The sequence below is a fragment of the Sinocyclocheilus anshuiensis genome, unplaced genomic scaffold (genome assembly GCF_001515605.1).
Source record: "Sinocyclocheilus anshuiensis isolate Anshui unplaced genomic scaffold, SAMN03320099.WGS_v1.1 scaffold1151, whole genome shotgun sequence".
Classification (NCBI taxonomy): Eukaryota; Metazoa; Chordata; class Actinopteri; order Cypriniformes; family Cyprinidae; genus Sinocyclocheilus; species Sinocyclocheilus anshuiensis.
In genome coordinates, this window is record NW_015548202.1 from 959,432 (window position 1) to 1,023,106 (window position 63,675).

Sequence of the window (63,675 nt, forward strand, 5' to 3'; positions counted from 1 at the left end):
CTATTAAGTGTTTGTGTGTTTGTAGGTTAATGTTCACCCAGCCGAATCAACAGAGACGATCAGCTCAACATGTGAACTCTTCCAGATCAGCAGAGGATCAGCTCAATCAGCTCAGCTTTGCTGATTAACAGTAAGGATCAGCTCATAATATTTTCATTTCTTTTATAGATTGATTTTAAATGAACTTTACCAAAAAATTTAAATTATGTCATACATAATTATGAGATTAAATGACAAAATTATGAGATAAGAAGTCATAATATTATAAAAAGTTAAATAATGACAAAAAGTCATTATGATATAAAAAATTATTAAATGATGAGATTTAAAGTCTTAATTACAATAGTAACAATAGTAATTATTGTATTAATAGTAATAACAAATTATGAGATAAAAGGTCAAATATGAAATAAAAAGTCAAATTATGACATAAAAATTCAAAATTACGAGATTAAATGTCAATTATGAGATAAGAAGTCATAATTAGGATATAAAGTTGAAATAATGACAAAAAGTCAAAGTTTTCAGAGAAAGTCATTGTGACATTTAGAAAAAGAAATTATGAGACATTAAGTCATAGTTATGAGAAAGTCAAATTATGAGATAAAAAGACAAAAATATGACATAAGGATTATGAGATTACTCTAAATGTCAAAATTATGAGAAGTCAAAATTATGATATAAAAAATTATGATATGAAAAAAAATATGATATGAAATAATGACATGGAAATGAAAGGTCAGTTATGAGAGAAAAAGTCATGACATTAAAAAAATAAATTATGAGACATATGTCATAATTACAAGAATAAAAGTCAAATTATGAGATAAAAAAGTAATAATTATTACATAAAAAGGCAAAAACATTAAACATTAGAAATGTCAAAATTATGAGATAATAAGTCATAATTATGATATACAAAGTTAATATATAACTTATCATATAAACATAACTGACAGTTGAAATAATGACAAAGCCAAAGTTAAGACAAACAGTCGAAAATATGAGATACTAAGTGATAGTTTTAAGAATAGAAATCAAAATATGAGATCAAAAGTCATAATTATGAAATAAAAACAGTGGAAATTATGGCATAAAAAGATCAGCACAGAAAGTCAGCTCCACTAAAGAAATATTTCTAGACCAGCAGAGAGGATCTGTTGCTTTGGCTGACATCAGCAAGAAAACAGCGATCAGATAGTTGATGTCTGGAATAATTTTTCATTTGTCTGGGTAATTTTTTATTTGCAGGATCAGCTCCCTGAACATACTTCAGATCAAATACAAATAATATTTTCTTAATACTCTTAAGGCCTCTTCACGCCAGGAATGATAACTATAATGATAACTATAACCATAAAGTTTTAAAAATCGCTGTAAATACCAGAGAATAGTCCACAACACAACTAGGGATGCAGTGATAGCACATTTTCCAAAATATAAACATAACTGACAGTTGAAATAATGACAAAGCCAAAGTTGACAAAAAGTCGAAAATATGAGATGCTAAGTGATAGTTTTAAGAATAGAAATCAAAATATGAGATCAAAAGTCATAATTATGAAATAAAAACAGTGGAAATTATGGCATAAAAAGATCAGCACAGAAAGTCAGCTCCACTAAAGAAATATTTCTAGACCAGCAGAGAGGATCTGTTGCTTTGGCTGACATCAGCAAGAAAACAGCGATCAGATAGTTGATGTCTGGAATAATTTTTCATTTGTCTGGGTAATTTTTTATTTGCAGGATCAGCTCCCTGAACATACTTCAGATCAAATACAAATAATATTTTCTTAATACTCTTAAGGCCTCTTCACGCCAGGAATGATAACTATAATGATAACTATAACCATAAAGTTTTAAAAATCGCTGTAAATACCAGAGAATAGTCCACAACACAACTAGGGATGCAGTGATAGCACATTTTCCAAAATAATTTCCAGAGTCATTTTTCATTTTATTTTCATTCATTTTCTCATTCACTTTTTTTGAGATAGCCAATATGAACCATTTTAGTTGCCTCAGTTCATTTAGTCATTTTCATGCTTAATTTTGCCTGTCAAAAGGTATCGTACAGCACAGCGCACATTTATAGTTGCTCCTGTGAAGCGGTTTAATAATCACATGACTTAGAGAACCACTTGTTATTCATAAATTGGAGCATTTTATTGAGAAATGAGTGCAGTAACAACTATAACAATAACTATATCGTTATGGTTATCTTTATATTTTTGTTCTAAGTATGAATGGGAGATTAATGTTGAATTCAGTGTATTTCTGAGCTGAATGCTTGTTAAGCAGTTAGCATTGCGATGTCCTCTCTAATATAGACTGGCCTTCCAACCCGATCTCACGAGAAAATTGAATTATTTTACGATTTTGTATGAATTCACAATTTGTGTGAAAATGTACGATTTTCAGAAAAAGGCAAACATGAATGATAAAAATCATAGACGGCCAATCATAATCCATCCAACTTTAAAGCACACACTGCTGCAGCTATGTTTTCTCTTAAAATAAACAAATATATATATTGTTATGGTTAGCGTTATTATTTCCATCCATTTCCAGTGCGAATGGGCCTTTATTGTTTAATTCCATTTTTTTCTGAGTTGATTGTTTTTCAAGCATTTAGTATTGTGGTGTCAATAGCCAATGATGTGTAACTAAACATAAGTGATTTAATTAGTGGTTTTTCGCATGAAATTGTACAACATGATTTGTATGAAAATATACGACTTTTTTACGTAGTGCCGTATTCTGTGATTCATACAAAAACGTACAAATTTTCGAAAAAAGTAAGCATGACGGTCCACCCCTAAAACTAACAATCAGTAGGACATAAGCAGATCGTACAATTACTAAATGTAAGTATTTTACGTAGAGGCATTGTTTGCTTGAATTTATACGCTGTGATTTGTATGAATTTATATGCTACAATTCGTACAAAATTGTACGATATATATATATTTTTTTAAACACCTGAAAGTCCACTTTTAAACCTAACCATAAGTGGGGTATAAGCAGATTGTAGTTACTAAATGTAAATATTTTACATGGTGGCATTTTTCATATGAATTGTAAGCTGTGATTTGTGCAAAAACATATTTGTAGAAACACATGAAACATGATTTGTAGAAAAAAGTAAGCATGAGGGTCCACCCCTAAACCTATTCATCAGTCATGCATAAGCAGATTGTACAGTTGCTAAACGTATGTATTTTACATAGTGGCATTTTCGGATAAATTTGTATGCTGTGATTTGTATGAAAACTTATGATTAGTATGTATGAAGGTCCACACTTAAACCTAACTATCAGTGGGGCATAAGCAGATCGTGCAAAAACGTACTAGTGAGATTCGTACAAATTAGCCACCAATTCGGCAAAACTTAAAATAGTAGTGAATTGAATAAGATTGTGTTGGGCTTTCAAATCTGCTTTTGTGTCGTTTGATCCTGCAACCTCTTATTTTGCTCTTTAGATTACTAGTTACTAATATACTAACAACCCCCACCACACTAGAATTGCTTTGCTGTTGTTCCATTACAAAAGCTTTATTTCTTACCACGTCAGGTCAACATACACACGTGATTGGCTCATTATCTCATCCTCTGTTCAAGCCTGCACTGAAATCTCTCTTTCTTTCATTTGGTAATGAGTCTTGAATAAATATATGACTATTCGGTATGTTTACTCTGTCGTGACAGAGAGGAGCTCACGTTAACCTGGATAGTTAATAAGAAACCAGAGACTGAGAATACAGGATCAGAAAAGACGCTTCCTTAAACACGAGTTTATCAGTGTTACTGACACTCACAAACGCAGCATGACTTATTATCTGTAGAGTCTCCGTGTCTGTCTGCTGCTGATACACAGGTTAAATGTATTATCAAATAAAAAATTACCCAGCATTCCAGGCCTCACTTATCTGATTGCTGTTTTCTTGCTGATGTCGGCCAAAGTAACGGATCCTCTCTGATGGTCTCGAAAGTTTTCATTAGTTGAGCTGATTGCCTGTACTTATTTTTTTAATGTCATAATTTCCACTGTTTTCATAATTGACTTTTTATCTTTTATTTTGACTTATTTTCTCAAAATTATGACTTAGTATCTCATATTTTCAACTTTTCGTAGTAATGACTACATAATGAATATTTTTGAGAAAATATTCTCAAAATGATGAATTAGTATCTCATATTTTCAACTTTTCATCATAATGACTTTTTCTCTCATTACTTTTTGTTATTATTTTGACGTTATATCATAATTTTTTTTTTTTATATAATAATTATGATTTCTAATTTTATCATTTTGGCATATAATCTTATAATTATGAATTTTTACTTCACAATTTTCACTTAAGTCATATTTATGACTTTATCTCATAATTTGTCTTTTATTCTCGAAATTATGACTTAGATGTCTCATAATTTACTTTTTGATGTCATAACTTTTTCTCTCATAACTGACTTTTTTATTATGTGGACTGTCATTAAGTAGAATTATATCTTAATTATGAGTTTTTATTTCATTTATGACTTATCTCATAATTTGACTTTTATTCTCGTAATTATGACTTAATGTCTCATAATTTACTTTTTTATTGTTGTGACTATTTATCTAATAACTTTTTACCTTTTCCTCATTATTTCGACTTTTAATACCTTAATTATGACTTTTTATATCATATTTATGACTTTTTATCTCATAATTTGACTTTCATTCTAATAATTACAACTTAATGTCTCATAATTTACTTTTTTAATGTCATAATGACTTTTCTCTCATAATTTGGAATTGTTTATTATGTTGACTTTTTATATCATAATTATGACTTTTTATTTCAATTGTGACTTTTTATCTCATAATTTGACTTTTATTCTTGTAATTATGACTTAATGTCTCATAATTTACTTTTTTATTGTTGTGACTTTTTAATCTAATAACTTTTGACTTTTTGTCATTATTTTGACTTCATATCTTAAATATGACTTTTTATATCATATTTATGACTTTTTATCTCATAATTTGACTTTCATTCTCATAATTATGACAATGTCTCATCATTTACTTTTTTAATGTCATAATGACTTTTTCTCTCATAATTTTGAATTTTTAATATCATAATTATGACTTTTTATTTAATTTGTGAATTTTTATCTCATAATTTGACTTTTATTCTCGTAATTATGACTTAATGTCTCATAATTTACTTTTTTAATGTCGTGACTTTTTCACATTAACATAACTTTTAACTTTGTGTCATTATTTAAACTTTTTATATCATAACTATGACTTTTTATTTCATATTTATGACATTTTATCTCATTGTCATAATTATGACTTAATATCTCAGGGAATGTGTGAGGAGAAATCTCTCTGGGAGGAATAGTCTCTTTGATTTGAAAACGTCTACAGGGAATTTTACAGATCCACTAGCATGTTGTAAAGACATGGACTAAAAGCTACAAAAAAAAGCACTGTATAATACAGGGCAATATACACTCTGATGTTCATCACTAACCGTAAATATGATCAGTACTGATAGTGATGCTCAGCTAAACAAATTCCACTAAAAATATAAAAATATATGTTCCTTCCTGCATTAGAAGTGTAATTTGACTGAAATGCATTTGACAAAAAACATTAGGAGAGATTGGTGTTTTATGGGAGGAGATTGTCTGAGATGAGGTCTCGACCTGTTAATCTTGTTTCTGCTGGCCTTAGCTCAGACCGTGTTGTTTAATTTATATTACAGCTGCTAATTGCTCTGCAGAAGATTGCAATTACTACCTCTGACATCTACTGTCTGCCTGTCAAATATTTGTCAGGAACAAATCAATATTTTATCATTTTTCCATATTACATGGTGTCAGGTTAAAAGCGTTAAAGAAATAGTTCCGCTTGATGAAGAGCTTCGTGAAATTTTTCTAAATATCTTCTTTGGTGTTCTACAGGAGAAAGGAAAATCATACGGTTTGGAACAACATGAGGGTGAGTAAATGCTGCCATTTGGGGCGGGGGGGGTGAATTATTCCTTTTAAGAGAGAAAGTCGTTTATCATTCATAGTCGTTTACATTGTATGTCATTTTGAATATTAATTACTTCACAACAAACAGTATGAACTGATCAGGATGTAAAATTCATCAAATGTGAGGCGGACAGATCAGTGTTTAATGTTTCTGCTACAGACCCTCATTATTCTCACGTTATCTCAATGTTATCTTAACGTTATCTTAATGTTGCCGGCTGTCTTATCTGTGCTAATCAGGTAAGTGCATGTTGCATCATTAAACTGATTTGCTTCTTGTGCTTCATCAATGACGCTACTGTACGCATAGGAAAGAAAAATCTCAGTGTAGAAGTTTCTCAGATGTTTCTCCTAAGAAAAAGACGGCAATATGTATCTCGAATGTGTCTTTAGGATTTCATAAGAAATCTTAATAACGTCTCAAACTTCACTTTGCCTGTCATAATAAGTCTGAAATATAAAAATTTCCCAAAACTCAGATGTTTCTCATAAAATACCTTCAAATAAATAAAATATGACTCAAATGAGTCACTAGTTGTTATTTATTTTTCTGACATAAAAGTCAAAATGGTGATGTAAAAAGTCAAATTGAGATTAAAAGTCATAAATATGACAAAAAAAGATGAAATCACGAAATAGGTCAAAAAATATTAAATAAAAAGTCGAAACTGAAAAAAAAAAAACGATGACAAGCAAAGTTGAATTTGACATAAAAGTCATAATTATGATGTAAAAACTGATATAAAAAGTAAAAATTATGACAAAAATTTATATTTCATTTATGTATCAGATTTGCCAGATTTTAAAACACCTTCAATGAAATATGACTCAAAAGTAATTTTTCTGGCATAAAAGTCAAAATTATGACGTAAAGTCAAAATTGTGAAACAAAGTCAAAATTGAGATTAAGTCATGACATAAAAAGATGTCCAAAAAGAGTTTAAACTCAGAATATGAGCCGCACACTTTGTTTTATATGTTGAGGGTTGATAATATTGCTGTCTCTGTGTTTGTCAAAGGTCTGAATGCTGTGTCATTTCTCCTGCCATTGTTTCAGAGTGTGTTTTAATGTTATCAGTGAAGCCCTTAAAGTGAAGACAGTAGCAGATCTTATCGGACACACACACACACACACACACACACACACACACACACACATATTTTTTCTTTTGACACAATTTGATTCTCACAATTTTCTGAATGTGATTTTCTATTAGAGACACACACACACACACACACACAATAACAGTCTTTGTCCGGCTGGATTTGTCTGTGTTGACAGAGGTTATAAAAGATCATCAGTTTTAACACAAACCTAATATTTGTCCAGGAACATTTTGAGTTAATTTCAGAGAGCTGTGAGCTGCTTTCACGCTGTGCACTTTGGTTTGATTATGTGCCATTAACTTGCATTGCTATTTTTTAGTTTGAATAATTTCTCTCATTCTAAATATTTTTAAGTGATTAAAAATTACTATTTGCTTTAGACACTACACTTCTAATTTACATGAGATGTTTCTGCAGTCATGATTAACTTTCAGCAGCAATAAAGCCCTTAAAGGGACAGTTCATGCAAAAATAAAAAAAGACCTCATTTACTCTCCCTTAAATTTATGAGACACTAAGTCATAATTATGAAATAAAAAGTCAAAATTGACAAAAGGTTATGACAAAAAGTCATAATTCACACATACAATTTTTGATTTTTGTTATAATTTTGACTTTGTCATTTAGTCTGCCTCAAACTGAAGCTCATTTCTTCCACATAGGATAAAGAAATATGGTTTGGTAAAGCATCATTTTGACATAAACATTCATAATTACACTGTAAAAAATATTTAAATTATTAGAGTTTTTATGAGAAATGTTCTACTTCAGAATTTGTTGTTTAATTCAATGTGTTGGTGTAATTTTTGTCAAATTTACTAGTTATGTCTGAGTGAAAATTGTTTCCACACCAAATTTGGTGAGTGTATTGCATAAAAGTAGAAATCATTAGATAAACAGTCATAATTATGAAATAAAGAGTCAAAATGATACTAAGTCATAATAATACAATGAAATGTTATAATTGGCAAAGTTACGAAGTAAAACGTCATTATGACATATGATTAATTCACACATGAAAATTTAGATTTTTGTCATAATTATGAAATGAAATGTTGAAATTGACATAAAAACATGAAATTAAAAAGTTTAAAGTTGTCACATAAAAAGTCATAACTGTGACATAAAAAGTTATCATAATTTTGAATTGTATGAAATTAAAAGCAGAAAAACAATTATGACATAAGTCAAAATTGACAGAGGTCGAAGTTGAGAAGAACTAAGAAAGAAAAAAGACAAAATCGACATGGAAGTGATAATTATGACAAAAAATTATGACTTTTAATAATTATGGCTTTGTAATAATTATGCTTTCATATCTGAATGATACTATTTAAATAGTTTTTAAAGATACATTAAAGATATGATTTGGGACATGCTTTTTTCTAAGCTTGATAATATGTTGGGAGCAGCACTGATCTTTGTGTTCACTAGTGAAGGGGTTTATGGGTAAAAAGTCCTGCTGTCATATACCTGTCCGTCCCTCTTTTTTATGTGAGAAAATGGACAACGTTGAAAGATAGATTTTAAGATATACCGTGTGTGTGTGTGTGTGTGTGTGTGTGTGTGAGAGAGAGAGAGAGAGAGAGTGTGCGTGTGAGTGTGTGTGTGTGTGTGTGTGTGAGAGAGAGAGAGAGAGAGTGTGTGTGAGTTTGTGTGAGTGTGTGTGTGTGTGAGAGAGAGAGAGAGAGAGTGTGCGTGTGTGTGTGTGTGTGTGTGTGTGTGTGTGTGTGTGTATATCAGTCAGTGTGTGATGCATGAGTACATGTCCACCAGGTTAGATGAGAGACAGAGATCAGAGAATAGACGCTATATCACAGTTTCCACAAAAATATTGTGCAGCACAACTGTTTTCAACATTGATAATAATCAGAACTGTTTCTTGAGCAGCAAATCAGCATATTAGAATGATTTCTGAAGATCATGCGACACTGAAGACTGCAGTAATGATGCTGAAAATATAGCTGCGCATCACAGAAATAAATTACAGTTTAACAGATATTCACATAGAAAACAGCTGTTTTAAATAGTAATAATATTTCAGATTTTTTTGTGTATTTTTGATCAACTAAATGCAGCCTTGATGAGCAGAAGAGACTTCTTTCACAAACATTAAAATTCTTACTGCCCATAAACTTTTGAATGATAGTGTGTACATGTACACATTGGCAGTTAAAGCCAAAGTAAACTGGATCAGTCCGACCAGTTATACTTTTATTTCAGATTGTCAAAGTAAAAAAAGATTTGAAAGCATCCTACTCCAGTTGAGCTGAACTCCACCACTATCAAATCCTTTCTCTTGGACTGACAGCAGCAGACGGATGAGTGTTTAGAGAGTGTTTAGCCACAGTTTCTGTGCTCTGATGAACGAGCGTGGCTGTGATTGACGCTGCTCATCTTCTGCACGTGGAAATTAATCCCACTCTGGTTAGTCTGTTGCTTAGCAACCGCATCCCTCCCTGGCCTGGCCATCACACACACACACACACACACACACACACACGGGTCTCACACCCGCTGACCTCTGAGCCATACATCAAACACACAGCGGCCGTCTCCACATATAATGTCCCCATTCATCTGACCCACGCTTCAGCCGCACAGTTCTGCTCATTTCCACCTCAACATCCCACAACCACATCTGGACTTCCTCACTCTTCTCCTCTTTCTTTCACTTCAAACCTGAAACACACACACTTTCCTCATTGCCTACTGGCATTTAACAGTTGTCAATGTTTGCAAATTGTATTCAGCTATTCATTATATATTATATTGTTATATTTATGTTCGTATTCACAAATATGTATTATATATAATAATAGATTCAACCGTTTTTTGCTATTTGTATTTCAGCTATTATATATCGTTACATTTATATTTCACAAATATGATTTTTTTTTTATTCACTTTATTTTTTTTGTCTGTGATTATTGATGTTGCTGGATGTTCAGAACAGGGTTATTATAATTAATGAAAAATAAAGCCAAACATTTTACTAAATAAACTTTCACTGAAATAAAATTAAAGTTACTTGCTGTTTGTAATTATTTGTGAAATGTACTAGCAATTTATGGGTGAAAATTGTTTCTACACTAAAAATGTTTTAGTGTATGGCATAAAAAGTTTAAATTAGGAGATAAAAAGTCATAATTTTGAAATAAAAAGTCAAATTTGACAAAAAGTTCTGGCATAAAAAGTCAATTGTGACATTAAAAGATGTAATTTTGACATGTCATAACTAGTCATAATTCGCACATACAAAATTAATATTTTTGTCACAATTATGGAATAAAATGTCAAAAGTGACAAAAACAAGTCATTAAAAAGACATTAATCACATAAAAAGTCATAATTATGTAAAAAAAAAAAGTAGTTATGACATAAAAGTCAAAACTACAGCATAAAAAGTTATATTTTATTTAGTAAATTTATTTTATTTAGTTTTATTTTTGTTGTAATTTTTTATTCACTGAAATAAACAAAATATTTATAAAACTAAATAAACATAAAAAAAAACTAATGTCAAACACAGCAGAAACTAATTCAAAATATTAATTAAAGGGATTTATACGTGTAACGTGGGTTTTTGTTCCTTGTTCATTGTTTTCTTGTCTTTTATTTTGATATTTTTGCCTTGTCCTGGTTCCTGTCTAGTCATGTGATTCCCTTACCCTCACGTTATCCTGCTATTGGTTCATGTGTCATGTTCTCACTGGTTGTCTTGGTCATGTGACCTGTATTGTTTGCTATAAATAGCCCTCATGTTGCCATTGTCTCCTGTCGAGTATTGATGTTGTAACCTGCTGTTGGTGAGTCAAGTCTGTTCAAGTTAAGTCCGTTCATGCCAAGTCAAATCTCTGTTTGGATTATTTTTTGTATTTTGGATTACTTTTGGAATAAAGCTGCAATTGGGTTCTTAAACTCACCTTCAGTGGACTGCTTGTTACAGAATACTCGACCAAAAAATGAACTCAACAGATCGTCTTGTTCAACTTTGCCAAAGAAACCGGCCCATTGAGGATTATGTGGCGGATTTTGTAAGTTGTGTCATTTGGTGGACTTTCATGATACCTTCCTGAAAGACATTTTTCGTTTTGGTTTGGATAAAGATCACATTTAACGCCACGCAATACCCCTCAATGGACTCTTGAAGGATATATTGACTTTGCTTTGTTGCTGGCTGGTTCACCATTTACTGTGGGGATCGCTGATGAGGAACCCTGCTATCCTCCAGTATCTTCCACACCAGAGTATTTACACGTCATGTCTGGAATTATTCACGTCACGTCGGAGTCTACATGGCCTGCTCACATCATGCCTGCCAAGCAAGAGCCTGCTCCCGTCATGTCTGCCAAGCCACAGCCTGCTCACGTCATGTCTGCCAAGCCACAGTCTGCTCCCGTCATGTCTGCCAAGCCACAGTCTGCTCACGTCATGTCTATAGTACCCAAGCTCCTGCGGATTCAGAGCTTGGGCCAGGACTGATTGCCAGTGTGATGGACCCACCTCTGATGTCAGTGCGAGCAGCTGGTATCCCCAGGGCCTCAGCACGGGCTATCACAGAGACTGATCCCCTATCCTCAGTACTTCCTGTTATGGCGGTAGCTATCCTGAGTGTGTGGGCAGCAACTTCCGCTGCAGAACCTCCCGAGGCGGCGGCCACTTCTGAACCCTTTGCCTGTCCTGTTACGGCCAAGGAGGCCATTCATGAAGTCACAGTCTGCCCTGTCATGACCATGGAGGCTGTCCATGAACTCTCTGCCTATCCTGTTATGGCCAAGGAGACCATCCACAAACTCTCTGCCTGTCTTGTTATGGCTGCTGTTTGCCATACCTTCCTGCCCTGCCTGCTCCGCCATACCTTCCTGCTCTGTCGGCTCCGCCATGGCTCCATGCTCCTCTGGATCTGACCAGGTGGTCTCCTGCTCCACTGTTCCACTGTCTGCCTCTGCTATATGGCCCAGGACCTCCATTGCTTCACTGTCTGCCACTGTTCCATGGCCCTGGTCCACCATGGCTCCACTGCCCAGGTCTGCCATTGCCCCATGGTCCAGGGCCACCACTGCACCATGGCCCATGGTCTTGCCCTTTGCTCCACAGCCCACCACTGTTCTGCGATTCTGATCCTGTCCCCTGCATGGGCCTGGCCCTCCATCCCTCCCCCCTGTTCTGCCTCTGCTTTACCACCTTCCTGGATATTTTTGGGTTTTGTTTGAGCGTCTGGAGCCGCCCTTAGAGGGGGGGATATGTAATAGGGTTGGACCGATAGTCCATCGCAGAGACATCACGATGTTGGGCCGACATCATGATCCCCCCCCCATTCTCCCCGCAATCTGCCGTATCCCAATATCGTGTTTGGAAAGATTCGAATTACGGATTCAAGCTTCGGGCACACCCCCTAACCATTTTTGCCTTGTCTATTCATGTGAGTCCCTTACCCTCATGTTATCCTGTTATTGGTTCTTTGGTTCATGTGTCATGTTCTCATTGGTTGTCTTAGTCATGTGTCCTTTCTCTCATTGGTTGGTTCTTGTCATGTGATCTGTATTGTTTGATATAAATAGCCCTCATGTTGCCATTGTCTCCTGTCGAGTATTGATGTTGTAACCTGCTGTTGGTGAGTCAAGTCTGTTCAAGTTAAGTCTGTTCATGCCAAGTCAAGTCTCTGTTTGGATTATTTTTGTATTTTGGATCACGTTTGGAATGCACTTGGGTTCTTAAACTCGCCTTCAGTGGAATGCTTGTTACAATAAGGGAGAATGTTTTACAATATATGGTGCATATTTGCACAAATATATGACTTTATATGATATATTGTGATATAATAGACACAAAAAAAAAACACACACAAATGGACTTGTAATCAAATATGAGTTTTACATGTTTTGTCTGTCATGTATCAGATTTCATATGGACAGAATGCATTTCTACAGTGCAGTAAGAGTATAAGTAAGCTTATTGTCTGAGTCATTGGTTTGTTTGTTTTTGTAAATGTTGTTTTGCAGATTCAGTTCAGTGTGATCTTTGATTTTGTGGAAGATCATAACTCTCTCTGCACCAGAAAGTCGTTTATTTTAAACTCGTTTGGTTTTGCTCCACTAAACTGATCTTTAATTCTCCTTGCTGCTGCTGAAATTGATGAGTTTTTCATAATTATTCCCTTTGCAGCCTTTTTAACTTTTCATGAGAAAGGAGCAATTTCGCAGCTTTTATTGTGTTCTGTAGAGAAGTGAGATATCAGATATTGATATTTGTGTGGTTTATATCCTGCGCTGCCTCTAATGTTTTATATAAAGTTCATTAGACATTCAGTGTGTTTACAAAAGGCCTGATTCATCACCGGCTTTCACTAATAGCTCTCTGTAGTTAAACTTTACACAGTTTAGTCTGTTTCTTTAGCAAGGACCTGATTTGAGCATAAAGGTTTGTGTGTTTGGTTGCATGTGTTATTTTAAAATACTTTTTAAGTTTTCAGAAAGTGAGAGGCAGATATTGATGTTCATATTTCTAGTATATATTTTAATTTCCATAAATACAAACTCTCCATGAGTCATAAATCCCCCCAGTCTAAGTGAATGAGCTTTATTCTGTGTTCTGTAATAATAAAGCTCGGCATGATGTTGGGATTACAGTAATCTTTATCTCTGCAGATACTAACATCACTGCTCAGACATTGTGGGGGGTTTTGCTGTTGTTTTGTTTTTTTTGTCCATGATGTTGGATGTTAGACTTTCTCAGTGTATATATTATTATATGACAACACGAATATAATGATAAAAATAATCATATTGATGTAATTTAATGTTAATATTTTCATAAAATCTCAATACAAATGTATTTATTATATTAACTTAAAAATGTAAATTAATACGAGTACAATATTGTGTGGGTGTTTTGTGTATATATAAAATATATGGATATTACATATTACAGCAAACTTGAATAGCAATGTTACAACATAATATTGGTATAATCAAAATTCTATTCACTTATGCAGTACACTGAAGTAATGTGAATAAAAATAACAAAAATATATAGGAAAAAAAACATGGTTAATTTTTTACAGGATTTGTATTTGTGTATTGTATCTTTTTTTCATTGTTTTGTTTTGTATAACTGCATTGCTGGCTTGATGTTTTGTGCTGTTTAATAAAAAAGAAATCAGAAAAAAAGATTTGCGAAACGCACTCCGAAGTCCTGAACTGATCGAAAGATTCACGAACACGCTCCGATACATATAAAATAGGAAAAAAGAAAAAGATATATACTAAGTTGAAAAATAAAATAAAATAAAACAAAATAGAATGTTGTATGTAGGGTACTTCAAAATTGTCATGCAGTTATGCAGTCCACTGAAGGGTCTAAAAGGCAGAATGTGTTTTGTTATGAGGATATTGTGTGTGTGTGATGTGTGTACCTGTTTTTCTATTCTGGTGGGGACTTAAACCTGACTACACACAGACTTATGGAATGTGTTTTGTTATGAGGATATTGTGTGTGTGTGATGTGTGTACCTGTTTTTCTATTCTGGTGGGGACTTAAACCTGAATACACACAGACTTATGGGGACTCATGTCACGGTGGGGACTTAAATTGAGGTCCCCACGGGTACAATTAAGTATTTTGAAAATCTAAAAATGCAGAAAGTTTCCTGTGAGGGGTAGGTTTAGGGGTAGGGTTGAATCCGTGTGTAACTCCTTCGTGTCCGCGGATCCTCCAGCGCTTCAGTCTGCGGCAGTGACTTGTTTATTTCTTGCATTTCTCTGAACAGGATCGAGTCTCCTTTAAATATCGCCTTCCGTTCCTGAACGAGAATCCCGAATGCGAGCTGAGATGATGCTCCCAGCTGACTTTAGCCCGAGATCCGGCATGGCAGCGGCCGGTGCTGATGAGAGCCGCCGCGGACCCTTGCTCTTCCTCAGCATCAGCAGCATCATCGGCGTCGCGTCCATCATGCTCGTTCCCCGTGTGTGAATCGCAGTGTTTCTGGGCTGAGATGGTTCGGGTCGTCAGTGTTCTGGGTCTGGTGATGTTCAGCGTCGCTTTGCTCATTTTATCGTTGATCAGTTACGTGTCCATCAAGAAAGACTTCATCTTCACCGCTCCCAAATACGACAACGACGGCGGGCCGCGGATGTACATGTTCCACACGGGCTTTCGGTGAGTGAATGATTTATCACTTACATGCATTAAATTAATCTCATAACGGTGGTGTTTATGTCTGGAATTCATGTGTTATGTCTGGGGACGTTTCTAATGCGCATGTGTGCAGATATATAGCCTACATGTAGATTAATAAGGCGTGCTTTAATCACATTTTGGAAAGGCCTCTCTTGTCCTTCTGTCATGATGCACAGCGCGCATGCGCAGTTCGCTCCTGGATCATGAAGCTGGACTAACCTACATTCTCATATTTCGCAGAGTAGCAATTTCTGAAGTCAGCTGCTGCAATCATATTTATGCATTCGATTCTAACAGACTTAAGAATTTAAGTTCTTGATATATCAAGATTTATTATAACTTTTTATATGCAAATACGTTTATGTTAATTAATGTTCCTGTGGCTCAGTGGTAGAGCATTGCGTTAACAGCGCAATAGGTCGTGGGTTCAATTCCCAGGGAATACACATACTGGTAAAAAATGTATAGCCTGAATGCACTGTAAGTCACTTTGGATAAAAGCGTCTGTTAAATGTGTAAATTATTATTTTTATAATTAATTATTAAATTAAATTATTATTGTCGATTTATTAGATTTATTATTATTTTTTATAGGCAAATAAGTTTATGGTCGATTTATTACAGTAACTGAAAGTAAAAAATTAAATAAAGTAAAATAAAATAAAATGTTAAATGTATTTTAATTAATCTTGTTGCTAAGGAAACATTTCTCATTTTCATTTAGTTTAATAAAAAATAATAAAAACAATTTTTACAAAAACTAATAAAAATACAAAAGCACAATAAAATTACTAGAACTTTAACAAATTAAAATGAAAACAAAATATAAAAACTAATTCAAAATATTGATAAAATATTACAACAGTAATATCAATTTTACTAAAATAACGGTGGTCTATGGCATTGTTGTGAAAACAGCATTTTAAAATCTTCATTTTTAAGAGTGATATAATACTTATATACAGTATATATTGAATATGACCCATTAGAAAAGGACACAATATTGTGCATTTGATGGAATTAATTTAAAGGAATAGTTCACTCAAAAATGAACATTAGCTGTAAATGTGCTCACTCTCAGGCAATCTGAGATTAGGATGAGTTTGGAGAAATGTAGCATTATATCAGATGCTCAGCAATGGATGCTCTGCAGTGAATGGGTGCCGTCAGAATGAGAGTCCAAACAGCTGATAAAAACATCACAATAATCCACAAGTAATCCACACCACTCCAGTCCATCAGTTAACATCTGGAGAAGACAAAAGAGAAACAAATCCATAATTTTTTACTTTAAACTGTTGCTTCCGGCTAAAATATGAGTCCAAAATGTATAGTAATGCTTCCTCCAGTGAAAAAGTGCATCTCCTGTTGTCTCTCACATCAAAATCCAGCCACATATTTGTTTAGAGCTGTTTTGGCTTGTAAACGGTGCCTGATCTGTGCAGATTTCTCTCCTGATTCAGACCAGAACACTTTTTCACTGGAGGAAGCATTGTTATTATGGATTATGGACTCTGATTTTAGCTGGAAGCAATGGTTTGAAGTTAAAAACGCTTTAATGATGGCTTTGTTTCTTTTGTTTCTGGATGACAAAAGTTGATTGAAATGTAAACAGCTCCACAATCATTGTGCTTATCTCAAATACATAGTAGCATGAAGACTGTAAGGTGTAATTACAGTGCTGTGGTTTATGTTGTTGTGGGTCTGTGACGACTGTGAGACTGAAGGATGGTCTGAGACGGTGCCGCTGTCCTTGGTCCTGATTTACTCTTCTGCCAATTTCATTTCCAGTCAGTAATCAGACGCTTCTGCTGCAGTCAAGGTTACATAGCAGGAGTCATTTTGATCCGGCACGTCTTGCGGAAGATATGACCATATGTTACTCAGCTTTACTGAGAGTCATTTGAACTTCTGCCAGTGAAGAGAGAGCATACGCCAAGACTAGCAGAACTGCATTGAAATGTGTTTTAACCCACATGCAGTGCTGAATATCCTTTGGTGTTCCTGGTCAAAAATGAACAGCCGTTTAAAAATTCCTCGTAAATCTCTTATTAGTCTTTATTATCACCAAATCTTGGATTTAGTCTGTTTATCAACTTGTTTTCTTTGATTTAGAACAGGTTTTGCATTTATTTTTGAATCTGACTGATTGTAGGCCTCATTGATCTGAGCTCATGCGCCTTAGTTTTTGAGCCAAAATTATCTACAAATAATGCTTTTTCACTCAAAGCTTAGCTCAGCTCAATGAGGCCTACAATCAGTCAGATCCAAAAAGAAATGCAAAACCTGTGCAAGTTGATAAACACATTGAATACAATATTTGGTGATGATAATAAAGTAGAATGAAAGATTTACAAGCCAATTTTTGTAGGATGGTCAGTTTTGAATGGGAGCACCACAAATATAAAAATTATATATGTTTTTGGGAAGTTGTTATATCTTTGTCCAGTGCGATAACATTAACTAGCATTTTCAGGAAAAAGAAAATCCTCTCCTCTTGTGTAAAATATTGTAATGCCAAACAGAATTCGAACACTTCTGCTATTTTATGCATTCAAGTTTATGCAAATTGGTTGTAAAATCTATAAAAATAAATTTTTAGAAAACAAGAATAATACTATTTCAGTCTTTCTACACTAAAAAATTAAATGTGAAATTTTGAAGTAGACAAACCGAGATTGTATATTCTTGTAAAAAATAAAAAATTTACTTCAAAATGTCATATTTATTTCAATGTGTTACTTGCAATTTCTTTGTAATCAAATGTGAAATCTACTAGCAATTTCTGAGTGAAATGGTTTCTGCACCAATTCTTTTGAAGCCGGTTTGATGTGTGACAAATGATGGGATATTGTGAGTGACTTGAGTCGTCCTGACCTCTGAGGCTGTAACCCAGACTCGAACAACTCTGCTAATGAAACGGAACGAGCTTTAACAAACGAGAGTGAGCAAACGAGCAGGCGTGGAGTCTAAAAGCGGCTGTTTAATTAGAGCGGCCATCGACTGCCCCGGGCGCGAGCTGACTGACAGCTGCCTGGATGGCTCTCATTGATCCCAGCCGCGATCGGGCCGTCCTGTGAAGTGGAACAGAAACAGCGTTTCTCATTTCCTCTGTCTGTGCATCTCCTCATCAGATCCCAACTGGCCATGAAGTTCCTGGATCCCGCGTTCACGTCGCTGAATAATGCGCTCAACGAGAACCTGCAGGAGTCCAGCAGCTGGAGGTTCAACCAGAGTGCTTATTTACAGCAGAGGTGAACCTCTCTCACACACACGCACACACACGCACACACACAGTCTTGCATTTGTGGTTTACGGGGACTCTCCATAGGCGTAATGGTTTTTATACTGTTCAAACCGTATATTCTGTCGCCCTACACCAACCCTACCCCTAAACCTACCCCTTACAGGAATCTTTCTACTTTTTCAGATTTTCAATACACTCCATTCTGTGTGATTTATAAGCTTGTTTCCTCATGGGAGCCTAAAAAATTTCCCCACAAGGTCAAAATTTACCGGTATTACTATCCTTGTGGGGACATTTGGTCCCCATACCGTGATAAATACCAGGTACACACACACACACACACACACACACACACACAGTGGAGAGGATTTTAATATTAAGGAATTCAGAATAACAATGAACATTAATCAATGTAGATGCCATATTTAATTTGACGCATATATGTACAATATTTCTTAAAATATTAAAGTATGGAATCACATATTAGATGCCTATGAAATATTAAAGGGGTCCTATTATGCTCTTTTACAAAGTCTTGATTTTGTTTTGGGGTGTACTAGAACAGGCTCTCATACTAGGTTGTTCGAAAAACACATTATTTTTCACATATTTTACATTATTACAACACCTCTCTCCCCAGTCTGGCATGAACGGCTCGAATAGTTCCAGAATCAAATGAAGGCCCGCCTTCTGAAATACGAAATGTGTTGTGATTGGTTAGCTGGGCCAGTGTGTTATTTTGTGTATTTGGTGTAATGAAATGTGTTTATGCGGTTTAAAGTTCAAAGAACACATTATTTTCCACATACTGTTGTAACATACTTGTTCTTCGTGTGTTTGTGTGTTTGTGTGTGTGTGTGTGTGTGTGTGTGTGTGTGTTTATTTATTTTGAAGTAAGTTTGAGTTTAGGTTTAAAATATGATTAATGACGTTTATTAATATCATTCATATTAAAACAAACAAATATTAAAATAACAATATTAAAACAAAAATAAAAAAAGTCAACTTTTTTTGAAAACACTTTTTAAAATTGTGTTTAAAATGTCAACTCTCATATTTATATGTAATATTGCATTTTATTAAATATATTTTTAAATAGTAATATTATTAAAACTATTGTTAAAGTTATTGTTTTTGATGTGTTTATTTATGTATTTATTTATTTTTATTAAGTTTAGTTTTAAAATATGATTATTAAAATGTTAAAGTATTATTAAATCGATCAAATCAAATGCCAACATTTTTTGAAAAATGGTGCTAAATAGCATTAAAAGTGGTTCTTTGGCTCGTAATCATAGGGGAACCACTTTAAGTGCTACATAGCACCTATATCTTTAAAGATGGTGCTATATAGCACCTTAACCACCCCAAAGAATCGCCGAAGAACCATTGCAGGTTCTTTATAGGTGCTATATAGCACTTAAATTGGTTCCCCTATGATTACGAGCCAAAGAACCATTTAGCAGTGCTATATAGCACCTCAACTACCACAAAGAACTGCTGAAGAACCCATTTTTTGTGTGTGTGTGTGTTTGTTTATTTATGTATTTATTTTTAAATGATTAAATGTATCAAATTAAATTTACAAAAAAAATAGAATTTTTTTTCTTAAATTGTGTTTAAAAAAATCAATAAATATGATTTTAAATATGAGTATTTTTAAATAGTAATATTACAGTTGGCGTAATTCTTTTTTCTATATGATTCAGTCCGTTCGGTTCATTCGCTAGATGTTATTTGGTCTCTTTTCCAGTAGAGAAAAGTTATTGTTCATAATGTGTGTTTATTTATTTATGTATTTATTTTTAAAGTACAAAAAAATTGAACAAATATTTTTAAATTGTAAAAAAAAAAAAAAAATCATGCTCACATGTGAACGCAATATTAATAAACACTGTAAAAAATGACCGTGAATTTAATGGTAAAAAACTGCTACAGTATGCTACAGTAAAAACCTGTTAAATGGTTAACGGTAAATTTCCCTACTATATACGGTGAAAAAACTGTATTGGAAATTACATGTACAGTAATTTTACGGTAGAATACCGTTTTTGGAAGTGCAAAAAAAAAGTATAATTTACAATAAATAACCGTAAATTGACATTCCCAGAGTTCCCTGCATTCCCTGCATTTCAAATGTTATGTTTTTTTTTTTTAAATAACTGTTTCTTCTTAGTTTGTACATTAGGGTTGTATGTTACATCTAAAGTTGTTAAATTAATGTTTATTGCATTATTTAAGTTTCATGTGTGTTACCATGATGGTGTTTAGTGTTTGTGTGAATGACACTGTGCACCTTCTATATATGTTAATATTTAAAAGCTGCCTGTGATGGGCTTTGGTTCATCATGTGACTCTCATCACCACGTGCTTTTGGTGGTTATCAGTGTATTACAAAGTTACAAAACAGATTTCAGTACTTCAGTAGGTTGGTATATTAACATTATATCAGTTAATGAAATTACGATATTTAACTGTAAATTTAAGTAAAAACCGTAAAACCTAAAATGTTGCTACCGTATTTTTTACGGTAAAATTCTGACAACCACAGCTGCCGTTTTTTACCATAAATTTTACGGAATTCTTTTTTACAGTGAATATGAGTATTTTTCAATAGTAATATTACACTTATTTTCTATATGATTCGTTCCGTTTCATTCGCTGGATGTTGTTTTATCTGTTTTCCAGTAAAGAGATCGCTCAGTACATCGATGTCGCGCACAACTTCACGCTGACCAAGAGCAGCGTCCGCGTGGGTCAGCTAATGCACTATGACTACTCCAGTCACAAATATGTCTTCTCCATCGGCGAGAACCTCAGGTCTCTGCTGCCGGACTCGTCTCCCGTCCTCAACAAGCGCTTCAACAGCTGCGCCGTGGTGGGCAACAGCGGCATCCTCACCGGCAGCCACTGCGGCGCGCAGATCGACAGCTACGACTTCGTCTTCCGCTGCAACTTCGCACCGACCGAGGTCTTCCGTCGCGACGTGGGCCGCCGGACCAACCTGACCACCTTCAACCCCAGCATCCTGGAGAAATACTACAACAACCTGCTGACCATCCAGGACAGGAACAACTTCTACCTGAGCCTGAAGAAGCTGGACGGAGCCATCCTCTGGATTCCCGCCTTCTTCTTCCACACGTCGGCCACCGTCACACGAACACTCGTCGATTTCTTCGTAGAGCACAAGGGCCAGCTGAAGGTGCAGTTAGCCTGGCCGGGAAACATTATGCAGTACGTCAACAGGTGAGATCTGAGAACTAAGCTACTAAAATAAAGGTATAATAAATATGTGACCCAGGACCACAAAATCCAGTCAATGGATTTGTCAAGGGTCAATTTTGTGAAATTGAGATTTATACATATACATAATAAATAAGCTTTCCATTGATGTATGGTTTGTTAGGATAGGACAATATTTGGCTTAGATACAACTATTTGAAAATCTGGAATCTGAGGGTGCAAAAAAATCTAAATATTGAGAAAATCACCTTTAAAGTTGTCCAAATGAAGTTCTTAGCAATGCATATTACTAATCAAAAATTAAGTTTTGATATATTTATGGTAGGAAATTTACAAAAAATCTTCATGGAACATGATCTTTACTTAATATCCTAATGATTTTTGGCATAAAAGAAAAACTGATAATTTTGACCCATACAATGTTTTGTTGGCTATTGCTACAAATATACCCCAGCGACTTAAAGGGTTAGTTCACCCAAAAATGAAAATTAGCCCATAAATTACTCACCCTCAAGTCATCCTAGGTGTATATGACTTTCTTCTTTCAGACGAATCCAGTCGGAGTTATATTAAAAATTGTCTTTGATCTTTCAAGCTGTTTAATGGCACTCAGCGGGTGTTGCATGCATCAGTCCAAAAGAAGTTAAATAAAAAGCACCCATCCATAAAAAAAAGTGTCCCACACGTCTCCAGGGGGTGAACAAAGTCCTCCTGTAGCGAATCAATGCGTTTTTGTAAGAAAAATATCCATATTCAAAACGTAATAATCACTTTAATGTAGCTTGCGCTCACTGTTGTACACGGAAGCAACTCCGGGCGAATGACGTATGAGTTCAGCTTTGCGCATTTGCATTTAAATAAATAATAAAAAATTATCACTAAGTGATTAAGGGTTGTTTATTATTATTGAAAACTGATTAAGAGTAGCTGTTTTTGAATAATTTCAGCCTGGTATTAATGATATTTTAAAACTAAAGGCTTTATAAATAAGTAAATAAATAAGTAACAATAATCGAAATAATACAAAATAGAAAAAATAGAAAGCTTTAGTTTTATATTTTGTAATTTAAAAAAATTTAAAATTCTTTTTAAAATTCTTTTTAAAATTCTTACTAATTACTACGAATTACTAACTAATCTTAATAATTAATGAATTATAGAACATTGTTACTAACTGATTAAGGTTTTTTTTTTTTTTTAAGAATTTAGGGGTTTTATTTGAAAGAATTTCTTGAACTCTCAAAATAACAATAACAGAAAATTATTGCAAAGTCACTAAAGCGTGTTATTGCAAACCACAACCATGAAGCCTTGTAACCAATGCAAATATCTCAGATGAAGCAGAAATCATGATCACATGCAGCCTTCCCAAGTGCTATCATGTTGGTTTTTGGACGTGGTAGCGAGCAGAAGATGAGATTATCAGGATGTCTGTAAGTGAGAGTTACCCGGTTGAACCCTCATTCATCGACTGAGCTGCTGTCCTGTAATCTACTGCAATCCCTTCAAACAGAGTCGATGTGATTTCACTCTGTAAGACGCTCACAAGATCACGAGAGGATTCATAGATACTGGGTTTAACAGTCTGTGATTGCATATACATGGGAGAGTTCATGATTTAATCAAGACTTTTATTTAATATTTACTAAATAGTTTGACATTTGATTTAAATAGACAAAATGTTATTAATGTTACTAAAAGTTTTTAAACTTTATTAATACAATTTTAAAATTAAAAGTAAATAAATAAATACATTTTAAATTCGTTTTTTTTTTTTGTAAGAATTTGTAAAATCTCAGATAAATAAATAAATGAATAACAACATTAGAAAGTTATTACAAACTGATTAAGAGTTAAAAAAAATGTGTAACTCACAAATAAGTAAATAAATAACATTAGAAAATTATTGCAAAATCATTACAAGCTCATGTTGACATGTTCAAAATGATTTTAATTCAGAAATTGAAAGCATTTTCATCATAGAAGAGGTGTATGAATTAAAATCTTTAATGTTACAGAATAAATAGAGCTATAAGCATAAATATACACACACACACACACAGACACACACACACACACACACACACACACACACACACACACGTGTGTGTATTGTCCCAGTGGTTGAGTGTTGTGTTCAGTGTCTCTGTGACTGTATTAGAGATGCTGGCTGAACTAACCTTGCTCTGAGCGAAACCTCTGAGAACACACACACACACACACACACACACACACACATACAGGAGCCGCTGACCTTCATGGGTGTGTTGTCACAAAATGGCACAATGACACATGTGCCACTTTGGGTGGAACACATTAGTTTTGTTTCCCGGGGGTTTCTGGGTAAACGCTGTTCAGTGTGCGCTGGTCCTCTGTTATCAACTCTATGTGAGGATATTTGACTTCATTCACACTGAAGTTCTGTGATGGAAGAGTTTTTGCAGGTAAAGCGATGGTGGATTTGAGGTGCCAAAGTGCAGAATGTACTGAGATCAACCCTTATGGAAACACTGTAATGTTTATGTTAATTACATAATTAATTTATTTTTTATTTTTAATAATTTGATGTTATTCCAGAGTTATTGATTTTTATTCTGGTTTACAATAAAAAAAAATATAATAATAAATAAATTGACAGAATTTTCACTTTATTGTTGATATTATGATTAATGTAACTAAAAAAAAAAATCACAGGTTTTATGTATAATAAATAAATTGGTTGATGAATGTAAAATGTATTAGTATATAATATAATTTTATAAAGGGCATTAAAATTTAATTTTGTGTTCATTATATTTTCATAAAATAAATTTTATAGGGCATTAGAATTTTTTTTTTTAAATGATTGTTGACATCATAATAATTACCATAATGCAAAAAATAAAAAATAAATAAAAGAAAAATCAGGTTTTATGAATGAAAAAATTTAATAAGATGAAAACTGTACTTATTCATTGCTTGATAAATACAATTGTAATAATATAATAATATCATTTAATGAAGGGCATTAGAAGTATATTTCACATTATGATCAATTCCATAGTGCTAATAATAATAATAATAATAAGCACAGGTTTTGTGAGATTCACCAAAATGCTCATCAAACCTACAAATAGAATTAAAGACTGTCAGCTAATACACACAGATTTTGTTAATCCTATTTCCAGTTTGCAACATCTCAAAATATCCAAAGACCGTTTTATTTAAAAATGCTTATATATACTGTATATGTCTAAATATGACCCTGCAGCACAAAAGCAGTCTTAAGTCGCTGGGGTATATTTGTAGCAATAGCCAACAATACATTGTATGGGTCAAAATTATACATTTTCCTTTCATGCCAAAAATCATTAGGATATTAAGTAAAGATCATGTTCCATGAAGATATTTTGAGAATTTCGTACTGTAAATATATCAAAACTTAATTTTTGATTAGTAATGTAATATGCATTGCTAAGAACTTCATTTGGACAACTTTAAAGATTTTCTCAATATTTAGATTTTGTTGCACCCTCAGATTCCAGATTTTCACATTGTTGTATCTCGACCAAATATTGTCCGATCCTAACAAACCATACATCAATGGAAAGATTATTTATTCAGCTTTGTATATAAAAAATGTACCCTTATGACTGCTTTTGTGCTCCAGGGTCACAAATGACACAAACAGAAGTGTCCGCTCTTGCTGTCTGCAGGTATTGGAAGACGAAGCAGCTTTCCCCGAAGCGTCTGAGCACAGGGATCCTGATGTTCACGCTGGCCTCGTCTCTGTGTGAACAGGTGCACCTGTACGGATTCTGGCCCTTCGGCTGGGACCCCAACACGGGCAAAGAGCTACCCTACCATTACTACGACAAGAAGGGCACCAAGTTCACCACCAAGTGGCAGGAGTCGCACCAGCTGCCCACCGAGTTCAAACTGCTCTTCAAGATGCACGCAGACGGCGTCCTCAAACTCAGCCTCTCCCACTGCGCCTGAGGTCAGAGGTCAGAGGTCAGAGGTCAGCGGTCAGGATGCTGGGTCGTTCGGTCTCGCTAATGGACGGTTGTCGTGATTGCCCTGGATTTTATTTCTGGAACTGTATACACTGAGCTCAGCAGTGTTATTGATAACTAATGATATCAGTGTTAGAATGGGCGCCATCAGGGATAGAAAGGAAGGCTGGTGACACTTTACAATAAGGTGACATTAGTTCATGCATTAACTAATATCAGCTAACACTTTTGCTGCAGTATTTATTAAGATTTAACTCTCCCATATGGCAAAAAGATCAAATATTTTAAATATATTTAAAAAAACACAAAAATTATCATTTCAAAATATATGTTTGTAAATATATTTTCTTCCGATATATTTTTTGGCCATTTTTTGAAATATAACTTTGTCTTTGTTATTGTTATTTATTAAAAATACAACTGCTTATTAATAACTCATGTTAGCTCACCCATACGGCAACAAAAATTAAATGAAATGAAATGAAATGAAATTAAATGAAATGAAATGAAATTAAATTAAATTAATAATGTACCAAAAATGGCCCAAAACTGAAATGAAATGAAATGAAATGAAATTAAATTAAATTAATAATGTACCAAAAATGGCCCAAAACTTATACTAATTTCAAAATATATTTGCATAAATATGTTTTCTACCAATATATTTTTGGCCATTTTTTTGAAAATATAACTTTTGTTACTGTTAGTTGACAAAAATACAGTTGTTAATTTGTTAGCTTGTTAGCTTACCCATACAGCAAATAAATAAATAAATATTATATGTTTTAAAATATACAAAAAAAAACAAAATAATAATCATTTCAAAATATATTTATGTAAATATATTTTCTACCAATATATTTATTGGCCATTTTTTTTTAAATATATTTGAAAAGTATAAATATAATTTTTTACAACAATTAAAAAAAATGTTGCCCTCCATGTATTTCAATCCAGTAATGTCACATTTGAAGAAAACATGTATTTGTTGTCTATAAGATGTGTGAATATTTGCATGTAGCAAAAGGAAATATATTTGAAAATTTATTTTATTGCCCCTAAAATACATTTTAAATTATATTTTGTTATATGAAGGTTGAAAATAAATATTTCAATTTCAAAAATATATTTCATTGAGCTTCACTCTTTACAACATATATTTAGCCAGGCTTGTTTTGTTTTTTTTTGGCTGTATGGGCATTATTATTATTATTATTAATTAGATTTTTTTTTTATCAAATGCTTTAGATGTTTTTTCATTGTTAGTTCATTTAACTAATAGAATTACCTAATGTTAACTAATGGAATCTTATTGTAAAGTTGTATCTGCTCAAAGCATTTATCAGTTAATTTTATCAAACGGACAATAAAACAGCATCATGTTACTATATAATAACCATAATATAATGCAAATATAAAGCACGTCACAGAAATGCTACAATTAAGGTTTCTTTTGAGTAATTATCTACAGACCAGATGGACTCGAGTAAGTAACCACCTAGCAACCAACGACGACACCCTAGCAACCGCTTAGAAACACCCTGCCAACGACCCACAACACAATCAAACACCACGCACATTTTCTTCAGAAAGTCTAGTTTTGTAAATAGTCGGGCAAGGATGGCGCTTATATTCTGCATGGATTAGTAGGTTATGTTGTTGAATTATTATATAGACACAGTTAAGTCTAATCAAAGCGTTTAATTGGACACAGCCTGTGTCAATCAATCAGATTGCACCAGTGTGAAGCCACTGGGCGGGGCTTTCTCAAGGAGAGGCTGTGATTGGCTCGTGAGAGCTGCAGAAATACCAATGTTTACTTTACATATAATATCGTTTATGATTATGAATGATGTCAGTTCATGTCTTCATGAATGTTTAATATTTCTGTGTGTGCTGAAAACCAGGTGTCACGTCTTCTTTAACATTTATTCCTCTCTTTTTAATATACAGAATTTGTTTTATAGATGATAATATAAACGCATATGTATTGCTAAAGATTATGCTAGTGTTGTTTGTTTCTGGCTTTTCTGAACCCATACGGCAAAAAAAAATTTTTTTATATATATTTTTAAATATATTTCAAAATATGTTAAAAAAAAAAAAAATGGTCAAAAATATATTTGTTCAAATATGTTTCAAAATATATTTATTACCTAAATATGTTTTTTACCAATAAATTTTTTTGCCCATTTTTTTGAAGATATATTTTAAAAATATAAATATATTTTTAAAGCATTTTAAAAATATATTTCGCCCTCCATATATTTCAATCCAAGAAAACATTCACATATGTCACATAAAAATTAATAATGAATAAAACCTAAATGTAGGTTACTGTAAGACTGGAAATGTATTTTCCTGCCACTGAAATACATTTTGAAATATTTTGGGATATGAAGGTTGAAAGAAGATATATTTTAAATTTCTAAAATATATTTAATTGAGCTTCACTGTTTACAGCATATATTTAAAATATATTTTAGCCAGAAAAATTTTTTTTTTTGCCGTATAGGTAAGACTGAACCGAATGCAGTGACAAAACTGTTTTTATATGAAACATCATTTAATGAAATGCAGCAGAAGCATCTTAATAATCATCATTTGTATATGCGTTTAATGTTTTATAGTTATCCAGCATAAATTCTACATTATATTGGCCAAGCGTGTGGTTATTTAGTCTGACAGTGATTTGATAAAATGGTTTCCACATGCAAATTTGTTTCTGCATGACCAAGCGGATTAACAAACAAATTGATTGGCTGAGATGATTAACAAGCAATGTGATTGGCCGAGACAGTTCTGGCCTGATCATATTACTGAGGATCCATTTGCAAAACACTGAACGTCTACAAAGTTTCTCTGAACCCGTGTGTCAGTTTGATTACGCTCATGTGTCTATCACTGACAGTAATGTTGTGGAGTCATTTTATTTTCAATGTACGATGCATATACTGTATACACATCTAAAATCGTCTTGTTTTTGCGAAAAGCAAACGAATGTTAAAAGCCTTTAACACCCAAAAAACAGTCTGTCCAACATAATGACATTTACCAAAGAGCATCACACACAAAAGTCTGTCAGGCGACGTCTGAACGACGTCTCAAGATTTCTTTTTCTGATGCAAGGAGTTTTTGTTTTGTTTGTAAAAGTGTTTTAAAAGTATGCAAAACACTTTAAAAGTGTTCACATCTTAACTTAATTGTGATATTATTGCTCACACTAATATTATCATGCCAGATTTTGTTGCTACAATGTAATGTTTTGATATTTTGGGATATGTATATATCATATATAAAGTTTGAGGTCAGAAATTAATACTTTTATTCATCAAGGATGCGTTAAGTTGATCCAAAGTGACAGTAAAGACATTTATAATGTTACGAAAGATTTCCATTTTAAATAAATATTGTTCTTTTGAACTTTCTAATTATTTGTGAATCCTAAAAAATAAAATGTATCACGGTTTCCACAAAAATATTGTGCAGCGCAACTGTTTTCAACATTAATAATAATCAGAAATGTTTGTTGAGCAGCAAATCAGCATCTTAGAATGATTTCTGAAGATCATGTGACACTGAAGACTGGAGTAATGATGCTGAAAATTCAGCTGCGCATCACAGAAATAAATTACAGTTTAACAGATATTCACATAGAAAACAGCTGTTTTAAATAGTAATAATATTTCACAATTTTTACAGTATTTGCTGTATTTTTGATCAAATAAATGCAGCCCATGAGAAGTAACTGTATAAAAACAACCTACCGTATAGACATTTTCTGCATTTTATTCATTTTTTTCATTGATGTGTTCATGTTTTAGACACTTCTTCACTATTTTCTTCACTCTTTCATTACCGTACAGACATCATCTGGATATGATTTCCCTCAGTGATATCGAGCTCTTCTCCCAGAGAATGGTTCTTGGCTCTTTTTGAAAGTCGAATGCAGTTCTTTTGATAACACCGACTTCTTTTGATTGTATCTGTCTTTGTTTCCGTCTTCTGAATGTGTTTCGATTGTAAGACAAGGCGCAGCAGATCTCGACTTTCACAAGATTAATTTCAGTGACTTTTAAGCGAAACTAATTAAGAGTAGAGAAGTGAACACTGAGTGTGCGAATGTTATCTTCTTCTTCTTTTAATGTGTGATCAGTTTTATTATAAACAGAGATGGTGATGTCTCAGAGCGAACAAACAAATAAACGTCCGTTTCAGACATCAAACATGTCTCACATGTGCCAGTTATTATAGTTTTACAAATTACATTTTTTGAACATTATGAGTTTGCTGTCCAGCACAGATTTATCTGCGGATGCTGCGACTGACAGTCTAATGGCCGTCAGAAATATTCCTTAAGCAGTCATTTCAGCCGTGTTTTGTTTACAGTTATCATAAATCAGGTTATATGGTGAAATCTGTGGGGAAAGTTCAATACTTCACCATTAAATAACGTCACGTGACGATGTTTAAGTAGAAACGTCCTTCTGAGCATGATTTAAAACACAAACGTCAATCAAGAAGAACAACACGAGCGATATGTTATTGATAATCCATATGCGGAGGAAGAGAAAACATTGATCACTGTTAGAGAAAAAACATCCTTTTTTATATGCTAATGCATTAATGGCATATCCTATCGTGCACTATACATAAAACTGCGTTGCTATTAAAATACAGCAACACAAAGGACAAAAAACTAATATATTCACCAGTTTTTTTCTGTCTAAATATACATACATTGTTTTTTTTATGTTAAATATAAATACACACATGTTGTTGTTTATGTTAAAGTTAGTTTGTTTTATGTGTCCTGCTGTCAGAGCGCTTCGCTCGCGTGTCTTCTTTGACCTTTGACCTTTGTTCCTAAAAAGAGGGGTCAAAGTTTAAACCGAATGATGTAACAGCCCATCAGCTTTGTCTCTTTAGATCAGCGGTGTCCACACTTTTTAGTACGAAGTGCCAAAAATCAAGTTTGATTCAGGGCCGTGGGCCAATATTAAATGTTACTATATTGTATTAAAATGAATTGCATTTTTTAGAACTGAAGTAATTCAACAAAAAATGTAAATAACATTTTAAAATAATTTTTAATAAAATTCAAAATTCAAATTTACTTTGTGATATCATATAAATTTTAGAGTAAAAAAAGGTATTTGATATAACTGTATTTGGTTACTCTGAAGACTCTAAAAGTGAGTAGGGTAAAATGTTAACTAATAGACAACACCATACTTCCCCAGTTAATTGATTGCATTAAGAATAGCAAACACTTTTTGTATTAGAATTTTTCTGAAATGTTATGTTTAAGCATGCAAATGAGGCATTGTCTAATTAAACATGCACTAATTTGCCCATTTTTCCAGAACAGAAATCTAAACATTGAATAAAGCCAGGTTCATTTAATTGTGTTGTCATATTAGAGTTAAAGGTTTTTCTGGAGGGGGTTTTGGATTCATCTTTTTATCACTCCATAAATCAGAAAATATTCTCATATCAATATTCTCAATAAATCAGTCTTTTCTCTTCGTTTCACCACAGAGCTGCAGACAGACAGACAGTACAGTACAGCTTCTTTGTCTAAGTCTTGTGTTAAAGCGGACACTTTGTTTAGTATAATTTAATTTGTGCGCTGCACATTTCTGCCGTTTTGTGTTTCTAGTGTTGGTGATTCATTGAAAATCAATTTGGGGAGGAAAAGGAAAAGCAGCACATTTGCCTTTCTTTCTCTGCTCCTGAAGATTTTGCACAGTTTCTTCTTTTATGATTCATGATGTTTTTAAACTTAAAACCAAAGCCTGTAAACTAATGGTGATATAATAATATTTATAATAATATCAAACATAACTAGAGCATATAGGCCTATCGGCTTTTGCTGTAAGATATGTGCAATGGAAAGGATTTTATAAAACACATTATTCTTATAAGTGAAAAAATCTGAATAATGAGAGTCGTCTGCTGGTTGCATGGAACAAAATCAGATTTTTGTTTATTAGAAACTTCTATTTCTAATAAAAAATTCTGGGCTCTGGGATTATTCAGTAAATGAATATGGTTTGGTTTGTCATCTCAGACAGTCTGATGTTCATCAGCAGTGACATAAACATGATTGTACAGAACACGGTTTCTGTGGTTCTGAGCAAAAGATAGAAATGCAAACCAGCTTCAGATAATCAATACACACACACACTCACTCACACACACACACACTCACTCACTCACTCACTTACTCACACACACACACTCTCTCTCACTCACACACACACACACACACACACACACACACTCTCTCTCACACACACACACACACACACACGACAAAAATGCATAATTTAAATTGAAGAACAATTAATTTTTGTTATATATATATATATATACAGTTCACACACACACACTAATGAAATTTTATTTTTCAATTTTTTTCATTATTTTTATTTAGTCCATCTTGGATTATTGGTTATGTTTTATATTTATGTTTTATTATTTGTCTTATTAGTTACAGCAAGGCTTTAAAGTCTTATTTTTATTTAGTTTTATTTTTGTAGTGAGATTAATTGCAATCATGTTAAATGTCAAAATAATGCAAATATTTCCAAATGTAAGTTTTCAACAGTGTTTTGTATATGCATTGTTGATTGTTGTCATATATCTATTAAATTTAATAAAAATATACATATATGGAATATGTTGTTTTGTTTTGTATTAGCACCCCTCCCCCATTATTTTCATTTAGTCCATATGTTCAATTAAATGTTCAATTTTTTATAATAATATCCCCTCCCCATATGACTTATTAGTTACAGCAAGGCTTTATAATGCTGTCTTATTTTTATTCTATTGTATTTAGTACATTTTAATTATGAAAACCATAGAAAATGTCAAAACTCAGAAGCTAAACAAAGTATTTTTACAGAAATACCTCAAATATTTTAGATTACTGTATAGTGTTTACGTGCATTACACACAGATTTCTATTATATTCCATTTATTTGGTTTTATACATATAAGAGGAGGGTTTCAGAGGCGTCGTCCACGCGTGTTTGCTCGTCTCTTTCACGGACACAATGAGGTGAACGTGTCAAGGGTTAAAGGTCACGGCCCCTGAAACACAGCAAGCAAAATACAGCCTTTCAGCAACAGAGAACGAGACACGATGAAGATATCATGGAGAAATCTGCAACAGAGACCACACTGAAGCGTTCTTCTAGAGAAAACACGATCATTAAAGCACTTCCATGTTAAACTGCTCACACATGCAAAGCAAGAGCAGTTATTAATTAACCCTGAACACTCAAAACAATCAATATGATCATCAGAGACACTCAACAAACCGTCTCTGCACGATCACGCAGACCTCAGTTTAACACTGGTTTAGGGACCATGCATTTTTTTTTGGGTCGCTCATCCTTAATTACAGTCGCTTTAAACAAAAGCAACATCTGCGCATCCTCCAAACAAAATAGCAACCGGCATTCGAGAAATCTGTTCCTTCTGAATCACTGCAAGCCGGGATCAGACCATAATGCGCGTAAAATAAGTTACTGATGATCGATTTAGACTGAGAAACTCTAACGCGAGAAGGTTATGATTTGAGGTTTAAAACAAACATGCAGAGCTTACTAAAATGTAAAAAGTACACTTCTTTTGTATATCTAGAAGTCATGCACTGCAAATTCTGATTCTTTTTTAGACATTAGAATTTAACGCGGTGTAAAATTGTGTTTGGAAACAGAATAAAGCCTTAAAACAACCCTGGCAAAATTTTACAAGTTTACAGTGTGTGCGTTTATATTTACAGAGCCCAAAATTAATATGCATAATTAATCTTGTAAATGCAACGCATGTAATGAGGAAGAGTTCAATTAATGGTTAACTCGCAGAAAACAAGGGGGAAAAAGACATCATTTATGTGCAAGTGTTCAGTGTTTAAATTCAATGGATGAAATCAGATGGATGGATGGATGGATGGATGGATGGATGGATGGATGGATAGATAGATAGATAGATAGATATTGATCGTTTAACACTGGTTTAGGGACCATGCATTTTTGTTTTGGGCTACACATACATAGCATACAACATAAAAATAAAATGTTTTTGTTTTTTTTTATCACATTTGTTTAGTCCATTTTGGTTATCATTTAAATAATTGTAGTTGAATTCTTTAATTTTAGCCCCCTTTCTTTTTCCTCGCATTATGGATGGATGGATAGATAGATAGATAGATAGATATTGATCCATCGAAGTAAAAACAGGAAAAAAAAATTCAGTAATTTGCACGACGATGCACAAAATAAAGATATAGCTAGAATTTCTCTTTTTTTCAAAAAGTACTAATGTGTACACGTACTAAAATGTAATTTTAAGGTACTAATATGTGCCCTTTGGGGGTAAATATGGCACAAAGATGTGCCTTTTACCCCCCTAACAGCTTTTTTCCTGAGAGTGGAAAGTTACATTGCAGGATTTTGAATAGACCTGTTCATGTGATTATATTTTTGTGTTGTTTCGTAGAGGATGAACCGGATAAACGATGCGTTTGCAATGACAGCGAAGCGCCCGTCTGACGCGCGATTCCAGATGCAACGCCAGCGACTCCGAACGGCTTCGTGGAAGCGTCAGCGATTGGCCAGAGGCGCGCTGGCGAGGAACGCGATTGGGCCGCCGGCGCGTCAATCAAGGCCAAAACTCCTCCCCTTTCAGCAGGGTCGGGTGCGCGCGGAGCAAGCCCACCCCAAACACCTCCAGCTGCCCAAACAGAAGACGCAGGAGGAGTAGAGGGCTCGGACATGGGGAGAAATCAGCACTGGCCCGTCTGATAGAGATCGGTGTTTTTTATTTATTAAAAAAGGAGGAAAAACCCGAGAGGCCTTAGGAGAGAGAGAGAGAGAGAGAGAGAGGGGGAAAAAGAAAAACAAATACGGAGAGAAACCCATCCCTGGCACAAAGCTGGACATAAATCAATGGACTGAATGAAGACTGCATATAACGCCTATCGATGCCTGGCCAAGGATTTGGATGCGTACGCCATGAACCCAGAGATGACAATGGACATTGGCAGCCTAAGCCATGAGCAGGACTTGATGAGCAGCCACAGCCCCCATCACAACCGCAATCTTAGTCCATTTTGGTTATCATTTAAATAATTGTAGTTGAATTCTTTAATTTTAGCCCCCTTTCTTTTTCCTCGCATTGTTTGACATCCTTGTTCTAGTGATCAGGTTATTCTGAGAGGTCAAATGTCACGGGTCACCTGATCTCCTGTGACCTTTCGCTCAGCGTTTCAAAACTGCGACCTTAAAATCCCCCACAAATCTCAATGTAAAATGCGTTTAACAGAGCATTAAACCTGAAATCTTCACTCCCAAAGAATGACCATACATATTTTGTCGCAAAGCGATGTCAATATTCGAACAACAAAATTAAGTGAACAACTTTATTTCATCACGTGACAAAAACAACAACAATTAAACAGGGTACTCATGTCGTGTGAACGTCAGGACGAATAAAACCACGGCCAAAAGGTAATGTTATGTCAGATATTAACGTCGTGTGGTGTTTCTAAACCCTTTATAAGCTTACATTAAATCTTCAAAATAATTTAAATAGTTTCAAATGTAATTGTTCAACTATTTAAGGTTCACTAACCGCCATGAGTGTTTGTTTTGAAATTGCTCATCAAAAGAAATCATGACCCTTTTGTCAATGCTACAGAATTTTAAGTCATTTAGAATTAAAATAGGGAGTAAATGATCATCGTATGTGAGTTTTAAAATTATGCATGACTAATTTCAGTCTGATTTTTCACGTTAAAAACAAAAAAACGCGAAAATTGTATGAATTAATGCCGCATTCTAAACACAAATCTCTCACTAATCTGTTACATTATTCAGAACATTATTGTCATGCGAGATATGAGTTGAGTTGTACAGACAGATTTACACGCCTGTGAAACTTCGTGACGTCAGTCGAACTTAATTAGAGAATTAAAAAAATAATCATCTCTGAGCACCTGTTAAAGCATTTCATGCACGACAAGATCCGAACAACAGACTCAAACCTACTGCCTTCAGAGTGTGTGTGTGTGTGTGTGTGTGTGTGTGTGTGTGTAAACATGTTTTCTGAAGGGGAGAAATCAGCACTGGCCCGTCTGATAGAGATCGGTGTTTTTTATTTATTAAAAAAGGAGGAAAAACCCGAGAGGCCTTAGGAGAGAGAGAGAGAGAGAGAGAGAGGGGGAAAAAGAAAAACAAATACGGAGAGAAACCCATCCCTGGCACAAAGCTGGACATAAATCAATGGACTGAATGAAGACTGCATATAACGCCTATCGATGCCTGGCCAAGGATTTGGATGCGTACGCCATGAACCCAGAGATGACAATGGACATTGGCAGCCTAAGCCATGAGCAGGACTTGATGAGCAGCCACAGCCCCCATCACAACCGCAATCCGGGGGCTTCCTTGCGGATACACCAGGATCTGACCGTGGCGCCGTCGCGCTCCGCGATGGTCTCCAGTATGGCTTCGATTCTGGACGGCGGCGGCGGCGCAGGAGGAGAGTACCGTCCCGAGCTTTCGCTGCCGCTCCATCACGCCATGAGCATGCCCTGCGACACCTCCCCATCCGGGATGAGCGGCACCTACACCACCCTGACTCCTCTGCAGCCCCTGCCGCCGATTTCCACCGTGTCCGACAAATTCCACCATCCGCACCATCACCACCATCACCACCAGCGTTTCTCTGGGAACGTGAGCGGCAGCTTCACCCTCATGCGGGACGAGAGGACTCTACCAGCCATGAACAACCTCTACAGCCCCTACCACAAAGACATGAGCGGGATGGGGCAGAGTTTGTCCCCTCTGGGCAACGGCTTGGGCTGCGTTTTGCTACTATAAGTCTTTATAGTCTACATTATTGGGTTTTTTTAAAGTACAAACATTAGAGTATTTATCAGTTTAATATTGCAAACAGCAATCAGATGCATATCAAAAATCTCACAGAAAACAAGAATTGTTTTGCATGTAAACTAAACTAAACTAAATGGATTTAAATAGCATCCGATCATCTTTATTAATCCCCTGGTTTCACTGTCAAAGCTAAAATGTGATTCTGAGCTGTTCGGAGCGCAGGGCTCCGGCTCGGGTCAGCTGGAAGAGATCAACACCAAGGAAGTGGCGCAGCGCATCACGGCCGAGCTCAAGCGCTACAGCATCCCGCAGGCCATCTTCGCGCAGCGGGTGCTGTGCCGCTCGCAGGGCACGCTCTCCGACCTGCTGCGGAACCCCAAACCCTGGAGTAAACTCAAGTCCGGCCGCGAAACCTTTCGCCGCATGTGGAAGTGGTTACAGGAGCCCGAGTTTCAGAGGATGTCGGCCCTTCGGCTTGCAGGTAAGACAAGGTATCTGCTTTTGAACATCTTCTGTGGCGATTTTTAGTCTTTGGCGCGAGCATTTATTGCGTAAAACGTTTTACTGATGAGCAGACGCGCGGCGCTTTTCTTTTATTTCAAACGTCCTAAGTGAAACAATGTATCGCTCAGCCAGCGTTTTTAGTTTTTCCGTTCTTTATTTACTTTTGAAATGTTGCAAGTGCATGCTTTGGAAGAGCCGCTTCGGTCTCTTTTCTCTCTCTCCCTCAGTCAAAGAAAAGCTTTCAGAGAGGTGCTGAATAGGGATGTGTTGGTAATTACTGGACTGTTATTCCCCTCCTGCCCTTCTACATCAGGCGTGTTGCCCCCTCTAGCGATGGGCGGTGCAGGACCCCTTTTCCTTTGTTCGGATGAAGAAAAAGCAAGACTTGAATTTTGTAGTTTGGCGTGCGAGGTGTCAGAGACGGTGTCGTGTTGTTGAAGAGCATCCTATCAGTGCATTAAAATAAAAGCATGGTGCGCATTGATTTTTAATTTGTAGGGTGATGCACAATTACTCACTGAAATAATGGACATCTCTGATGCCTCATGCATTGTGCAACACAAGTGTGCGAGCCTGTGCATTAACTTCAGCTGAGAAAAACACACAAACTGTGCATCTTTCGCTTAAAGAACAATGCATTTAAGTGTCAATAAAAGGTTCGGAGAAGGAGTGTGTGTTTGAGCTGTTAAATCACATACCAAAACATGAGCATCTTTGTCAAAACATGTCATCATTGATTCTTTGCATATGATGCATTCAGCTAATGAAATGCACTATGTGAACGGCCACAGAAGGCGATTGTTTTGTCAAGCAAACAAATGCATTTTCTTTCATCAAGAATGCAATTTTAAGCAGAACTGTGCTTTGAGATGTTGGCGTAGGTGCTTTAATGCTGTTTCCCTGCAGGGCTCTGGTCTCACAGATGGCTTTGGGTTGGGGGGAAGGTATTATGTGATCTGCAGGGGAATTGAAAAGAAGAACAGAGGCTGCAGCGGCTCGATGAATTATTGATAGAAATCTCTGCGTGACCCTCAGCTCAACGCACAAAACGTCACCTTGTCTTGGGTTAAACAGGCAGAGATGTGCAGCCCGGCACCTGCCTTTTGTTCGGCGTTTTGGAGGAGAGAAGACGCAAATAATGAAGCAAAAATAGGCTGTTAGAGGAGTTGCACGTCATGACATCAGAAATGTCTGACCCAGAGAGAATTGCTGGCCGCTTTGTTTTCATGCTTGAATTTCATGCATGTAAATGTTGACTCAGAGCTACACTCTTAAAAATGAAGGTTTCACAGGGGGTTTTCAAAGCGATGCCATAGAAGAACTGTTTTTGGTTCCTCAAGGAACCATTTCAATATATATATATATATATATATACATATATGTACAATATTTAACAATATTTAAACTGCAAATAAACAAAGTTTTGTGGAAAATTTCAAACAAAAAGTAGTTCACGTGACTCTTTGTACAGACGGTCAGATTTTCTTGCTTTGATTGAAGATGTTGTTTGATCTTAAATCATGATCTTCAGGTTTTGCACTTTTAGAGTCCAACTTGTCATTAAAGTCAAATGTTATTTAGAAAATGTAGAAAATGTAAGAAAAAAAAAGGATTTTTGAACCCCATTATATACTCATACTTGAAGGTACATAGCTATTTCATGACTTATTGGTCTTCTTTAAGCATAGCGGTGCAGGTGCCTGATCTCACAGGAGAAAACGAGCCTGTCTTTGCACTATTAATTTAGTCAAATCAAAGGCGTTTTGGAGGAGAGAAGACGCAAATAATGAAGCAAAAATAGGCTGTTAGAGGAGTTGCACGTCATGACATCAGAAATGTCTGACCCAGAGAGAATTGCTGGCCGCTTTGTTTTCATGCTTGAATTTCATGCATGTAAATGTTGACTCAGAGCTACACTCTTAAAAATGAAGGTTTCACAGGGGGTTTTCAAAGCGATGCCATAGAAGAACTGTTTTTGGTTCCTCAAGGAACCATTTCAAATAGTGTGAAGAACATTTTAAAATTCTAAAGAACCTTTTTCCACTTTAAAGACCCCGGAATGGAAAGATTCCAGTGATGTAGAGGTTCATCATGGAACCATAATTCCAAAAAAGAACCTTTATTTTTGAATGAAATTTGTAAATTCATAATGCTGAACAGATGATAACTGATTTATATATTCAAATTTCATATAGGCCTACAGTGGGGTCAAAAAATCACCAAAGAGAACAGTGAATTTTAAGCAATTTTAATATATATGTATATGTATATATATATATATATATATGTATGTGTATATATATATGTATATATGTGTGCGCAGGCAATCAGTTATCGAGACAAACCTCGGCCTGTGCCATCCGCCACGGACAAACAACTTTATTAAGTAAATGATCAAAGGGGACAAGCGCTGTTATACGAGTCAGGACAGAGGAGATTGAAAAAGAGCCAGTGCTGGAGAAACTCGGGGTCCCGGCCCGTAAATAAGAGCGCTGGAGATGGATAAATATACCTCCAACCCATGCCAGACTGCATTCGGAGAAACGTCTCTCCTGATTTGGGCTTCTGCAAATGACTATTTCGCTTTCCAATTGAAGACAGACAGGGAAGATATGAAATATCTGAAAGTCTGAGAGCACTTGCATTTTTGTCATTTAATACAAAATGTTTATTTATAAAGTATATTAACAGAATACCAATTTGAGTGAAAGTTGAAACGAAAATTTAGTTGCATTAGTGCATTGGAACAACAAAACTTGATGATCATGTTCTCCATCATAAAAGAGCATCTTCAGGAAATCTGACCATCTATACAAAGAGTCACATGATCAGTGACACTCCTTTACTGACATTTGATCCTAATGTTGCAACGACTTAAATATTTATTTATTTTCACATCATTTGCATTTTTTCTTAAATATCCAAAAACTATTTATTTACAGGTTTGCATGAAAAAATCCCAGATTTTCAATTTGGTCTCAAATAATTGGACACCATTGTAAATGATTATTTAATTCCAAAAATGTGGTCTCAAACATTTGGATGTCACTGTAAATTATTGTTTATTTCCAGATCCCAGATTTTAATGGTGGTTTCAGACATCTGAACACTACTGTATATCATTATTTATGCATTTGCATGGGAAAAAAATTTACATTTTCAATGTGGTCTCAGATAGTTGGTCACATTTTTTTTATTTATTTTCAAGTTTGCATGACAAAAATCCCAAATATTTGATGTGGTCTGAGACATTTGGACGCCACTGTAAATTATTATTTATTTCCATAATCGCATGAAAAAATCCTGACTTTTCAATGTGGTCTTAGAAATGTGGGCACCACTGTATATTATATGGTTGACCGATATGTGTTCTTTAATGGCAAATGCAATACCGATATCTACAGACGAGGCTGGCTGATAAACGCTGATGTACATGCTAACCGATAATAGTATTTTAACAGTGTAAACCACTATGAGATTATAAATTTTTATGGCATAATATGAATTATAGCATTAATTGCTATAAATAGCAATTGCACATTTTCAGTTTTGTAGTGCTTAGTAGACTCCAAATGACCTGGCCGATATATCGGCAAGTGACTAGTTAGAATATCTAGTTGGAATATGTATACTGTCACAATGAGGTTGTGTCGGATGAATGAATTTGTAAGATTTGAATATAAAGTGAAAGCAAAGATGCAAAACAAAGATTTTTAATGCTGGGCCAATCGGGCATCATGCTGTCAATGTGTTGTTATCTGGACTACTCAAAGGGCAGAACCAGGCAGGACAAAGAGATCAAAATCCCAGGCCAGCACTGCTATTTATTTCCGTCCTGTCGTTCAGTAATGTGTGTTAGTTATGTCACTTTCTCAAACAAATATGTGTTGCTGAATGACGGCGGATCGATGCGGGTAATCTCTTAAAGATTAAAAGGGCATTAATGCTGGCAACAATAACATAAACGTGTGCACCCAGTTCGCATTGATCTGGAACCCGATCCAGACTTGTTCCAGTAAAGCTGACGCTGGAAGAACGTTCCCAGCAAGCCGACTGACTCCGTGCTAAAAAGACTCCTGGCGGGCTATTCTGAGCTGTGCTTGTTTAAAAGGATCATTAAAGCTGATGAAGCCGCCTGGATGAGACGCGAAATCAACGCATAACCAAGTGTAGATGTTTTCCAGAGGATGTTTAAAAGGATGCGCCCGGTGACCTTCACACAAAGACCGGGGCGATGCGATGCGACGCGCCTCGCGGCTCCAGAGAGGACGGCGTCTGATAATTATAATGGCTTTGTGGTGCTTTGAGGGACCTTTTAGTGATGAGATTCTCTTCTCAACCCAGTAAGTGTGTAACACGGGCCAAGAGAGTGAAATAATCCCGGCAGAAATATGATTGGGCCCGACTGGTTTATCAGATACTCTTGTTATTGTGGTCAAGCTGCTTTTGATTCAGAAAGCAGACTAATCCAATCTCATGGAAGATGTCCTAACATTATTTTATGAAAAAACAGCATTGCCTGTTGTATCATTAAGATTATGCAGTAACGCTTTACAATAAGGTTTCATTAGTTAACATGAGCTAATAATTAACAATACTTCTATAGCACTTAATTTCAACATTTACAGATACTTTCTAAAAAATCTGAACTAACGTGAACAAAAAAAAATGTATTAACTAACATTAAAAAAGAGTAATAGATGTTGTTAAAGATGATTGCTCACTGTGAGACCTTATTGTAAAGTGTTACGATGGCTTTCTTTAATATTTTAGATATTAAATTAGATTAATTTAAATTAAATCATGTTAATTTAGTACTGAAACTTCAACTGTTACGCATCTGTGTTTCACTTGTATATTCCAGAGACACATTAATATTCTATGGTTTCATGTTTTTATATCTATAATGTATTTTTTTATCTATAATGTATGTGTTTTACTCATCTATAGCTCTCTGAACAGGTAAGATAATTTAAAAAAGTATTTTTTTGCCACATACTTCATGTAGTCATGTTGCAATCAGTCAAATCATATTTAAGCAGATAAATTCTATAGTGGGGTCTAAAAGTCTGAAAATGCTTCTAAATTCTTAAATTATTTCAACATTTGTCATTGCAAATGATACCAGCATATTAATTTTTAATGAAAAGTTGAAAACACTTGGGGAAAAAAGCTTCATTTTATGTCAGAACTGCTTTGTTTTAAAATGTTCAAAATTCTAAAACTGTATTTCCATGTTTAAATCCCAGATGTTTCTGACTTGTGCGTCTCACAGTATGTGTTTTCCTCCTCACGTATATCTTCCAGCACAGATCTCTGAAGCGTGCGTTCATGCAGCAGGTTGTTTTTTAGTTTTGAGGTGAAGTGATGTGATTATCTCTGTGTCAGGCTCTGTGTCTTGTGATTGGGGGATCGCCGTCAGCACCGGTCTGAGCAAAGGGCAAAGTTTTTGGTCTCTCAGCCCCACAAAACGGCCCGTGATGCTCCTGTCAGTAAACGAACAGCGAGCCAAAACATGTTTTTATAGAGCGAGTCTGTGGGGGATTCATTTGTCTGTCAGCTTTTATTTTTATTTGGGTTTTATTCTTGCATTCCAGCGGTTTTCATATTAGTGGTCTGTAGATGAATGATGTAAATTAACTTTTCTTCAGTTTATACACCATCGTGTCTCTTACTTTGCTGTGGCTTGCTAAAAAGAATAGGCAACTTTTAACTTCAGCTATGAGGAAAGAGAAAGGTTCATGTTTGCTTTTCTAGAAGCTGATAAGAGCTTACGTAATAAAACATGACCATTATTTACAGTTGGGTCTTATGTTCTTTTAAATACAGCTTTTGTTAGAGGAATAAATTACGAATTCTGGCATCATTTATTCACCTACATGTCATTCCAAACCCGTTTGCTGTTATTTTTTTAAATGTAGGTTTTAGGTTTGTACATTTAGGTTTATGCTTTTGGCAGATAATTGCATCGCATTCCTTGGGAATGAAACCCGTGACTTCGGCATTGCAAAAAAAAGAAATAATAATAATAATAATAAAAATAATAATAATAATAAAAACTTCAGGAATATATTCATTTTAATGCAAAAAGAGAAATCCTGCATCTTTATGCAGTTATTTTGCACATAGTTCATATAGTCATATCTGTCAAGTTCCAGAAAGCCATGAAGTACTGTAAAAACATTCATATGCCATAGTATGGATTAATGGTATGATTTAGTGTTCTTGTTATTATTGGAGCTACTAAATAGATTTTTTTTAATCTGTGTATGGAAATAAGCTGCATGAATATCTACTTTGATCTTTTAAGGATGGAAAAATCTAATGGGTTTGGATCTGCCTAAAGGTTGGATAAAGGATGACAGATTTTTCATTTTAGGATGTGATTCAATCAAGATTTGTGTACTTTTAAGACAGGTTGCTTCTTGCCAAACAAAGATACGGATAACAAAAATACCTATCTAAATAATCAGTGTTGCTTATTTACCTGTGGCACTTTTGTGCATTTGTAAGCATTCAGTGTGTTTGTGAAGCTGATTGGATCGTTGGCTTGTTGTTGACGAGTGTTACCTCATCAGCATTGTTTCAACACACTGTTTGTGAACGTTCTGATTGGCTCTATCAGTGTGCTGATGTTTCTGTCTGGCAACAAACCTTTGAACCGCTGATGTCATCATTTGAGACCCAGATGAACTCTGACCTTTTATTCACTTGATCAGAGAACATTTGTTCTGTTCCTTATGGAGATCAAGAGATACAGTGACCCTGCACTTGCGTCTCACTTAAGGACACTTCAGGCAAAACCACTGTTTTTGTTTCATGCATTGGTCAAGATTTTGGGCTGTTTTTCGTCCATAAAATGTCTTTCAGACAACTGGAAAGAAAACATCCAAAATACACATTTCAAAAAAATTCATTTTATTACACTTTACCTATTTGCATCTGAAGATTTCGATTTTAATACATATGTTAAAAGTTTTTTCTCCACTTCAGCAGAACTTACAGGCACCAAACTTAGCAGTTTTATTTCTGTCTATATTCTGAAGATTTTTACTGAGGGGTTTGTTAATATATCATCCGCCCTGATTTGTATTACATTTTATTCCTAAAAACATGGTAAAATGCAAATATATATTAAACACTGTGAGTTTCTTTCTCCACTTCATGCACCAAACTTAGCCGTTTTATTCCTCTCTATAGTCTGAAGATTTTTACTGAGGGGTTTGTTTGTATATCATTCACACTGATTTCTATAACATTTTATTCCTAAAAACATGGCGAAAATCCATATCATTTAAAGGCCTAGAGTTTCTTTCTCCACTTCAGCAGCGCTTACTTGCACCAAACTTAGCCGTTTTATTCCTCTCTATAGTCTGAAGATTTTTACTGAGGGGTTTGTTTGTATATCATTCACACTGATTTCTATAACATTTTATTCCTAAAAACATGGCGAAAATCCATATCTTTTAAAGGCCTAGAGTTCCCTTTCAGTCGGTCACTCTCGACGCCACGTCGGATGACCGACGAATTGGGATCTCGCTTAGAGAGACCAATCTACTTCGAGTGTAAACTAAACGAGCCAATGCACATTGGCATGCGATTATTGCCACTGCCAAAAAAACATTTTATTCTGAAAAACATTACAAAAATGTATTTTTTCTTACTGTTGACAGTATTTTCAGAGTGATGAAAAGAGATATCCAAAATCCCCTCTATAAAAACCTTCTCCTCTAATGTATCAACAAAATGAAACAAGAATGTTGTACCCGGCTTTATCCAATGTTCAGATTACTTTTCTGGAATTCCATGCAAATTAGTGCATTTTTAATTACACAAGGCCTCACTTGCATATTTAAACGTATCAGAAATTTGTTCTACAAAGCAATTGTCTTAATGTACTGATTAATCAACTGGGGAAGTATGTATTATGTGTTTGATAGAATGTTTACCCTATTGCCTTTAAATTGTCGGAATATCATTGCATTAGATATCAAATATCACAGCAAGTGTTGTTTATTTTTTTAGAAAGTTGCACAAACACACTTTATAACCAAAATACTTAACGGTATGATTTGAAATGATAAAACAACAGTTCTAAAATCACCAAAAAACACCAGTTGATAAAAAAGACATTTATTGCAGAAAAGATCCTGCAGTATTTCAGACATGCACATACTTGATATCTTTATGCATGTGATTCATGTGAACAAATAATTTTAGTTATTTACAAAATAACTGTATTTAGTTCTAGCTCAAGCAAGATGATCCACTGCAGAGAACACATGACTCTGTCTCTCTCTCAGTTTCTCTTTCCTTCCCCTCCTCCATCTCTCGGAGAGGTGTCCGGCCTCCACATTAAGGATATCCGCACATGCACAGAATGACACAGCTAAGTGCAAGACTACAGCATAATGCATTTAGCAAGTCCTCTCGCTCTAACACACACACACACACACACACACACACACACACACACACACACACACACACACACACACACTCACTCACACTCACTCAGTTCACTTCCAGAAGAGCGTATGCTTAGAAAATGGTTGATGTTGAGATTGGAAGCATTTGAGCGGCCCAGCGTTCGCACCAGAGATCGCACGACTGTGAGAGTATGAAACACTAGCCGAATTAAAAAAGAGTGATTTTCTCTCATCTGTTATGGGGAGGTTTCAGCGAACAAGTGAAAACATCATTACTGATCGTGTTTTATAAAGAGAGCTGGGTTTAGGAAGTAAACATTGATCCTTTATTTTACTAGACAGAACAAAAGGAGAAAGTACAGCTGCCTCGTACACAACAAAGACAACTAACAATAAAGAAGAGTGTTATTATGAAAACGTTACATCTGAATGCTTAAAATGTCCCGTTCTTTAAAAATGTGTTTTCTTGATTATACCAATGTTCCATATTCCATTCTATTAGCTGGAAACTTTATGGGAATGTTACATTTGAATGTTCTCTAAACTTCCTGAAACAAGTAGGCCTAGTTACATTTAAAAAATGTTAATTGAACATCCAGCAAAAACGTTTAAAAACATTATTAATTAAAAAAATAAAAAAATATTTATATATATAAAATATTAATTTAAAAATAAAAAATATTTTTAAAATGATTTTTATGATGTATTGTATGAAAATGTTTTTCTAAATGTTCTCTGAACATTGAAAACGTCTCTTTCAAACGTGTTAGAAACATCTTTTTGATAACGCGAACATTTAGGCGAAAATTCCATTCTAACTATTTGCAAACATTATGCGATTAATGAATTTAATTACATTTAAAAATGTTAGTTGAACATCCAACTAAAAAGTTTCAGAAAAACAAATGTTTGTGCTAACATTTTGAGAAAATGATTACATATGTTTTAAGAACGTTTTGTTAATGTAAGCATTGTTACGAAAACGTTATTTGTGAATGTGCAAAATGTCAATTTTTTTGAATGTTTAAAAATTGTTTTTTTTTCTTGGTTATGCAAACGTTGAGGGAACATTCCATTTTATTATTTTGTAATATTATGGAAATGATACTTTTGAATATTCTGAAATTATATTTGAAATATAACATTTAGTTATATTTAAAAGATATTAGTCAAACATCCAACTGAAACATGAAAAAAAATCAGTGAATGATGTGTAATGTTTTTGTGCTGATGTGTTTTGCTGATGTTCCTATTAAGTTATGACAATGTTTTTTTTTTCTGAATGTTCTCTGAACATTCAAAATATATGTTTTAAATTTTTAAATGTTTTGTTCCCCCCTTGATTATGGAAACAATAAGGGATTGTTTCAATTATCATTTTGCAAACCTTATGGGAACATTACATTTTGAATGTTCTCTTAACGTTACCAAAGCATTAAATTAGTTTCATTTAAAAAATATTAGTTGAACATCCATCTTAAATGTTTCAGAAAAAAATTTTCAAATGTTTTTGTGCTAATATTTTAAGAAAATGATTAAATATGTTCTAAGAACGTTTTGCTAACGTTCACATTAAGTTATGAAGACGTTATTTCTGAATGTTCTGAGTGTCTCATTTTAGTTACATGTAAAAAAAAATGTTAGTCGAACATCCAACTGAAATGCTTCAGAAATAATAATAAATAGTGCTTTTGTGCTAACGGTTTGAGAAGAGGAACGTTTGCTCATAACTTTGAGAGAACCTTTCCAGAACCTTCTGAGAACGTTCCCTGTTAGCTGGGGAAAATATTCCCTGAATTCAGCTGAATTAATTTTGAAAATGAAAACAGCATTGGGATACTAGTTGAAGGGAATGCTTATGGATTCTTTTCCATCATAATTTGAAACCAGTCCTAAAGGATAGAAATCCTATATTAATTAGAGAATCGTTTGACTGCTAATAGAACCTTGTATCATTATCCTAAAGCATCCTAATCCTAAATAAGATTTTACGGAAGAAAAAGGGTTCAGTTTATCCAGTAGGATCTTATTTGCTTCTTATAGGATTCTTATTGATCCCATTATAGGATCCTTTAGGATTTGTTACAAATTATGTATTCCAATTCCTCGAATCCTGTATGTATTCCTTCAGGATTTTTCTGACTAAATTCCAATGTTCCATTCCGAAATTGCTTTCTATTTATGAGAATAAACGTGTATTCTTCTGTTAATCCTGCAGTTATTAGGAATTTGGGCCTTGTAATGGTATTTAACCAGCAGAAATGATGGCACACAATGCCAGAGACTGAGACCCTGCAACTAAATGATGTACTTTTAGTAAACCTCAGAGCTTAAAATAAGCACACAGACTGTATTTTGTGCATTTTGCAGAGGAAAGGCTGATGTTTTGACCGAGGGGCATCAGTAATGGAGGCTTTGAGTGGAATGGCGCTCACTGCTCGTGTTACTGCGGGTCTGATGGGTGAACAGCTCCATCTACTGCTGATCACAATGCTGTGTGTCTGGGCTGGACTCGGATGATTTCAACACAAGACTGTGTGAAGGAAAGCTGATATCTTAAGCATCAAAATTACATGCATCTGTGATTGTCTAGATGATGATGTGCTTCTGTGGCAACAGATGATTTTTATAATAATTCATCATTACATTTAAATGCATAACAAATGAATTAGTCCGAATTGTAATAAGTCATCTGTGGTGGTAGTGCATCTAGTCTTATTAGATGTTTGCTTTCTTTGATGCACAAATAATGTTGGATGAGTATGACCAATAGTGATGCTTGACTAAAGCAAACGCCTCTAATTAACATTTGTGTGTGTAAACTGGCTTTGGAACAAATACTGTAGTAATATACTGTATATTAAATAGAATTACATTTAATTTTCTGAAACATTTCAGTTGGACATTTATTTAATGTGTTTTAAATGTTATGACTAGTTGTTTTCAGAGCATTTGTTTAAAGTTATTTGTTCTTTAATAACATTATTTATATATTGTTCACAGAACGTTTTTTCTGAAACGTTTAAGCTGGATGTTCATCCAACATTTTGTAAATGTTATTACTTACTACTAGTTACAAAACATTAAGAGAACATTCAATAGAATGTTTTAAGTTATTTGTTCTTTAATAACATTTTATACATTGTTCAGCGAACATATTTTCTGAAATGTGTTAGTCGAACATTCATGTAACATTTTTTAGTTGTTACTTGTTTCAGAACATTCAAAGTAACATTTGTTTAAAGTTGTTTGTTTTTTAATAATGTTATTTATACATCATTTAAAGAATGTTATTTTGCTGAAATGTTTTAGTTGGACATTTATCTAATGTTTTTGTAAACGTTATTACTTGTTTAAATTACAAACCAATGTTCTTCCAGTAACATTAATAGAACGTTCATTCAAAGTTGTCTGGTCTTTAATAACATTATTTAGAACATTCAGAGAACATTCAAAAGTAACGTTTCTGTAATGTTTGCAAAATGATAAAATGGAATGTTCCCTTAATGTTTCCAAACAACATTTTAAAAAACAGATGTTCATAGAAAGAACAATGTTTTCATAACTTAATAAGAATGTTGGCGAAATGTTCTTAGAACATATTGTTCCAAGCTGGGATGACTGATGGACTAAACTACTCATTATCTATATTTTTACATAAAAATTCCCTAAACATTTTTTACACACATGTGTGTGGTTGTGGGTGTGTGTACATTTTTTTCAGGGAATTTTTATGTAAAAATATAGATAATGAGAAGTTTAGTCCATCAGTATATATAGGATGAACTATGAAAGCTTGTGCAAATCATTGCAAATAATCTGGGCATTAATGGGTTAATGGAAGTTGAGGATAAAAGCGCTGAATGTCTGTCTGAGTTTCAGATCCCTAAACACTCACTTCTGCGTTTCTGCATCAATTATACATGCAAAGTATGGAAAACTGCTGTGCATTTGTCTTTATCAAATATTTAGTTTAAGCGCGCTGTGATAGAGGCCGGCGAGGGCTTTGTCGTTTTTACACACGCGAGTCTCTTGGACGTCTGACTGCAGAGCTCAGCAACTTCTTCTGCCTGAGTGCAAGACCTGCGCTTTCTCACACTCTTTACACTTGGCCTGCTGCCGCCTACATTTTATGACAAATGGGTCTGCACTGCATGTGTGTGTGTGTGTGTGTGTGTGTGTGTGTGTGTGAAAGAGAAAGCACGTCTGGTAATGAGGGTGTGAATGCAGCAGAAATGAAAACACACACACACTGTGTAAAACCACACTGGTGTGTGTGTCTGCCTTTATTTACACCGTCGTTTCCTCTTACATAATAGTTTTGTACTCAATTGAGCTCTTAACCTGATTTCTATTGATCTGGCCCCGGCTCAGTTGTGCATACTTAATTCGGAGAAGTAATCAAATCAAATCTTGACACACACACACACACACACACACACACACACGGGTAGTGCTGGTAGAAACAGTAGTGTTTGTTGTTTGCAGATGAAAATATGTTTTAGTTCATTATTAGTGCTGTTGATTTGTATTTTGAGTTGCTGCATGTGATTCTTCAGTGCAGATTTGCGGCAGAAGTGATGTGATTATAGTCGAGCATTCAGGATTTTCATTCATCTTTGGATGAAATAGAAATGAAAAAATAATTTAATAGATGTTACATTTATAACAAAAATTGTTTTTAAATATTTTTTAAAGAAATGCATTTAAAAATATATATATTTAAAACAAAATATATATATTTAAAATATTTTAATAAAAAAATAAATATAAATATTTTTTGATTTTATGGATTGAAATAAATTTTTTAAATAACAAAAATGATAAAAAAATGTAAATTAAAATACTAAAATTAAGTACAGATTTTACATTAAGTAAAGTGTTTAGTACCTTGTATAATATACTGACAACTACCAAAATAAATAAATTAATTAATTAATTAATAAATAAAAAAGAGAGAAAAAGACAAGTTTATGAACGTATTAATATATAGAAGGTGCACAAAACAACAGTAGTGTTTGTTGTTTGCAGATGAAAATATGTTTTAGTTCATTATTAGTGCTGTTGATTTGTATTTTGAGTTGCTGCATGTGATTCTTCAGTGCAGATTTGCGGCAGAAGTGATGTGATTATAGTCGAGCATTCAGGATTTTCATTCATCTTTGGATGAAATAGAAATGAAAAAATAATTTAATAGATGTTACATTTATAACAAAAATTGTTTTTAAATATTTTTTAAAGAAATGCATTTAAAAATATATATATTTAAAACAAAATATATATATTTAAAATATTTTAATAAAAAAATAAATATAAATATTTTTTGATTTTATGGATTGAAATAAATTTTTTAAATAACAAAAATGATAAAAAAATGTAAATTAAAATACTAAAATTAAGTACAGATTTTACATTAAGTAAAGTGTTTAGTACCTTGTATAATATACTGACAACTACCAAAATAAATAAATTAATTAATTAATTAATAAATAAAAAAGAGAGAAAAAGACAAGTTTATGAACGTATTAATATATAGAAGGTGCACAAAACACCATCATGGTAACACACACAACCCTAAAATAATGCAATAAACATTTAACAACACAAGATGTAACATAAAACTCTAATGTACATAGATGATTATAAAAAACTAAAAAGAAACGTAATTATGAAAAAAATATCACACAGGAAATTTCTGATTTTTCACTGTAAATTATAAAAGTATTTTACTGTAAAATAGCATGAAATGTCCCATTAGATTATATGTTCGTTTACTTACTGTTGGTTTACCTATTTTTAGAGGTGTATTGAATTAATTCAGATGTGATAAATACTTTTGTTGGACTGTAAGATAAAAATATTTGTCTTTTTAAAGGTGAATGATTTGTAGACACACCTGAGTTGTGAGTTGGACAGTCTGCTGTTATATTTATGGTTTTTCATCATAGTTTTCTAGTCTTCTCGATGTGTTTTGCATGAAATCTATGTGAAGTGCTTCAGCTTTAGCGGCGTTTACCGAGATCAGCAACAAGCTCACACACAGGTCAGCAAAATCCACAATCATTAAAACTGTAGAAACACTTTCATACACATTAATAAGAAATTCTGCCCGAGGCCGTGATGAACTGTATCCTACAGATATAGTGTAAGCAAAGCTGTTTTAAATTGATTGACTTCTTTCGGTATACTGTATACGAAGTGCTTTGCAAAATTATAAAGCAGCACAAATTATAGAGCCAGATGCTACACATAAGTCATGTTTTAATTGCTGGACGGTTTGTGTATTTACCATTGAGTCTGTGTCTGAAATGAAATACTAGCAGAGCACTTACTATTATTGTGCACTATATACTGCCTATTATTTATAGAAACAGCATGTGAAACAGTATGCAATAAGAGATGATGACATGAGTGGTATGCATTTATTATCTCAGAAATCCGTTATATTTAAGATCGTTTGTTTTGCATTTTAATTCAGTTTTGTGTAAAAAAAAGTTTGTTTTGGCAGTGTGATCAAATTATGTGTCAAGAAAGAACACAGCATGTATTATTTCAGTTTAATTTATCACACTGGAAATGGAAGGTAAAGTGGCAAATGTTTTGGCAAATTAACAGGTCATCTGAGCACTTCACATACAGAAGACTTGCATAGTATGGAAAAAGTAGGAGTAGTATTCTGTTCAAAACATTGTATTGGGATTTTTCTGTTTGGGATTTTAATGAAACTTATTTTATATTTTATTTTATTTTTATTTATTTATTTATTTTTAATTTTTAATTTTTCATTTTATTGAGAGAAAATGTCTGTGTAATTTGATGGGTTTTAATGTGGAGGTGAGGATTGACCTAGAATCTTTTTGGAGGTGGAACACTATTAACTGAATTGAAAAAAAAAAAAGAATTTTAGATGAAAACCTTAAACATTTGAAATATTTTGGCAACTCTCTGAAATAAAATAAGTTTAAAAACAAACATTGCTAAAACAAAAACTGAAATAAAAGTAAATTTAAGCTAGAAATAATCGACAAATGCACATACAGTTACTAATACTGAAAAAAGTAAACAAGTATAAATATTTAAAAATCAAAACATTAATTAAAATTACAAAAACACATAACAAAATTACTAAAACTGAAATAAAAAATAAATTAAAACTAATAAAAATGACAAAAGCACATATCAAAATTAATACTAAAATAAAAAAATTAAAGCTAAATAGAAATATAAAAAAATAATAAAAATGACAAAAGCAAATAACAAAATTATTAAAACAGAGAAAAAATGTATTAAAGTTTAATAGAAATAAAACTAAAAAATAGAAATAAAATAAAAATAGAATAAAAAAACTAACAAAAATGACACATTTTTGCACATAGCTACTGAAACTGATATAAAATTTAATTTCAACTAGAAATAAAAAAATAAATAAACAAAAGTTACAAAAGCACATATCACAATTACTAAGCCTAAAAGTGAAATAAAATAACTTTTAAAAACAAAAACTAACAAAAATGACAAAAGCACATAACAAAATTACTAGACTAAAACTAAAATAAAAGTAAATTAAAGCTAAATAGAAAAAAAAAAGAAAAACAACAAAAGCACATTAAAAAAATACTAAAACTTAAAATGTACAAAATAAATGCTATTTCAAAATGTTAATAAATACTATAATAACACTAGGGTTGCAAAAAGGTGGAACATTTCCAGTAAATTTTGGAAACATTCCAGACATTTTGGAAACTTTCCCAGGATTTTTTGGAATATTCCAGGGGATGTTTGGAAGTTTTCCACCCCTTTGCAACCCTAAATAACACTGATGGTGCTAATCATAAATAACACGGTCTAATTGTCCTTTCTGTCAGTTTTTTGGTATTTTCTCTTTTATGTAATTCTAATCTGATAATCCAAAGGTTGTAGGTTCGAACCCTGCATTAACTGTTTAAGTGCTAAATGCATGAATATAAGTGTGATTGATTCTGACGTGTTTCTTCTCTGTCTTTTGTGTCTCCTTTCTAACAAACGAAACCCCCGAAGCGTGCAAAAGAAAAGAGCAAGACCCGAGCAAAGACAGGAGCAATACACCAAAGAAATCGCGGCTGGTTTTCACAGACCTGCAGCGGCGAACACTTCTGGCCATCTTTAAGGAGAACAAACGTCCGTCCAAAGAGATGCAGCTGACCATCTCGCAGCAGCTGGGTCTGGAACTGAACACTGTCAGCAACTTCTTCATGAACGCCCGCAGACGCAGCCTGGACAAATGGCTGGACGAGGGGAGTCCGGGCAACATGTCGTCCACCTCCAGCACTTGTACCAAAGCGTGATCAGGTGACGGTCAGTTTTTAAGAGGAGAAAATCATTCCGAAGGGCAGCGAGAGGAGAGAAGCTGCTTACCGGCTCGAGTCGCAGTCAAAAACACACCGATCTGTTCATCCAAAGAGCTAAACGCCTGGAAAAACACTGAAGACAAAACCAAAGGGTCTGCATTTCACATCTACATTCACTCGAATTAGCTTTGATTTTCATTTCCTGAAGAGTGTGTGTGTGTGTGTGTGTGTGTGTGTGTGTGTGTAGAAATACTTTAAGCTATGAGGACGAATCTCACAAAAACACATCCAGGTCACATTTAATGCAATATTTTACACTGCTAATAGAGTATTTTGTCTTGTTTTCAAGTACAAATAGTATTTACTTGAGAAACAAAAAATATTAAGATTTTATCTGACAAATCTAGAGTTTTGCTTTAAAAAAAAATTGCCAACGTGTTCAGAAAAATAAAGTGAATTCAAAGGGAAAACAATTATTTGAAATGCAATTATAAAATTTTCAAAGGTATTATACTAATATTCAATAATATTGATTATTTTACGCAAAGCTCCTCAGAAAAAAAAAAATTTAAAATGTCGTTTTCCTTCTCAAATAAATATATCTTGATGTAAGCATTTTTTTTAATTTGTACTGGAATACAAAAAAATTCTTTTTTTGCAGTGTAATTGGCATACAGGCTTTTTAAACAAGAACAACAACAACAATAATAATAATTTTTATTAGTATTACTAAAATAATAACAATTCCCACAAATTCCCGTTGTCGATTATTGCTCCTATTATTGTTATTGTAATACAGTCATTTTTATTACAGTAATCAGAATTATTATTTTTTTGCATTATGGTAATGCATTTTAATTCAAACTAAATATTAATGCATTTTGGAGTGAAATATGACTTGCATGTTCTTCTTTGTGAGATTCACCAATCACATAACCACACAGGTTTAAGATGGCATTGGGCCGCAGGTTTTTCTAACACACCGAACCTGGTTTCTCTTCTGTGCGTTAGAAAAACCCCCGTCAGAAGCACAAAGCACAACAAACATGAAGGACACGCCGACCGCAGATCTCACACCGTTATTGGCCGGCCGGGTTTGTGAGCACAATCCTGAAGCACATTAAATTTGCAATAGAACAGGGGCTGGACCACACCGATTGTTCTTCTATGGTTAAAAAACAACTCAGGATGATACGACCGAAGAACAAGCATCTCACGAGCTCAACACACTCAATGAATTGCATTGCAAAAAACACACACACACATGCATCGCTGTATGTTGTCATGACTCTAACTGTATTAAGCTAAGAAACCAAACACAAGTGAACTGGCATTGGTGATCAGGGCCTTTACAAGAGTTTAAGAGGACAATCTCCACACCAATGCCTACCAGTTTAGCTTTCCCAAAGTGTGCATGACTCCTTCCCTCATAGTTCCTAGCTCTTTCATACACTCATCTCAAATTCCATCCCTCGTCATCATTTATTATTGAACCGATGGACAGAGCCGGTAAGCAGTTCTCTCCCGGGTTACGCTTGGATCACTCAAAACGGACACTAAAGACGTTTTCTATTTATTGACAAATCGACACCAAAGAAACTTTTTCTGCACCTAACTGTTCTGCAAACGAAAACTGTTCAAAGGAAAAAAAAAAAAGCCAAAAAAAAACAAAACGACAGCGACAAAGCGGGAACACCGAGCCGTCGTCTTTGTTGCGCTCGGATCGGTGGAGACTTTGGAAGCAGAATGGGATCGGAAGGGTTTTCAAATGCGACGGAGCTGTTCCCACGGCAACGGAGAATGATGCGTCTCTCAAAACAAAACAAGATTGTCTTTAATGTGTGCCTATGCAGTTTTTTCAACCAAAATGGAAAGAACAACAAAAACCTCATCAGCTACAATACCAAAGATTCAGAGTTACTCCCGCCGCAGTTCCCTTCAGTTTCCTGTCCCGCCTGTTCAGGCGCACCGGCGCGGCGCGGAGGGGATCGCAGTGGCACTTCTCTCCAAACATGGGACGTCTAGGGTTCAGCGTTTGGCTTATTTCATCCGTTTTGCAGCTAAAACTAAAGGTGTAACTCAGCCTGATGGGCATACCAAAGATAAACGCCTTTAAGCACATGCAACCTCACTCTTTCCCATTTTCCCAAGCTGAACGACTCATTATGTTGTAGTTTTGCGCTCACATCCCATCGTGGTCCAACGACGGATCAGTTCCACCAATGCAGGCGTCATCCATCCATCATTTCCCAACATATGCACACTCGTTTCCAAGCGTTGAATCCCAAGTCCCATGTTTGAGAGAGCTGCTGCAGCCGGTTCCATCACTTGCTATATTCCAACTAAAAAGCCAATAATCTGCCAAAAACGCTCACTTAATCTGTAGAGAGGAAACTGCAGACTATAGGTCGAATAGCTTTATCCTTTAGGCTTCTCTCTTTAAAAGCTTCTAGTCCAAAGATTCTTCAACGCCACTTGTTTGGAGCTTCATTCGCTCTTCACAACAGTCAGGTCTTTAGCAACACGCGCCAAAGAGCTTTCCTTTGCTTGTCTTAGTACTTATATTTTGCCAATGCCTCTGTACAATGTCTTACCCAGGTTTTGCAATATGTGATTTTATTTATGTAATTTATATTTGTTATGATTTAACTTAATTTCAATTGCCAAAAACCTCCCCTTTTATCCTGATTAGCTTGCCAAAGTTTACGTTTACTTTTGCATGTTGGACACCATCAGACGTATTTATTTATGACTAGTATGCATAGGTTATTGTTTTGTTTCTTAATTATTTAATGTTATTTAATTAGATGTAATTGACTATTTAAGACTACTAGTGCATCAAAGATGCAGTGCTCCTCTTAATTTATTAGTTAGCTTTACTTTAAAAAGCAACACAAAGGGTGTATTGAATTTTTCTTAGAAAGATAATTCTGGAAATGTGTTAGCGATCAGGTTTTAGTTGTAATTTATGTGTATGTATGTCGAGATTTTATGGAAATCGTTTAGGTTTTGTTTGTCCTTTTCTTTCGAATGAAAACAATCTCTCTGAAGGGGCATTTGCGATCGATTACATCGTTCTGTCGAAGGACGAGCAGCAAATTTCAGCCAGATGGTATACGGGGCCACATGTTGATCAACGCAGAACTCACCAAAGATAAATCCCACGGATGCTGAGAGGCCGTTTGTTCATTGCTTCACTCGTAGAAGGACGTAGAGGAATCCCTTAAAAACTAGAAAAAGCTGCTTCCAAGACTGACTTGTGTGTGTGTATAAAAGTCTTTCTATCTCTATAGTGAGAACCACAGAGGCTACCTCACTGAATTTTCCATTTGTAATTTTAATCGTGTTGATGAAACCAAAGATACCAAAGATTTCGTTTTCTCGAGTACGGTCTGCGCTTGACGCCATGCTTTGGATATTTTGATAACGTCACTCTCTCTTTTTCCTCTTCTTCCTCTTTCAGACACGAGTTCCTCCTCTCCTCGGAAAAATAAGTGCAATGGAGCGGATGGGACTCGCGTCGAGCTGTACATTTTAGTGCTGTGTGCTTCTGATCACCTCTTACCGGTCAGAATGTAAAAGACCGTGATGCAAAAACCAACCAACACAGAAACATGAACTTTACCCATATTCTTTAATCAAACGGAATGAATGGAAATGTTCAGATATTTGTAGTTTTGATGGTTTGTTCTAGTCAAAGTAACTCTAATGCCAAATTTACACCGCAAAGGTGGCACAGAAGCACCTCCGAAGTGTCATTTAGGTGACTACACAGACTGTTTAATGCTGCTTAGAAGTGGCATAAATGCATTTACACAGAAATGACAACTGTATACTGTATACAGGCATAATTAAGCCTGGCTTTTGTGCAGCAAATTTTAAGCAGGCTTAGAGAAGCCTTGTGTAAAGACAGCATATCAAATGCTGCAGTATGATGCATGCACTGGGTTTACTACTGCAAATTTACACTGAAAAAGTGGCACAGAAGTGCCTCTGAAAAGGCATTTAGGTGTTTATACACAGACTTTTTAATGCTGCTCAGAGCATAAATGCTTTTACATGGCAATTGCTACTGTATACGGGCATAATTTAGCCTGGCTTTTAGGCAGCATTGCATCTTTAAACTAAATTTTAAGCAGGCTTAGAGCAGCCTTAAATCAGCTGTCTTTACACAGACTGTTTACTGCTGCTTAGAGGAGGCATAAATGCATTTACACAGCAATTGCAACTGTATACAGGTATAATTTAGTCTGTTTTTATGCAGCATTGCATCTTTAAATTTTAAGCAGGCTTACAGCAGCCTTAACTCAGCTGTGTAAAGATAGCACATCAAATGCTGCTGAACAATGCATGCACTGAACTTTAATACTTGTGCCAAATTTACACCGCAAAGGTGGCACAGAAGCGCCTCTGAAGTGGTATTTAGGTGACTTTACCCAGACTGTTTAATGCTGCTTAGAAGTGGCATAAATGCATTTATGTCATATGCTGCATTGCATTTGGTAGAGATTTCCAACTGCCTGCAATTATGGCATCTTTACAAAGCTGAGTTAAGGCTGCTTTATGCCTGCTCAGAAATTCAGTAATGCTGCATTAAAGCCAGACTTAGACCTAATATCAAATATACAGTTGCAATTGCTGTGTAAATGCATTTATGCCACTTCTAAGCAGTATTAAACAGTCTGTGTAAAGATGCCTAAATGCCACCTCAGAAGCGCTTCTGTGCCACCTTTACAGTGTAAATTTGGTATAAACGAAATGTGGTGTAGAAACAATTTTTACTGAGAAATTGCAATTACAAAGAAACTAGTAACACATTGAATTAAACAACATTTTGAAACTTTTTAAGATTTAAATAGTGTTTAAAACATACTCCAAGAATAATTGTTACAGCATTTTTAAGTGCAATAAAATGCCAATTTGGACATAGAAACTTGCCTGAAATTCACAACTCCACAATTTTGTTATAGATAATGATGATAAACATGAACTTTTAAGCAAACAAGATACATAAATTAGTCAAAGTTCTTTCATCACGTGATGATAAAACCTGTTTAGCAAACCTCAAGTAACAATATCCCACATTTGACTTTGAAAGGAACACAGTATTTAGTATTTTCTTTCTCAAAAATCCATTCTGTCAAAAACAATGTTGGTGTTTCTGTGCACGACGAACTCTAAAACCAAAGACTAAATCGAATCATCTCATAGCAGACCGAAGGCACTCGGTAGGGACGACTTTCAGGAAAACGCGGCTAAAGACGCAACACAAACAGCAGATGGGATCGTATTGATCCGTACATCATTCTGTCCTGTTGCAAAAGTAACACATTTACTTGTGAAGAAACAGCATCTGTTAACAGTGACGCGAGGTCGGAAGGTCATTAGGTCAATATTCTTAGCGGTGATTCCGTGTTTGACGTGGATGAAACCAAAACAGATTCCGTCCCAAGTAATATTTTTTTCCACCCCGACAAAGACGTAGAGAGCGCTTTAGTTGCAAAGTATGAGATATCGTTGGATGAGTGCCTTGCTTGAACCAAAGCGAAGTTCCGACCTCTCTGTTTCTTCTTCCGTTAGTACCTCAGCGACAGGAAAATCCTGCGAGACGCGGTTTTCATGCTGCTTTGCAATGCAATCCTGCAAAGAACAAAAGACTAACTATACCAAAGGCTTTCTAGACTTTACTTTTTCCTTCTTTTGAATGGTTGCAAAGCTTTAAATAAGAAAAGAAACCCCTGAGGCATGTCGAGGGCGCAGACCGTGCTTTTCTTACCAAATTTTTCTCGGATATACCTCATAGAAGATAGTGTTAGGGTATTGTTATTATAGCGTATGTATTAAATTATTCACTTACTCTTATTTTTTAGTAACTGTGATTTAAGACAAACCAAGAAAAGAAGCTTTATACATCTTAAGTTGTGATTTTTTTTGTAATAGCTGAGGTTCGCTTACCAAAAAAAAACAATGCTTGTCTTTTTCTCTCTTGTTAATGTGACAACTTTCACATACGTTTTGTGGTGCAACTTCTTTTGTTTTCTCCATGACTTTATGTTTGTGAAGAGTGGCTCATTTTTTAACAAGGATGTTATTTTTGGATCGGGAATGGTTTGTTGCTAGAATGAGCCTTGAGTTTCGTTTTTTTAGTCGGTTGTACAGCTTCGATTTCATTCACACCATCCATTTTCTCCTTCGATTCTTCGTTGCGTATGAAAACAGAGCATTGCAGCCGTCATTCAATGCCGTAGCCTTGATTTATGCATGAGTATCTTTACAGTTCTAGCTAGCGTGTGATGCATTGTCGTCAATAGCTTCTGAGTTTGGATCCGTCTCGTTTTGTTTTAACTGAGCCTCATTGTTTGCATGTCGGCTTGATCGGATGTGTATTAAAACAGCGTGCACTTGATCAGTTCGGTTTGCGATTGTAGCTGCGTAAAACTTGGCGGAAGCGAATCGGACGAATTGGCTCATCAAACCGACCGAACAAATCGCTCTGATCGAGTGCACCGTTACTGTTAATCTTTCATTCTCACAAACAGAAACCCATCATCTATATTGAACAGGGACACAAGTCAGTGTTTGTTTGAACACCAAATTGGACTTTTTACCGAATCGTTATGCTCTAAACACATCTACAACACCAATCCTGTCCAAAAATACAACAACTAAACATGGAATGTCCTCAAATACAGTTAAAATGTACCAGACAATCTACTACTTATGTAAAAAACACTTTGAGTCACAGGCGTTTCAGGAGTTGTTGGCGTCTTGTGTTTTCATATGAAGGGAAATCCAAAGATCGCGTATGTATTGTAACGTTGAACCGCTCGTCAAACATGACCGCGGAATATTATTATGGACTGTATTCCAAAGATCTGCTTTTTTTTTATTCAAATTGAAAATGGATTGGAAACGGATTCTTTTCTTTTTCAGTTTCATCGTTTTTGTTCATTTGTTGGTTTGTTGAATCATGTTCATGTAAAAATGGATTTTTGTTGTTGGAAATCATGAGAGAAAATTGATCAAATTTTAGTTTTGCATTCATGATCAACGTCTTTGAAACATTCAAAGTTCATGTTCTTCCACAAAATGTTTGACGATAAATAAAGAGAACAAGTGATTTTATTTCCAAACCATGTTTCATCAATCACAATAAAACCTGTCTTATGATGTAAATGTAATTTTTGCATTGTCTCAAATTTCACGACTGGTTATTTAAAGCATTGAAATGTTCAACGATTGTAGGCTTATTTTTATTCACTATAATGGACACTGAAGAATCAAACGTAGTTTTACACAGTTTGACAGCATATTTAGTTCAGTTCATTACATATGAAGAGAACTAAATTGGGTTTCGAAAAAACATTTTTACATTTTCATGTAATAAATAAAACCATTTTGAAACTTCTCGACAAAAAAATATTTAAAAATGTGAAAATTTTTACATTCTCATTTTTCAAACTTCAAGAAAAAAGTCTTTCATTTGTTGAATGAAAATCTTACATTTAAAATTTTCACAACAAAATTTGAAACCATTAATGTGTGCAAATGTTAACTTTTTTGTTTTTACATTTTAATTTAGTTTTTTTTTTAGTTTTCAAACTTCAAGAAAGTTATTGTTAAAAAGTCAAAACCATTAATGTGTGCATATTTTAACTTAAATGTTACATTTGCATTCAACAAATTAACCATTTTTTGTTCTTCAAGAAGTTAATAAAAATGTTACTTAATTTGTTTTTACATTTTCATTCAACAAATTAATTTTTCAAATTTCAAGAAGTTATTGTTAAAATTTTTTGAAACCATTAATGTCTGCAAATGTAAATATTTTTTTACATTAAAAATTATATATATTTTTTTTACAATTTTCAAGCTTCGAGAAGAAAAGTTGACTTGAAACCATTAATGTCTGCAAATTGAAATTATTTTTTTTTTTACATTTTCTTTTTTTTTTTTTACAATTTTCATGGTTCGAGAAGAAAAATTGATTTAAAATTTTAAATCATTAATGTCTGCAAATTAAAAAAAAAAATTTTACATTTTCATTTTTTTTTTTTTACAATTTTCAAGCTTCGAGAAGAAAAGTTTATTTAAAATTCGAAACCATTAATGTGTGCAAATTGTAACTTTTTTTTTTTTTTTTTTTACATATTCATTTTTCATTCATTTTTTTTAGATTTCAAACTTCGAAGAAAAAAAAGAAGAAAAGTTATTGTTAAAAAATGTAAAACCCTTAATGTGTGTAAATTTTAACCTAAGATTAACATCAAAATTCAAATAGGTGTTTATTACAAATGAAACACATGAGAAGAAGCTTTTGGCTCAGTTTTGCATGTTTGATTGATTCTCATGTCAGGATCTGATCAGCCGATGGATCGTCCGAACTCTTCCAGTCTAACTCTCTTATGATCAGGTGGGATTGACCAAATAGTATTTGAGCCTCTCATCTGCAATATTAATATCTGTGTTTGAATAACAAAAAGCAAGAAAAAAAAAAAAGAAACAATGCTACAAAAAATCTGTTGTCGTCGACTGTTTCTGAGTTTTTCTGACTTTTGAAAGTCCAAGCCGGTTTTCTTCCAGCACATCTGTGTGTTTGTGCGCTGATCTTTTACTGCATTACATCTGACCATCGCTCGAGGCGTCAGTGTTTCTGTCTGCGTCACGCTCGCAGGGTTCATTTGGCTTGATTTTCTTGTTGTTGTCTTTTGGTCACTATCATCAGATAGTAGTGTTGTGCTCATTGCTCTTCAATAAATGACTATGATTCATTCATGTTAAAAATTCTGCTATTTGTCTTTTTTTTTTTTTTTTACTAAAGAACAATCCTGATTTCACCCTTTAGTTTCTGTTTGCAGAACAAAAATCTTCCTACAAGTCAGAAGCTAAAGATTTTTTTTGTTCAAATACTTTGTCAAACAGTATATTATATACAGTGTATACTTCAGTCACACTTAGTGAAAGTGATTCTGAGTTCAGTGATTTTCACAAGTGCATGTCTGTAGTATAGTAGTATAGTAGTCTGTAGTATAGTTGTACCCATAACCCTCCACTAACACACGAACCATCAGCTGTCCTCTGGCAAGTGGCTTATATTGATGATTTGGGTCTAACACTTTTCTCTGGATCTCTGCTGGCCAACAGCGGTTCATGTTTGCGTCTTATCGGCTGACATTTGGCTGTCCATTACTTGTGAGGAGGATCAGGGCCGTCAGATAAGGAGTGACATTCAGAGATGTTGGTCTTCACATGAGAGAGAAGATTCACGCCGTGTCAATGAGTTTCTTTCAAAGTTTTCTGCCCGAAGAAATAAACACTTTTGACAAATCAGTTAAAAAGTCACAGCAGTTCTCAACTGGGTTTTCTTCGAAAAGTTGAAATATAGAAACTAAAATGTCCTTAAAATGAAACATTCAAGTTGATTGATTAATGGTCATTTTTAGTGCTGTCAGATTGATTAATTGCGATTAATCACATCTAAAATAAAAGTGTGCGGTTAAATTATATATTTGTGTGTACTGTGTATATGTATATTTAAATACACACACACATGTATATATATTTAAGAAATATATGTAATATATATATATATATATATATATATATATACACATACACATACATGTAAGTATTTCTTAAATATATGTGACCCTGGAGCACAAAAGCAGTCTTAAGTCACTGGGGTATATTTGTAGCAA

At 34.3% G+C, this 63,675-nt stretch overlaps 1 protein-coding gene and 1 pseudogene across 1 annotated transcript; both read left to right on the forward strand.

The window, feature by feature from the left end:
• Window positions 1-14,838: 14,838 nt before the first annotated feature.
• st8sia3 (ST8 alpha-N-acetyl-neuraminide alpha-2,8-sialyltransferase 3) lies at window positions 14,839-26,069 on the forward strand. Its single transcript, XM_016440101.1, has 4 exons — window positions 14,839-15,301; window positions 18,457-18,576; window positions 21,258-21,815; window positions 25,508-26,069. Exons 1-4 carry the CDS (start codon window positions 15,030-15,032, stop codon window positions 25,788-25,790), a joined length of 1,233 nt encoding a protein of 410 aa, XP_016295587.1. The 5' UTR covers window positions 14,839-15,029; the 3' UTR covers window positions 25,791-26,069.
• Window positions 26,070-34,528: 8,459 nt separating this feature from the next.
• On the forward strand, window positions 34,529-54,294 carry LOC107653389 (one cut domain family member 2-like; annotated as a pseudogene).
• Window positions 54,295-63,675: the final 9,381 nt, after the last annotated feature.

What these genes read in the sequence shown, in the direction of transcription:
- st8sia3 (XM_016440101.1), top strand. Translation starts at nt 15,030, where the DNA reads ATGAGAGCCGCCGCGGACCCTTGCTCTTCCTCAGCATCAGCAGCATCA. An exon ending in AGTGCTTATTTACAGCAGAG is followed by an intron (nt 18,577 to 21,257) that starts GTGAACCTCTCT and finishes TCTGTTTTCCAG; the next exon opens with TAAAGAGATCGCTCAGTACA. An exon ending in ATTATGCAGTACGTCAACAG is followed by an intron (nt 21,816 to 25,507) that starts GTGAGATCTGAG and finishes TGCTGTCTGCAG; the next exon opens with GTATTGGAAGACGAAGCAGC.